At 37.9% G+C, this 60,948-nt stretch overlaps 1 protein-coding gene and 3 pseudogenes across 1 annotated transcript; 3 read left to right on the forward strand and 1 right to left on the reverse strand.

Annotated features, from left to right (window-relative positions):
- LOC143645099 (tripartite motif-containing protein 43-like) overlaps positions 1-1,319 on the forward strand; it is a 601,918-nt pseudogene extending 600,599 nt beyond the window's left edge.
- A 40,828-nt stretch (positions 1,320-42,147) lies between these two features.
- LOC143645100 (HAUS augmin-like complex subunit 6 pseudogene) lies at positions 42,148-43,794 on the forward strand (annotated as a pseudogene).
- A 1,553-nt stretch (positions 43,795-45,347) lies between these two features.
- Positions 45,348-59,248, reverse strand: LOC143643406 (tripartite motif-containing protein 43-like). Its single transcript, XM_077112068.1, has 9 exons — positions 59,140-59,248; positions 58,215-58,323; positions 54,626-54,771; positions 50,439-50,853; positions 49,692-49,787; positions 48,176-48,406; positions 47,504-47,526; positions 46,896-46,993; positions 45,348-45,967 (listed from the first exon to the last, which is right to left on the reverse strand). The coding sequence occupies exons 4-9, from the start codon at positions 50,847-50,849 to the stop codon at positions 45,474-45,476; spliced, it is 1,353 nt and encodes a 450-aa protein (XP_076968183.1). The 5' UTR covers positions 50,850-50,853; positions 54,626-54,771; positions 58,215-58,323; positions 59,140-59,248; the 3' UTR covers positions 45,348-45,473.
- Positions 59,214-60,007, forward strand: LOC143645101 (caveolin-2-like; annotated as a pseudogene).
- Positions 60,008-60,948: the final 941 nt, after the last annotated feature.

Genomic DNA, 60,948 nt, shown 5'->3' on the forward strand with positions numbered 1-60,948 from the left:
AGTGTTATGGTGATAGACTGGTAGTGTTTTATTGTAAAATATTTCTCCTTTAAAGTTTTTGGTAATTGATCTTGTAATACTATTCTTTTTAATTGATATAATTAGAGGAAAAAAATGATGAATAGGCATAAACTTACTAAATGAAAACTTTATAAACACCAATAAAGCTTTCTGGTGGTAGGTGAGGCCGTGCAGAGTTAGTTAGAACTAATCCTGGAGGATTAGCCTTGCAGACAAAGAACGAGCCTGAGATGGAACCAGCATAAAGTGTAGAAAATTCTTAGGAAGAAATTGCTTCTTAAAAGGCATATTTAGATTTTTTTAAGTGTAAATTTGCTTGCTTTACTAGAATGCCATATTATTTTGGGCAAAGTATTACGCAGGTCTGTTTTTTTTTGTTTTGTTTTGTTTAACCTGGGAAGGGACAGTGGAGGTATTTATATGGCTGTGGGCTTGGCAGTCATGCACAGGTATCCAGTTTCTCATGAGGAGTAACCAGACAGATGTTTTAATCCTGAATTTTTAGAAATATGTTCCACTGTAGATTGGTATTTGTTTCTCCCGCATACGCATGGGTAGCCCTTGAATCTGATACTGTCCAGTCAGAACTGTCCTTGAAGCCTTGGCCTGTTTTCCCCAGTGAGAATCTTGACAGACTTTTTCACCTCATTGAAATGTTTAAACTGCGTGTGACTGGAATATTCCTTTCCCCACAGTGGAGGTTTCCTTTGGTAATGAGATAACCAATCACAATATCAAACTGTTTGACGATGTGAGATGTTGGAGAGTTAGACATGAGCATCAAGACACAGCTTTTCAATCTGAAAGCTCTAACCATGCTGCTGCGTGGGGACCGAGGCCGTCACCTCTGGGAAGCATTACTGGGAGCTGGAAGTGGACGGCTCTAGGGACTGGGCTCTCGGAGTCTGCAGGGATCCCCGGGTAAGGAAGAAGGACATGCTGGCTGACTCAGGACATATTCCTTCTTCTCTGTGTGAAGGAGCACAGTCATTGCCGTCTCTTCACCACCACCCCGATGCTTTGTCAGTGTATACAGACACCTCACGGCCTGGTTGGAGTGTTTGTTGATTGTGAGAGTGGAAGTGTGAGCTTTTTTAATGTCACCCAAACTCTCTCATCTGGCGCTGTCCCCCGATTCCTTCAGTTTCCCTCTCAGGACTTTCCTCCTCATTGTCCACAATGAACATCTCTACATCAGCGACCTCACTGTGTGCCTGGGAACTCCATTTCTGAGGGCGCCCGTCTCAACTGGTGCAAATCCCTCAAATGTCATTATCGTTAAGCTTTTGGCACTTTAACATAACAATAGATATGAAGATGAAGTGAAATGCAAAATTTTGTGTTTTTTCTATTTTATTTAAATTAAAATCATTTCTTGTTCTTTAGGTCTTCTATATTCTTTATTTTGTTTTGCTTCATCTGTAATGTCCTAACAGTGTTATATAAGTGTCCAGTTTCCACTGTTTCTAGATGAGTGTCCTAGGATATATAGCAACTTTTGGTTTTAGAAATTATGTCGCTATATTATTTAGTGCATAGATATTAAGATTTTAATAGTAAATTGTGACAAAATCGAAAGGATCCTTTCTTGTCACATTAATCTCCATGGCTTACATTCTACTTAGTTTAATATCAGGGACACAGATTCTGCTCTTTTAATGTTTCCATTTTCCTGGTTTAATGTCCTTTCCTTTACTTTTTGCAGGTATAAATCATTTTGATTTTGAGGTGCCACTGTATTCAAGATAGAGCTGGGACTTATGTTTTAAGTCTATATAAAAATATTTTTCATTAAGGTCATTTAAACTGTTCACATTTATATATTGCACTTCTTTTTGTGCAAATGTGTTCGATTTTATTTGTAATTGCATTTAAAATTAATGCTCTTATGTCAGTACATTCAATTATATTGTTCAATATAATACCCCAAGTCTGATAAACATATTTGCTTTTATCAGTCTGACCATAAATTTAATATAACTTTCAGGATTATTAAATATTTCTACATTTATTCTTTATTTCTTTTATTGCGGTAACATATATATATACAAATAATATATAAATAATTAAAATGTATATAAATGATACAAAATTTCCATCTTAACCAGTCCTATGTATATATTTCACTGGAGTCAGTTATAATTGCATTGTTGTGCTACCATCACCACCATCCTTTAATAAGACATTTTCATAACTCCAAACATAAACTCTTATCTATTAAGCAGTAATTCTCCATTTCCCTCTTCTTTCAGACCCTGGCAAAAGATTTGATCTACTGTCTCTTGGTTTTCTTATTTTAGGTATCTTATAAAAGTGGAATCACATGGTATTTCTCCTTTTACATCTGATTACTTCACTCAACATAATGTTTTCAAGATTCACCCGTGTTGTAGCATGTATCAGAATTTCATTCCTTTTTATAGCTGACTAATATACCATTGTATGTATATACCACATTTTGTGTATCTAGATATCCATCTGTGGACACATGGATTATTTCCAGATTTTGACTATTGTGAATAATGCTATCTGTACATTGGTGTACAAACATCATCAGAGTCCCTGTTTTCTATTTCTTTGGGCATATACCTAGAAATCAAATTTCCAGATCATACAGTAATTCAATGCTTAACTTTCTGGGGAACCACAAAACTGTTTTCCACAGTGATTACACTATTTTACATTCCTGCCAACAATGTACAACAATGTACAAATTTCTCCAGATTCTTTCCCATATTATTTTCCATTTTTAAAATGACCATGATAATGGGGTGAAGTAGCATCACACTGTGATTTTAGTTTGCATTTCCCTGAAGACTAATGATGTTGAGCATCATTTCATGTACTTTTGGCTATTTGTATATCTTTGACAAAATATCCATCCAAATTATTTGCCCATTTTTAAAGTTGTGTTGTCTGTATTTTTGTTGTTGTGTTGTAGCAGTTCTTTATATATTCTGGATCCTAACTTTATCAGATATGATTTACAACATTTAATCCCATTTTGGAGGTAGTCTTTTCATTTTATTGTTAATGTCCTTTGGTATACAAATGATTTTGATTTGATAAAGTCCACTTTATCTGTTTTTTCTCTTGTTCTTCATGATTTTGATGTTATCTGAGAATTCACTGCCAAATCCAAGGTCATAAAGGATTTCCCCCATATTTTCTTGAAGAGTTTTAAACTCATCAGTCTTATGTTTAGGTACTTTGTCCATTTTTAGTTAATTTTTGTATGTGGAATTAGGTAGGGCTCCAAATTCATTATTTTGCATGTTCATGTACAGTTTTCTCAGCACCATTTGTTGAAGATACCATTCCTTCCACATTTTGTATACTTGATACTTCATACATATTTTTGTCAATATGTTATTCATATGATTCTGTTATGACTCTGTTGTATAATGAATATAAGCACACAAAAAGATGTCCAACATTCTAGCCATGAGGGAAATTCAATTTTATACAAAGTTATATACCATTTCATGCCCAATATAATAACTATAATAAAAAAGAGACAATAGCATACATTACTGAACATATGAAAAAACAGAAACCCTCATGCACTGCTGGTAAAAATGTGAAATAGTACAACCACTTTGTAAAACAGTTTCGCAATTCATAAAATGTAAAAATAGATTTGCTAGAGAACCTAGGACTTCTCCTATGTGTCTATGTTAGTTTGCAAGCTGCTGGATGTACTAGAACTGGAACAGCTTTTAAAAACAGGAGTTTTATAAGTTACAAATGTACAGTTCTAAGAAAGTTAAAGTGCCCAAATTGACGCACCAATGAGAGGTTACCTTCACTCAAGGAAGGTCAATTGGTTTGGAACATCTCTGTCAGCTGGGTAGTCAAGTGGCTGGCATCTGCTGATCCCTTGCTCCTGGGCTCCGTTGCTTTCAGCTTCTGACCCTGAGTGGGATCCTCACTTTACTTCTCTAGGGATGGCCTTCATATCTTGGCTTGCCTTGGCTCTCTCTATGTTCTGGCTTGCTTAACATCTCATGGCAACGTCTGCTGGACTCCAAGCATCTCCAAATATTAGTGTCTCTGCTCTCTATGTGTTCATATCTGGGTCAGATCTGTTGTGAAGTTTCTTTCATCTCTGAGGCTCCTGTCATTTCTAGAGGCTCCATCTTTCCTGCAAAGTGTTTCCTCTCTTAAAGGATTCCAGTAAGTTAATCAAGACCCACGTGGAATGTGTGGTCACACCTCCATCTAATCAAAAGTCACACCCACAGTTGGGCATCTCACGTCTCCACAGAGATAATCTAATCAAGCTTCCAACCTGCAGTATTCATTAGGAATTAAAAGAAGCAGCTGCTCCCAGAAGATTGGATCAGGATTAAAACATGACTTTCCTGGGTACATAATAGATTCAAGCCAGCGTAGTGTCTGATCAAGAGAAGCAGAAACATGTTCATACAAAGATTGGTACTCAAATATTCATAACAGCATTATTTACAGTAACTAAAAAGTAAGAACCATACAGACATCATCAACTTATCAACTCTTGAACAATAAGCAAAACATGTCATGTCCATAAAAAAGCACTAATTTATCAAAAAATGAATGACATACTGATATAAGATGCACTGTGGATGATTCTCAAAAAACCTTATGCTGAATTTAAAAGACATGTAAAAACCATATATATGGGAGGTCGGGAAAAGATAGATCTCTAGAGACAGATAGTAGATTATGGCTTCCTAGGACTGTAAGTAGGAAGTGAGATTAATTATAGTCATCACAAGACATCTTTATAGGGTAATGGAAATGTTCCCAAACTGGATTATGGTGATAGTTTCACAAGTTGGTAAATTTGCAAAAAAATATATATTGAACTATACACTTATCATGAGTGAATTCTGTGGCATATAAATTATGTCTCAATGAAGTTGTTAAAATTATTGAAGAATGCATAAATTCCAAACTGACCAAAGTACTTTTACAAATGAACTATGGTGGAGGATTTACAGTATTTGCAAAATGTATCATAAAGCTAAAATAATCAAATTAATATTGTGTTCTACTGGTATACAGTGAGACATGCATCAATGAAACTGAATTAGAGTACAAATGTAGAAGACCACAGGTATTATCAATTGGTTTTCAACTAATATGCCAAGCTAATTCAATGGGTATAAGATGAGTCTTTTCAGCAAATGGTGCTGGAAGTCATACGTAAAAATCAAACCTCAACCAACCTTTATGTCACTCTAAACACAAAAATTACCTCAAAATGGATCATTGAAATAAAAGTAAGCTTAAAATTATAAAACTTCAAGGGAAATCATAAAATAAAATCTTTGTGACCTTAAGTTAGGCAAAAATTTCAGGTATATGACACCAGAAACAAACAGATCAATCAAAACTAAAAATATTTTTCTTGAAAATAAGGAATGACTAACATTAAAAAGCAACCATCAGATTGGAAGAAATTATTTGTAAAACATATATCTGAAATGGACTTTTACTGAAAAGAACACTTATAACCCAATACAAATAAGACAGACTACCTGTTCTAATTTGGTAGCTGCCGGAATGCAATATACCAGAAACAGAATGGCTTTTAAAAGGGAGAATTTATTAAGTTGCAAGTTTACAGTTCCAAGGCCATGAAAATGTCTAAATTAAAGCAAGTCTATAAAAATGTCTAAATTAAGGCATCAACAAGAAATTACCTTCACTCAGGAAAGGCCGATGGAGTTCAGGGTTTCTCTCTCAATTAGAAAGACACATGAACAACATGGCGAAGTCCACTTGCTTTCTCTCTGGGCTTCTTGTTTCATGAAACTCCTCCAGGGCAGTTTTCTTCTTCATCTCCTAATGTCTCTGGCTGCCTGGGCTCTCATGGTTTTCGTGGCTCTGAAGATTTTTTCCCACAAAGATAATCTAATCACGTTTCCAACCTACCGTGATGAAGAAGGATTAAAAGAAACGGCTGCATCTGCAAGACAGATTACAACTAAAACATGGCTCTTCTGGGGCACATAATCCTTTTGAATTGACACAATACCCAATTAAATACCTGTACAACCTAAAACAGCTTGAGTAGACATTTTATTAAAGGAAACATTTCAATTTTAAGTAAGGACATGAAAAGATGCTCAGCATCATTAGTCATTAGAAATATATATAAAAGTTAAAACTGTAATGAGAAAAGAGCTTACAATTCTAAGTGTTGGTGGGGATGTGGAAGAATTGGGATGCTTCTAGATTGATGACAGGAATGTAAAATGGTACAGCCACTTTGAGAATAGTTTAACAGGTTCTTAAAGAATTAAACATAAACATCAAATAATTCAACACTTGGATATCTATCTATGAGAAATGCAAACATTGTCCATCCAAAGTCTTGCATGCAAATATTCATAGCAGTGTTGCTCATAATTGTCAACGTGGTGGTTTGGAACTGTTATGTACTCCAGAAAAGGCCATATTTTCTTTTTATCTCTCTCTTTTTCTTTTAAAAAAGATGCGTCTTTTATATTGTATATGCTTAAGTTCCTAAAATGATTTTGGTGACTATTTTCAAGCAAACATCTTACCACATACAATAATCATCAAACTCAAACTTGTCAGAATAATGTTAAATACTTAAAACACTTTAACCAGTACATTTTGAAACAATAATGCACAATCTTTTAATAAAGATTACTGCACATATAGGTACTACACTTTCCCCGAAAAAAAAAGGAAGGTTTAATCCATGAAGGTATTTTGTCTTTATCATTTTGTTAAATCCGTTATGGTCATATTAGTTTTATCTGTATGCCCATTATCATACAGTACCGAATGAGGGCAAAGCCTGGAATTACGCTCCACAATGTTGCACAACAGTTATTTATTCATTTATTTACATGGGCAGGCACCGGGAACTGAACCCAACAGGCGAGAACTCTGCCTGCTGAGCCACCGTGGCCCACTCGCATAACATTTATTAAACCAAGTTAACAGCTTTGGCTGTTCACCCACCCCATGGCTGCTCCTCTATGCCCACTCTTTTTATGTAATCATAAGGCAGACTTTTTAGCAGGTGTGGGACATATTAGATGTATACTAACTAAAGCATCTGTCAAAGAAATTTTCCTAATTCAATTAATTCCCCAGCAGGGTATTCCTTCACAACCATAGTTTATTTACTGGTCAAACAGGGCTGTTCATGGGACTTTGTGCTAGTCTAACAATTTGCACTTTTGCTGATTCTTTAGTTGTTTTGGTTATTTCTTGATGTTCTCCCAGGGATTCCAGGTTTTTGGATCCCAGTCCTTTTTAACAAAGATAGGTATCACTTTTGGCCAGATCATTTTTTTCTAAACTCTTAATTTTAAAAATTGGCAGGCCAGCATGTCTATATTACTATCTCTCTTATTCTGACAAACCAGGCATTGATCTTTTTATTTTTTCTGCAAGATAATTTTTATTGTTTCTGAAACAAGTGGGCCTATAAAACCCTCTGCATACCTCACGGGACTTTTTTTTTTTTAATCTATAATATAATATACACACAAGGCAGAGAAAGAAAAAAGCAATAGTTTTCAAAGCACTCTTCAACAAGTAGTTACAGGACAGATCCCAGAGTCTGTCATGGGCTACCATACCATCCTCTCAGATTGTTCCTTCTAGCTGCTACTGAATATAGGAGGCTAGAAGGAATAAATATTTTTTTATCACCATAAATGACTTTTCCTCTCTTTTTTTGGTAAAAATAACATATATGCTAAAAAGCAATACATTTTGAAGCACAGCACAACAATTAGCTGTAGAACAGATTTTAGAGTTTTGTATGGGTTACGATTCTACAATTTTAGGCTTCTGCTTCTAGCTGTCCTAAGATACTAGAGACTAAAAGAAATATCAATTTCAAGATTCAACAATCATATTTGTTTGTTAAACCCTACCTTCTCTGTATAACACCACCATCATTTTTGATCTTTCTATCCCACTCTTTAGGGGTATCTGGGCTATGGTCATTCTAACTTTTTCATGTCACAAGTGGCTATCAATAATATGGGGTAGGGAGATGGAACTATCTGATGTTCTAGAGAGGTTTCAGAACTTATCTGGTCCAGGGACCCATCTGGAGATTGTAGATTTCTGGAAAGTTACCTTAGTGCATGGGACCTTTGTAGAGTCTGATATATTGCCCCAAGTGTTCTTTAGGATTGGCTGGAAGGATCTTGGTTGGGGTTTGTTCAGTTATGATAGGTAGCAATGTCTTATTCTGACAAGCCAGACATTGATCTTTTTGTTTTTTCTGCGACATGATTTTTATTGTTTCTGAAACAAGTGGGCCTGTAAAACCTCCTCTGCACACCTCATGGGACTTTGGTTAGGATGGAATTGTTGTTCCCACAGTGCCAGGGCCAGACTCAACTCTGGGAGACATCTCCCATGCTGCCAGGGAGACTAACCGCTGGATGTCATGTCCCACATAGGGGGAAGGGCAATGAATTCACTTACAGAGTTGGACTTAGAGAGAGTGAGGCCACATCTGAGCAACAAAAGAGGTCCTCCAGAAGTAACTCTTAGGCCTACCTACAGGTAGGCTAAGTTTCTCCACTTGCTACATAAGCTTTACAAGAGTTAGCCTCAAGATCAAGGACTTGGCCTATTGATTTGGATATCCTTAACGTTTTACACAGTATCAGGGTAAAGTTTAATAGTTTCATATTTTTTTCTTCCATCCCTCAAGGCACTTTGCCAATACTTTTTGATTCGCTGCTTAATATTTTCTAGGATGTATCCAGGCATTATATTAAGCTATACAGGATTAAAGGCCCTCATTTTTATTCTGGGATCCCTGTCTTTCAGTTGTTCAAATGAGTCATCTAGACAGGTTGTGAGAGATTATGTGCTACAGAAAATTTAGGTTCTGGAACAAATAAACCTTTTCCCTTTGGTCTCAAAAAGTAGGTGCAGTTATAAAATATAGCTATGTCTTCCTTACCCCTGTGTTCCGAATTACCTTAATCCCAACCTGATCAACTTCATTCTTATCTCTAAATACGGGGTTATGGATACATAAAACAGCCACTCAAAATCCAGTAATAGTAATTTCCGCTCTGGACTAAATGTATCTGCTATAAAAGCTTACAATCTAGGCCCCTGCTTTCTTATAAGCATTTTCTAAAGGAGACCATACAGTTATTGTTCTTTCATTTCTGGCTTAGTTTGCCCCACCAAATGTCCCACAAGTTCATTCACATCATTGCATGCCTCACGACTTCATTCCTTTTTGTAGTAGCACAATATTCAGTCATATATATACATCATCGTTTGCCAATCTACTTCTCAATCAGTGCATCCTTCAGTTACCAGCATTCATCAGGCATCATGTAAAATGCCCAAAGTCCACAGTCCATCAACATGCTCAATTTTAGATAATTTCATTGTTCCCAAAAGATAACCAATAAACACACACTCACCAAATAGGAAATCTAAACCTCCCTTTAACTCTTGTCCCTCCTCCCATTATTTACTCCTGCTGTTGCTGTGGTATTGCTGATGCTTTCCTGTTAAACATAGCCCATAGCATGCAGTAGCAGTCGAAGAGACAGCCAACTCAATGGGAGAAAATATTTGGAAATCATACATCGGACAAAGGGTTGATATCCTGTATACAAAAAGAAGTCATACAACTCAACCTCAAAAGAACAAACAACCCAATTACAAAATGGGCTAAAGACGTGAATAGGCATTTTTCTGAAGAGCAAATCCAGGTGGCTCAAAAACACATGAAGAAGTATTCATTTTCATTAGCTATAAAGGAAATGCAGATCAAGACTACAATGAGATACCACCTCACACCTCTAAGAAAAGCTGCTATTGAACAAACAGGAAACTATAAATGTTGGAGAGAATGTGGAGAAATTGGGATACTTATGCACTACTGGTGGGGATGTATAATGGTACAGCCGCTGTGGAAGATAATTTGGTGGTTCCTTAGGAATCTACATATCTAGATGCCTTATGACCCAGCAACAGCAGTACTTGGTATATACTCAGTAGAGCTGAAAGCAGTGACACAAATAGTCATTTGCACACCAATATTCATAATGGTATTATTCACAATCACCAAAAAATGCAAACAATCCAAATGCCCATCAACAGACAAGAGGATTAACAAAATGTTGTACATACATACAATAGAATATTTTACAGCAGTAAGATGAAATGACATTCTGAAGTACGTAACAAGATGGATGAATCTTGAAGACATAGTGCTGAGTGAAATAAGCCAAATACAAAAAGATAGATGCTGTATGACTCCACTTTTATGACCATTGTGAAGGTAAAATCAGAGGCTTATAATACAGAATATAGGGGACTTAGTGATACATAAAAGCTAGAGATGGGTGAATTATTAGCTAATGAGTTTGAACTCAAATGTAAGGGAATAGATAGATATGAAGGCAGTTCTCTAGTGGATCTATAAGTAATATTGCCATACTGAAGGTGAACAAGATTGAAAGGGGTTGTATAGACCTTTGTGCCCCACTGATTAACATTAGAAATATATAGTTCTTGGGCAGTTCACAGTGGCTCAGCAGGCAAGAATGCTTGCCTGCCATGCCAGAGGACCCGGGTTCGATTCCCAGTGCCTGCCCATGTTAAAAAAAAAGAGAGAGAGAGAGATAGTTCTTGCAAGAACTACTTCAAAGCTGTGAATCATTTACAAAGAGTGTTTAAGTTCAGGTATAGGGGAAAACTGCTGTTCTGGTTTGCTAGCTGACTGGATGCAACACACCAGAGGTGGATTGGCTTTTAATAAAAGGGGACTTATTTTGTTGGTTCTTCAGAGGAAAGGCAGCTAACTTTCCACTGAGGTTCTTTCTTACGTGGAAGGCACAGGATGGTCTCTGCTGGTCTTCTCTCCAGGCCCCTGGGTTCCAACAACTTTCCCCGGGGTGACTTCTTTCTGCATCTCCAAAGGCCCGGGCTGAGCTGCAAGTGCTGAGATGAGGAATGCCGAGCTGCTAGGCTGTGCTACATTGCGTTCTCTCATTTAAGCACCAGCCAATTAAGTCAAATTTCACTCATTGCAGCTGACACGCCTCCTAGCCGACTGCAGATGTAATTAGCAACAGATGAGGTTCACGTACCATTGGTTTGTGTCCACAGCAACAGAACTAGGTATGCTCACCTGGCCAAGTTGACAACTGAATTTAACTAACACATGTCCACCCCTTGTCAACTTGGCAACTTCAAGCATCACCTTAAACAGATGCAAAAAAATTCTGTTCTTGCTGTGGACCTGTGAATCTCAAAACAAGTTGTCTGATGCCAAGATGCAAAGGAGGATATTCACAGGATATAGATTGTCATTTCCATAGGGAGAAATTGGAAGAAACACAGATGTAAAACATGCAGTGCAAGTGCCATGGGATTTCAAAGTCTGAAAGTCATTCATCCTTCGGTTTTAGAAAGTGGCAGTCCCACCCCTCCCAAGGGCCTATGCAGTGGCCCGCCTCTTTCCAAATCAACCTTGGGAAACATCGAGGAGACCACCTCTGGGCTCCACTCTCTCCAGGCATCAGGGCCGCCCCTGGGCTCTCTGCCATTTCTGGGGCACACGCTCAACCCCTCCACATGGTGGCAGCCAAGCTCTCCCAGTCCCCCAAGGAGCGTGCTACGCCTTTTCCAAGGCCCGAGGCTGCACAACTCTTCCACTGCAATGAGAGGAGAGATTCATTCTCGCCCTTCAGGGTAAACTCACCCTCTCCATGTATATAGGTGGGTCCACTCTCTTGGCCGAGGTTTCTTGGCTTCAGACCCGAGCTTTCATGGTTCTCACTCTGCAAACTCCAATCTCTCCCTTTTATGTCCTCCTTTGTCAAGATTGGTAGTAGTTCTATTTACATCAACAGTCTCTTCAAACACTCTAGGACTTCATCATCAATCTCTTCACAGTTCCTCCAAACTCTTCCCCTTAGCCATCCAAAACACCGTTCAAACATATCTGGCATTTGCAAACCGCAGCAGCACCCCACTCTCCGGTACCAAATCTGTTCTGGTTTGCTAGCTGACGGGATGCAACCCACCAGAGACAGATTGGCTTTTAATAAAAGGGGATTTATTTTGTTGGTTCTTTAGAGGAAAGGCAGCCAACTTTCCGCTGAGGCTCTTTCTTACGTGGAAGGCACAGGATGATCTCTGCTGGCCTTCTCTCCAGGCCCCTGGGTTCCAACAACTTTTCCTGAGGTGACTTCTTTCTGCATCTCCAAAGGCCTGGGCTGCGCTGCGAGTGCTGAGATGAGGAATGCCGAGCTGCTAGGCTGGGCTACATTGCGTTCTCTCATTTAAGCACCAGTCAATTAAGTCAAACGTCACTCATTGCAGCTGACACATCTCCTAGCTGACTGCAGATGTAATTAGCAACAGATGAGGTTCACGTACCATTGGCTCATGTCCGCAGCAACAGAACTAGGTATGCTCACCTGGCCAAGTTAATAACTGAATCTAACTAACAGAACTGCTATTGCATGCTGTGGGCCAAGTTTAACAGGAAAACAACAGCAATACCACAGGCCATGGTCTTTTAATCCATTCCTGTGAGTGTAGACCTGTTGTAGGTGGTACCTTCTGGTTAGGTTATTTCAAATGAGATGTGACTCACCGCATTTAAGGTGGGTCTTAATCATTTTACTGGAGTCTTTTATGAGAGGATAAAAGACAGAAAAAGCCCAGAGAGCTCAGAGGAAGCCCAAGAGAAGCTAAGAGAGAAAACCACTGAAGCCAGAAAAAGCTGAAAGCAAAGAAAACTGGGAGCAAAGGACAAGCAGATGAAGGGCCATGTACCTTCCCAGAGGTGTCCCAGATGCTGTCAGCCTTGCTTCAGAGAAGGAGTCATCCTACTGATACATTAATTTGGACATTTTCATGGCCTTAGAACTGAAAATTTGGAAGGGAATAGATCCATATTGTAAAAGCAACCCATATCTAGTACACTGCATTCCAGCTGCTTTAGCAAACCAAAACACTCAATACTGGAAACAATCCAAATATCTACCAGTTGGTAATGGATAAACATAATGTGGTGCATTCATACTATGGTATACTACTCAGCAAAAAAAAAGGAATAAACCATGGATATCCCTTTTTACGCCCAAAATTGATAAGCCTCAAAAACATCCTAATTGAAAGAAGGCTAGTACAAAATGGCTATTATGGTATGATTATGTATGTATGATGTTTTGAAAAAAAGCAAAACTATACAGCAGAAAGCGGATAAGTGGTTGCCTGGGGCTGGGGATGGGAATAGAAATTGACTGCAAAAGGACAGAACAGGGCAGGCCACAGTGGCTCAGCAAGCAGAGTTCTTGCCTGCTACGCCGAGAGACCCAGCTTTGATTCCCGGTGCTTGTCCATGCAAAAAAATTTTAAAAAGGGGCGGGAGGGGTCTTGGAAGGACACAAGTATTATTAAAATGGATGTGGTAATAGTTTTACAAAATAAATTTAACATAAATGATTAAACATTGACTATACTTATTGAGAGAATTTTAAATGTAAATTATATCTCAATTAAAGTGATAAAAAATTTTCAGGGCCCCCAGGGTTTATTTTATTTGGGTTTATTAATATTGATATGTACATCTTAGAAATTAAGACTCAAAATTTTTGTATATTCATTTATTAAATCATTAAAAATAATTTTAAAACTGTAACATGTAATGTATAGCTTCCAAAACTCCAAAAATGAATATCAGAAGAGTGGCAGTGCTTTATGTTTTTGCAAATTCTTTTAATATCTGGCTTAATAGAGTACATGTGGACTCTTGCACATGCTTCTCAATCTTTCGGGATATCACATGTCACGTAGCTCCCGGTAAGCTTTACTGTACATTCATGAGGAAATAATAGTGCAAAGGCAAGTAATGTCTAAGTATTATGATAAAAAATGTTTTGACCTCATGAACCTCAGGCGTCTCAGCAGACGCTTAGAGGAGCCCTGTCATGAGGATCCATTCCAGGATCACATAAGGGGGTGGGGGAGGAAGGGGATGTCCCCTGGTGGTCTGGACCCTGTCCACCCTGCCTTTACCTCCAGAGACCTGAAAACATAGGGTGTTGCACAGTAGCCGCCCACTGCTCCCTAACTGTGCTGTAGCTCTAAGGACAAGAGGGGCTGTGCTTCCCACCACTCTCTTCTCCCCACAACAGACCACAAGAAGCTACTGCAGCATGTCACACTCTGGGCTTCCGTCCTTGTGCTTTCAATAAAAGTTGTTTCTTTTTGTAATCGTCCACCCTTAAATAACTGAAAGTGTCATTTTTATTGAACCTTGAACTAAGTCAGAGATTCTCAAACTACGGCCCTGCACCAGCAGCAGAGGCATCACCTTGGAATTGGTTAGAAATGAAAACTCTCAGGCCCCACCACAGACCTAGTGAATCAAGACCCTCTATGGATGGGGCCCAGCAATTGGTATTAACAAGCCGGGAGGGTGGTTCTGATACAACCGCACCAGAGACTAAAGCACCAGCTTTGGCTTGCTCTGAAAGATCTACAGCACACCTGGGCAAGACACTTATATTCCCTCTCTCCCCCTACCTCCCCTTCCTGGATATTCACAGTTTAGGTAGAGATACAGAGGGCCAGGCCTGGATGGTGGATATGGCCAGGCTCTCACAATGGAGGTTCCATGTGGAGAAGCACCAGCTGGAAGGTGAGAAGAGTGAGGTGATTAAACCAGATTATCTGGGTTATCCTTATTGTTTGCTTTTCTTTCCCTGTAGTATTTTGGATCCTTTAATAAAGCCTTCTATCAAAGTTCTAGCTTCATTTCAGATCCTTATTTAAGAAGCGATGGAGCTGGGGTGCAAAGAGCATTATTAATATGGAGTACCCCAACCATATAATCACCTCAAAAGGGGCAGTGATAACCCAGCGAGGCTCTAAGCACCTACAGCTGGAATAAGAATAGCCCTCTGCACTTGAGGAGTCCCCTCCTGTCACCCTGGCAGGTCCTGGGCTTTACTTCTATTAATGAAAGAAGCTTCTTGTGTTCAGTTCAAAGGTAGGGTTGCCTCCACTCTCCCTGTACAACCATGAACACATAGCTTTGCTACTTGCAAAAACTTGTAGAAGACAGAATACCAAAATTAAATGACTTTCACTTGTCTTACAGAATGATTTTTAATATTAATATTTTAGTATAGACTTTATTTTAATTATGTTCTGTTGGGGGAAATATCACTTAAAAAATTAGCCACAACACTGACTGAGAAGGATGCTGTTATGGAGGATAGGGAGAATATCCGCATGGTGTGTAATCATTCAAAGTTTTTATATCCGGCCTGTAAAAAATGCATAGTAACCAAAATTCCTAGGGACTAAGTTATATTTTAAATGCATGTCACTAATCACAGCACAACTTTGAAAAACTCTAAAAATATTGACACATGGAAAATATGTGTGCATAAGAGGGGAGAAAATAATCTAGTTCCTGCCCCTTCTTAAGACCTTGTAGTTCCAGAAAAGATGTCATTTCTGGGAACAAAATAGCATGAACTGGAGGCTTATATGTTTGTTTCTCAAGGATGGGTGAGAGTCAGTATTTTAAAAGATTTGCTTTCTTTCTTTCTGGATTTTGTCATTATGAGGCGCTGATTTGAGTTAAGGGCTAGTCTAGGGAAAACTAAATATTGAAATAAGATTTCTCTTAATGGCTTGTAGGGGATCAGTACAGATGTTTATTGTAACTGTTGTGTCTTTCCTTAAGTGATTTGTCTAAATCAGCAAAGGAGGCAATTTGTACATTTGGTTCTTTCAGTTATTTCTGCAGCCTCTCTAAAAGGCTGTTGTTTGCTAGAGATGGGAGGTGAGCCCCACCTTGAACCCATTTTCAGGAAAACCGGGCTGGGGCTGAGAGATTAGTGCTGCACCTAGGGACGCTGGGCTCACGCACATCAATCACAGGGATGTGGTTGAACATCTTTAGTATCTTCCTTTAGGATTCCACACCCTTACTGGTGCATTTCAGGTAACAGCAATCCCCAAGTCCTACTCTGGGATATTTAGACAATCAGCTCAGATTTGTTATGAAGGTGAAAAGCCAGGGCAGATCCCTGCACTGGGGGTAGAGATAGACTCATGTGCTGAGACTTGGGCCAGATGGAGAACTGGAGAATTGGACAAGAATTAGCTACAGACATTATGATCCAAAAGGTCAGCAGAGAGGTGCTTGTGGGGTCAGGGTCAGGGCCTGTGGCAAGGTCAGAGCCTATGTCCCTCACAGGAGATGGTCAATGAGGAAATTGGATTTTAACACAGAGGTGACATATCTCTGAGCCAGCATTAAAACCTTCTGTAATGAGTAGGAGTGGGAAGTCACAGGAATTAGCCTGACTCTCCCTTTGGAGTGTGCAAGAGACAGGGACAGTGAGAACAGAGCCTCTCTCTGGGGTGGTCTCTCTCCTCTGGCCACTCTCACTGGTGATGATGTCCCAGTGCACAATCAGCTGTGGGTTTCTGGATTGACTTTCGAGAACAAGACTTACCTTACACTCAGATACATTCCAATGGATACAGGCCCTGTCATTGGCTTTGATAATTAAGAAATCATGGATAAAAAACGAAGTCATGAGATCAACAAAAAAAAAATTATGGGAAGTTCAGGACCTATAGGAAAACATTTTTACCAAATATGGAGACATCCAAGGGGCTCTATGCCAAAGAAACGCACTGACATTCTTGACCTCACTATCCTACAATTATCAAATTTGCTCCAATCCTCTGTAGGGGATGGACAGCAACTGTCCCCTTCCCCTACTCCAGTATCTTGTATATCTATGACCGATTTTGAATGAATTTTTGGAACGAGGTTTATGTGGAGATCATATTTTTTTGCATACAAATGGTCAACTGTTCCAACACCATTTACTGAAAGGACATTCTCGTATCTATTGGATTTTTTTTGTACCTTTGTTCAAAAATCAATCAGCCATGTCCTGGCCCATGCGCGCACACACACACACACACACACACACACAAAATCAGACAAATATACATGGCCCTGTTTATGGAACGTATTCACTTTCAGGGATCTGTGTTTGTCCCTTCTGTGATAACACATGGTCTTGTGGAATACCATTGCTTTATGGTAAATCTTCCCTGCTATATGGTGACAGGATACAAACTTTTTTTTAATTGCTTAGCTGTTACACAGTTTTAAAATTAGTTTGTGATCTGCTGAGATTGGAATTGCATTAAATATGTAAATCAATTTGGAGAGTATTGACATCTTTACCATGTTGACTGTTTCAAACATTGAATGTAGCATGTGTTTTGTGCTGGTTTGAAAGGATGTATATCCCCTAGAAAAGCCATGTTTCAATCTAAATCCCATTTCATAAAGGCAGAATAATTCCTATTCAATACTGTCTGTTTGAAACTGTAATCAGATCATTTCCCTGGAGATGTGATTTAATCAAGAGTGGCTGTTAAACTGGATTAGGTGATGACATGTCTCCACCCATTTGGGTGTCTTGATAAGTTTCTGAAGTCCTATAAAAGAGGAAACATTTTGGAGAATGAAAGCGATTTGGAGAGAGCAGAGAATGCTGCAGCACCACAAAACAGAGAGTCGACAAGCCAGCGACCTTTGGAAATGAAGAAGGAAGACATCTCCCGGGGAGCTTCATGAAACTGGAAGCCAGGAGAGAAAGCGAGCAGATGATGCCATGTTCACCATGTGCCCTTCCAGCTGAGAGAGAAGCCCTGACTATGTTTGCCATGTGCCTTCTCACTTGAGAGAGAAACCCTGAACTTTATCGGCCTATTGTTTTTTTTCACATGGGCAGACACCAGGAATCGAACCCGGGTCCTCTGGCATGGCAGGCGAGCAGTCTTGCCTGCTGAGCCATCGTGGCCCGCCCTATTGGCCTTCTTGAATCAAGGTATCTTTTCCTGGATGCCTTAGATTGGACGTTTGTATAGACTTATTTTAATTGGGGCATCTTCTTGACCTTAGAACTGTCAACTTGCAACTTATTAAATTCCCCTTTTTAAAAAACCGTTCTGTTTCTGGTATGCATCCCAGCTAGCAAACTAGAACATGTTTATTTATGCATTTGATTATTTCATCAGTACTTTATAGATTACAGCATACACATTCTGCACATTACAAAATTCCTAGGGTTTTTTTTTTTTTTTGAGATTTTTCAAAACACATATTTTACTTTTGATTTCCAATAATGTATTGCTAGCACATAACGTATGATTGATTTCACTCAATTTTCCCCATCATTGATATCTCACATTACCATGGTATATTTGATTAAACTAAGAAGCCAAAACTGGTTCAGTACTATAACCCTGATTTACTTAGCATTCATTAATTTTTCATCAATGTCTTCTTTTTGATCCAGGATCCAATCCAGGTGCTGAATTGCATTTAGTTGTGTTTCAGTTTGTTAAAGCTGCCAGAATGCAGTTACAACAGAAATACTGGCTTTTATATAAGGATTTATTTAGTTACAAATGTATAATTCCTCAGAGGATGGGCCTGGCTTTTATCCAGGTCTCTGTCACAAGGGAAAGCACATGGTGACAACTGCTGGCCTTTTCTCCTGACTTCGACTTCAAGCTTCCTCTGGTGCATTTCCTTTCTGTATCTTCAAATCTGAGTTCCTATAGGCTCTGACCTCTCAGTTCTCTCTTCTGACTTCTGCTTTTAAATTTCCATCTGATTAATTAAAATGTCACTCATTGCAGAAGACACCCCCTTTAGCCTTTTGCAATTATCAGCATTGATGAATCATGTGTTTGCCAGGGTTCACCACTATAAAGTTAAAATATTTCCCTTTCCCTACTCTCTACTTTGGAAGTGAGTCACCAGGTCTGAATCTCCCTCAAGAATTTGTATGTGTGAATGATAATTATGTTCAATATTCAAGTGGGGCAAGAAGTATCTATATTAATTATCTAGAAGGAATATTTGCTTCATCTCCCCAACTTGTTGTGCATGTGTGTGTTTGTGTTTGTATCAATCATATTTTTCAATCATGTTACATGAACATGGACTCATGTAAATTTATATGTTTATTTTGGATCATAATCCAAAGCTGCATTCTTACTTTGCTGCTAAAATTTTATTGCTTTGGACACTGGGAAATCTTTCAGGTTGGCATGCCTTTATCTACCTACCTACCTACCTATCTATCTATCTATCTATCTATCTATCTATCTATCTATCTATCTATCTATCTATCTAACTATCTATCTATCTGTTTATCCATCCATTTATCCATCTGGTCTTTGTTACCATACTGTAGGCTCATCATGTATTTGGGTTAATCAAGGTCCAGAATGAACCATTTCTCCAAAGTGCTCTGGTCCCTTTTATTGTAGAATGGTATTCAGAAAACAAGGTCTGGTTTCAAATGTCTCACTGCTATTGCATGTTACTTCTTCTGGGCCCCTTAAGAGAAAGAACTCGAATATATGTATGTATACTAACCCATTTATAAATATATCTGTAGTCACTTCTGTATTTATCCATTTGTACATATTTAAGCTAACTGAGTTCACACTATGTCTCAGATTCTAATCCGATACCGCAGGGTTAATTCTAGTCATTCCCATCACTTGTGTATAAAACATTTCTCTGACATAAGAAATACGGCTTCCACTAGGTACTATTTATTTATTTGTTCAATCCTGATATAAATGTAAAGTTCCTTCAAAATTAACACGCACCCTTTAAGAAACAAATTTATATACTAGTGTACAGTTGTGTTTCTGTCTTTATCTTACAGTTTCCAATCAAAATACTGCTTTACAATGTTATTTAGCCCCACCTTTCAATCAGTTTACATTATACATTTGTATATAGTTTATTCATTTTTCACAGTATGAATTCCATCTGGTTTCTTTGAGATCCTATTTGATTTTATTTATGTGCATGTATTAAAGATCATTCTTGTGATGTACAGCTCTGTGACTTCAGAAAAACGCATGCAGATCATGTACCTATCACTTAGTATGATATAAAACTGCAGAATATTTCCATCCCCATAAATATTCTCCTGTTTGTCTCTTTGCAGCTCACCACTCCCTGCTTTGTAAGTAGCAACAAATGTTCTATTTTCTATCCTTAATGTTTTGCCTTTTTGAGAATGCCATCGGAATGGAATCCTAAAATATGTACCCCTTTGGGTCTGGCTACTTTCACCTAGTAACATGCATTTAAGATTCATCCATATTGTTTTGTACATAAGTAGCTCATTCCTTCATACTGCTGAAGGGTATTTCACTTTATGAATGCATTACATGCTATTCATCCATTTCCCTGTTGATGGACATTTGGTTGATTTCAGTTTTGAGAGATTGTGAATCAATCTCTATGAACATCCATAGAAAGGTTTTTATGTGAACATGTGTTTTAAGTTCCTTTAGGTATATAACTAGGAGTGAAATTCTGGGTTGTATGATATGCCGCATTGAATCTATTGTGTACCCCAGAAAAGCCAAGTTCTTTAATCCTCATTCAATATTGCTGGGTGAGCTTTTTGATTGTTTCCATGGAGATGTGACCCATCCTTTTGAGTGGTAGTTTTGATTATATGGTTTCCATTGAGATTAATTCTACCCATTCAAGTGGGGTTGCTTACTGGAGCTTTTTTAAGAGGGGACCATTTTGGAAAAAGCTTTATAGCCCATGCAGCCAGAGACCTTTGGAGATGAAGAAGGAAAATGCCCCTGGGACAAGAATCTGGGAGAGAAAACTAGCAGAATTTGCCATGTGCCCTTCCAGCTGAGAGAGAAACTCAGACCTTCACTGGCCTTTCTTGAGTAAGGTAACCTCTTGTCGCCTTTCTTTGGACATTTTCATGGCCTTAGAACTGTAAACTGGCAACTTAATAAATTCCCTTTTTAAAAGCCATCCCATTCTGGTATATCTCACTCTGGCAGCTTTCAAACTAGAACATATGTAAGTCTACATTTTAAGTTAATTAAAAAATGCTTACAAACTGGTTGCAAACTTTTGCATTACCACTAACAGTAAATGAGAGTTCGTTGCTCTGCATCCTCATCAGCACTTGGTACTGTCAGGTTTTGGATTTTAGCCTTTCTAATCAGTGTGGTGTATGCCATTGTGGTACTAAGTTGCTTATCTTTCATGACTGATGATGGAGCATCTTTTCATTTGTCCATTTGCCATGCATATATCTTTTCTGTGAGATGTCTGTATATATCTTTTGCTCATTAATATTGGGTTTTCTTTTCTGATTGAATGTTCATCTTGGTACTTTATCACTTATTCAATTGCAAATTTCTCTCCCAGTAGGAGGCTAGGCTTTTTTTTGTTTTTTTAAAGAGTCACTTATTATCAAATATTAAAACCACATTCTTATCTATTGTAAGCTAAGTGCAGACGATATCTTATTTAAAAGTAGGATATGAACAAATATCCTTCAATATGATAATTAAGTTTGAATTCTAAAAATTTCCAGGTATGTTAACCTTTTTGTTCATTAATGGCTCTAATAGCACATAAAAGAAAAGTTCATTTCTGGTCTTCCAAAAACCACTTGAGTATATTATGTGAGGCACAGCTTACATTATATATGGAAACCTACATTCAGTACTCATATTGTGGATGTTGTTTGGAATTTCTTTATCACACTGGACTTGGAGAGTGTCATTTAAGGACCAAGAGAAAATGGGGGGGGGAGAGTGGATGGTTCGGTTCAGGAACAAGTTTTCAGAATGGATAAACAAACTTTATAAAAGTAAAATAATTTTGCCAAAATTGCTAATATTAAACATCATTCAGAGTTCAAGTGCTTTGATGCTCACACTCTCCCAAAATACTCTTGGCCTTTAACCATGTAATTTAAAATACAAAAAATGAAACATTAAAGTTTTTGGCACAAGCAATATAACTATAAATTTGTTCTCTGAGGTTATTTTCTCAGTCAAATACAGCTCCTTTACCCATCCTTTCCCAAATAATTCCCTTCATTAAATGTAAGTATCATGCATTATATTTTCAAGACAATATTGAACCTACTTAACTAATTTCAATAATAAAAACATTTGAAAAAAAAATTGAGAACTTAATACAAAGTAAATGTGGCATCCAGGGAAAGGCTATAAAATTAATTAATTTTAAAAAGGACAATATATCTGAATCGTTTATAGATAAACCTTCCTTGAAGCATTATTTGAGGAGTTAATTCAAATAACATTTAAAGATCTCATGTAATCTGCTCAGACAAAATCTTAAATTATTGTTATGCAGAAATCTCAGCATAACTGAGGAAAAAACAAACATGCCCTCAAATTGTTTGAAGTATCCAGATCTTGAAAGATCTGAATTTGATTCTGCAGCTTAGCTATCTAAATTGTTTTCATTCACAAATTAATTGCACCAGCCAGTCTGCATTAATCCATTTTTTATTTACCCTATTGAATTTCTTTTAATTTTCTAGTAGAGAAGTTGTTTGTTTACAGAACAATCATGCATAAATTACAGGATTGCCATACACCACCCTGCCACCAATACATGCATTGGTGTAGAAAGTGTGTTCCAATTATTATAACGCTTTTTGTGGTTCTATTTTTTTTTAACAGTAGTTACATTTATTACAAATTGATGAAAGAGTATTAAAGTAGTACTATGCCTATTGCACATAGTTTATGTAGAGATATTTTCCCCATATTCCCGACCTATTTTTATTATTGTTATTATTATTATTATTATTATTATTATTTTCATGCATGTCTTTATTTTATTACTCATCTACCCATACACTGGATAAAGGAGTGTCAATCACAAGGTTTTACAATAACATGGTCACATGATGATAAAAGCTATATAGTTATACAAACACTATCAAAGATCAAGGCTACTGGATTACAGTTCAACAATTTCAGGTATTTCCTTCTGGCTATTCTGATGCACTAGAAAATAAAAAAATATATCTGTATAATGAGTCAACAGTCAATAATTTTTTAAATCCTAATTTTTCAGTTTACCTCCTACCTCTCACTTGATCATTCTCTCAGTTATCAGGGATATCTAGTCATAAGTTTAGGTTTTATACTTATTTAACAGTATCTTACAGAGAATAAAAGTTTTGACTTTTGGTAAAGTTAAATGTATCAGTTTGTCTTTCATAGATTGCAATTTTGGTGTCTATTTAGGACTATCTTTTCTTTTGGAAAGATGGAAACATCTTTTGCATTTTTCTGAAAAATCAGTTGATTTATTTGTACATGTCTATTCTCCACATTCTATTTAGGTCTAATGACTCATATACATATCTTTTGCTAATACTACCTTGTCTTGATTACTATAAACATACAGTAACTCTTGAAATCAAATGTTCTGACCTTTTAAGATTGTTTTGGCTATTCTTGCTGTCCTGCCTTTCCATATAATGTTCAGAATCAGCTTGTCTACATCTAAAAGTTTTTTTAAGATTTTGATTTTGATTTCATTGAATTTATAGATCAGATTGGAGGCAATTGAATTTAATGATTTAATTCTCTAATCTATGAGCATGCCATCTCCATTGACTTAGATTTCCTTTGTTTATTTTATCAGTGTTTTGTATTTTTCACCATAGAGATCCTGCACCTATTTTATTAGACCCAGTTATTTCATTTTTGGAGGTACTGTTGGACATTGCTTTTAAGTTTAAGTTTTTTTATTATTGGTATTTAGAAAAACAGATGACTTTCACATATTGACCTTTTATCTTGGGACCTGGCTAAAGTCACTTATATTTCTGGGAGCCTGTTAGTAGATTCTTTGAGATTTTCTACAGTCAGAATCATGCCAAATGTGAATATATATATTTTTATTTCATCTGTTCCAGTTTTTATACCTTTGATTTATTGTTTTAATTCACCAGCTAGGATTTCCACAGCAATGGTGAATAAGAATAACAAGAGAGGATATCTTGACTTTTTCCTCATATTAGAAGGAAAGAATTCAGTCTTTCACTATTAAGTATGATGTAAGCTGTAGATATATATATATATATATATATATAGTAAAATTCCTCTTTGGTAAAGGATGCTCACTTTTGTTCCTAGTTCATGGGTTAATTTTTACAATGAATGAAGGCTGAATTTTTTCAAATGTTTTTCTGTATTTATTGATATAACAACTTGTATTTTGTCTTCTATAGTAGGTTAATATGGTAAATTACACTGATTATACTTCAAATGTTGAAAAGTCTTATATTCCTGGAATCAATAAATTTCAATGTGATGTATTTTCTTTCTTACATATTGCTGAATTCATTTTGCTAATATTTGGTTGAGGATTTTTGCACCTATTTTCATGAAGTATATAAGGATGTAGTTTTGTTGTTGTTTTACTTTTATCTGATTTTGGATTCAGTAATTTTCTCTCTTGCTTTTTTAATTTGTATTCATTTTCATTTATTTCTACTGTAAAATTTTAATTATTTTTTCCTTCTATATTTAATGTGTATTTCTCTAGTTTCTTAAGATAGAATGTTTCATTATTGATTTTAGATCTTTCGTCTTTTCAATGAAATGCATTTAGTTCTATAAATTTACAGTCCTTATTTAGCTTCATCCCCCTAAATTATGTTTTAGTATCATTTTTATTGAATTTGACATATTTTAATTTCCCTTGAGATTTATTCTTTGATGCAAGGATTATTTGGAAGCATGGGTTTTCTGTTTTCTTTTTCAGTTTCTAATACTTGGGATTTTTCTGATGTCTTTTAACTGGTGATTATATATAACATGAATTAAAATCTACAATCTTGCTACTGTTTTCAATTTTTACTTTGTTTTTTCCCCCCTTTTCTGCTTCATTGGGATTAATTTGGCATTCTTAAGGTTATATTTTATTTCTTCAATTGACTCATTATTTGTACTTTCTTTTAATTGCTTTTATCTATTTATTAAGATTTACAATACTAGTGGTAAATTAGGAATTTTTTTACAGAGGAGTTAATCAGTGTCCACAGTTTGATTAATAGGTTAAGAGAGATCTGATAAATGTACATTTTGTAAAAATTCTGCTTTCTCTTTTGCAATTTTAATTGTTATTAAACTTTGAAGATGTTTGAATATCCTCAGACCTAGTGATTTTATCATCCATTGATGATTCTGGCCCAAATTCAGTTATTATTATGTTATCTAAAATGGTGATTTTCTGTGATTTCTTCTACTTTTAATAGTGGGCCTGTCCAGGTTTAGGTAATAAGTGCAAAATAGCATTATTAAGGACCCAGGTTGTTTCCATCTCTTTTGCTATCCACCAAGTATTGGTTTTAGTCCTTAGAGCAGTAAATACTGAGATCATGAGACAGCTGTGCAAACAACTATTGCACCCAAACAATGTCCAGAGGTAGAATTAAAAAAAAAGTGATTTCTTCCATGTGACTCTTCTGTGCCATGACCAGTGCAGCTCGGGGTCGGGACTGAAGGGAGGAGACGGGGAATTGAGAAAGAAACACAAGACACAAAGAGAGAGTTTAAGCTGGGACCAGTTGGGACTCTGAGCTCAGATGGAGACTCAAAGACCCCAAGAGGTTCAGCACTGTTTATTTTATAGGGCTATGAGATAAATAAAATAAAAAAATGTAACTAAAGAATGGGGAAGGAGGAAGCAGGAGCTGAGCCCTCTGCTTCCTTGTGGCCAGGTGAGTCAAAAGTTATACGTTTCCCAAGACCTCCTGCAGCGCCAGACTCAAACAGCTTTGCAACACTTTAGTCTTTCCAGGACATCAGGTGCCTGTTCCCACAGGACGGCTTTGCCATATCTCTGCAGTGAGCATGTGACCTCTGTCTCATCCACACCCGACACTTCCGAACAAGAAAACCTTTGACAGAATTCCCCTAAGAGTCTTACTTTCAGTTCATTGTCCAGAACTGAGGTACAAACATGCCTTTTTCTAACCAATCACAGTAAACAGAATTGGGGAACCATGGTAGAACCGGATTGTCAGTATGAGGTAAAAATAGGGTCCACCATTTGCTGGGTGTGAGTCCATGACCACTGGTCTTTATGGCCTTGTGGTGGAAATAGCTAATATAAAACACACTGTAATTCTAATAGGAAGCTGAAAAGTAGTTCTGTGGGGGTAAAGATGGCTAACAATAATGCACGTTAGCAGTCTATAGGACTCCCTTTGTGACTCACCATCCTATCTCAGTCATATGAAACATATCCAAACATAGCCTGTCCTGCTACAGTGAACAAATATGTCAGTGAGAGAAGCACAAGTTTACTAGTCAGAGAAGACTTAAGGCCAACACATGCCCAGGGATAAAGAATGACCCTTTCCTTTTATTTTTTCTCAGAAACATGGATTCTGATGTCTTGCAGTAATCTCACATTGAGCTCACCTGCCCCATCTGCAGAGACTGCTTCATAGACCCTGTCACCATTAGCTGTTGGCACAACTTTCGTAGGCCCTGTCTCTGCCTCTTGTGGGAAAATGCCCAAACTCCTACTTGCTGTCCTGTGTGCAGGGCAATATCACAGCAGATGGACTTGAACCCAATATATTTTTGAGAAAATAATTATCTACCATAAGCAGTCTCCTGCCAATTGCCATCCTCTGCCGTGCAAACCCGTGCAGCACCAGGCAATAAAGAACCTCCTCTCTGAAGTTGACAAGAGCTTGTGTGCTTGCTCTGCTTTAGATCTCAAGAGTATGTGGCCCACAATCATTGACCATAGAGGAGCTGCCGAGGACTACAGAGTAAGTAATGTCTCTGAAAGCACTCTGAAACCAGGAGGACCCTGCAACTGAGAGATAATGAGGAAAAAATATGCTGATAATTGTTATCCATTCATTCAATAAAGACATGAAACTACTGGACTCCATGCGCCAAGCTCTGTTCTAATGTCTAGTGATAAAACAGTGGAGAAAACAAACATCTCTGCTGTCCTGAAGCTTACTCTCTGTTTATCTGAAGAAGAATGATGATTGATGATGACACTGAGAAGGTAAGATTATGGCATTTCACTGTAGCAAAGAAGGAACATCCCTATCTCAGTGGCAATAACTGGCTACTACACATGTGACTACAATGATCCTGCTCCAATTGAAGCAGGTTTAGAAACACTGGCCAGAATATTTTAATATTGACATATAAAGAACCAAGGGATCATGTTTCAAAATTAAATATGAAGTGAGATTCACTTCTAAAGTGATCAGGTTACATAAAATTTCAATGCCTCTACTTTTGATTTAACAGTTCTCTCAAATTTGACAAAGGGGGCTAACGAGAACAAGTATTGACTGCTTTTGTACTTATTTTTTCATAATCTGCCCCCACTTTCTTTTTGGAATATCTTAATCTGCCATATTTGCTCCTCTTGTACCCAAACTTTTACTTCTTTTGCAGGAAAATTCCTGAAACAAATGAGGTCTACTTGGGAAGAGACAGAAAAATCAGAGAAATCTAAATAAAGAGACAAACATAATCAGAGGATGGGAGGTAAGCAAGAGGTGCTGATTCCCTTAGAGCCAGCCTTGGCCAGTCATTGTGGTACCTTACGCTGGAAGAACTTGAATCCATTCAGTGTCCTTTAGGGTGATCAATAAAAAGTATCCATCTGTTTCTCTGCAAGGTAGTGTGACCTTTAGTACAGAATTTCTTGTGAACCTGAAGGTTTTGCCTGATTTCCCGGATAAAGCAACAGCAATTACTCATACATCAATAGGCACACGAACATGCATTATCACGACATTGACAGGAAAGGCGATAGCTGCTTAGCATCTTCAAATCTTAGTAAAAGCTTCTCAAATAAGTAAAAATTAGTCTGATGCTAAAGTCAAAGTAGAATTTGGAAATTCATGGGCCTTGATGGAGAGAATCTAAAGGAAAGAAAGAATAAAAAGAGAAACCACAACATTGTTTGGAACTTGCAAGTCATTTCCATGGAGTGTAAGGCAGTCCATGCTGATAGGTATGGCTAGGAGTGAGATTATGTCCAGATCAAGAATGAGAATGAGTAGCTAAGGGATTTGGATTTTATCACTCATTGATTAAGAACATGAATGGAGTACCTAAAACTGAAGGCATAACTTAAACTTTAAATATTCTTATTTTCAAGAAACTCAAATACTTTTGAGGGAGATATATGACCTTTTGATCATTTAAGATAGATTGTATAATGAATAATGAATAATTCCTTGAAAAATATTAATCAGGGGACTACCATGTAGATGAAAGATTAATAAAGAAGGGAAGATTGCCCATGAGAAAGCATGACCAAAGGAGCCTGTATGATCATGTAACAAATGGGCTGACTCACCTCGGAAGTGGTTGAATGTGTCTGTCTGTCCACTCTCAGGCCCTCCACTGAGCGCTAGGCTCACAGTCTAGAACAGGTACAGGTGCACTGATTCATTCCTGCAAGGAAGAACACTTTGTTCACTTTTGTGATATCAAAGCCTTTGTCACAGTGTGTAAGAAAAGACACAAACATTCAACTGAAATGTTTCTTGAGACAGTTTTCTGATATTGTATTGTACCTTCACAATCAGAGGTGGGGTAAAGATTCCCTTCTTATGGAATCTTTCATATTTTTCTTCTTTGATGCTTCCATGCCCTGCTTTTCAGAGCATCTCCCTCTCTCACCTATTGTTTGGAGAAAGCTAGTCTATGTACCTCAATATATGTTTATAATCTTGAAATCTAAAATCATAGGTACCTGTCATCTAGCAATTTCTGCATTCACTCCTTCAATACATACATCCGTGAACCAAGGTGAGACTGTGGGAAGTAAGAAGACAAGGCTAATTTTTGATAAAGGGGGATAGGAAATAACATACAGGACAACATAAACACATACATATACATTAACTTAATATAATCAAATGAAGTATGGCTTCACTTTGGTAGAAAGAGCTTGATCTCCCCCATAGCCTTCAAAGTGCCCCAGTTTGCATTGAAGACCAACTCACCTTTTTACTCTACCTCACAAATACTGTAAGGAGGAAAAGAAATCTTCAGAAAGAGACTTCTGTCCATCAACTCCTTGGGTTTGGAAAAGTTCAGAAAAGTAAAAACTACCTTAATCTAGTCTTTTGAAATTCATTTTCCTCTTCATCCAAAAGGGATTATACCAAACAATATATTAATTAAATCAAATCTCTTAATAAACTCTGAACCCTAAGGGAGTGACAAGAGAGAAGGACATGAGTAACGGAGGTAACCAGGCATCACTGTCTTCTCTATCTGTGACCCTAAAGGGTAATGTGCTCCAAATGCAGGGCAAGTCACATCTAGGGCATCTAAAGAACAGTATTAAGGAAATGTTAGCTTTTCCCCAAATGTCCCCTTATTGCTGAAATTTAGACAAAAATAAATAATTTGCCCATTTCTAATACTTCTGGGAACTTGTGACCCAAATCCCAACTCTGGGAAAAATTCAAGGGGGTAAGAAATTGTGAGAGCAAAGAATGGAGGGGATCAAAATAATCTTTTATAAATATCTTTTTCCTCACCTCCAGCTTGTGCTTTTCCATGAGAAACCCAGGGTTGTAGTGTGGGGATCACTCCTGAAGGAAAGTCTCACCTTCACCAGCTGTGCGGGACTGAGCCAGGCAGAGGTTTCCAAGTCTCTGGAGGGAGGCAGAGAAAAGGCTGCCCCATCTGCCGCCTCCTTTAGGCACCCTTGCCACTAGGGTGGCCTGTCCCAGGACCTCCCTTTCTACACCAAGGATATTGAAGACGATTTTGCCCAGTGTTTATTCAAGATGATTTTAGGATGTGCAAACAAGACACTAAAAAACTACTACCTAATTGAATGTAGCAGGGGGAAGATAACTTGTACTCTTTAAAAGGGTGACTTCTATAGTGTTGAATTTTATCTCTAAAGGTGCTACAGTTAAAAGAAATACTGATATTACATGACATACTTCATAAGAAACCATTGTGCTAAAGGAAAATTTAATAAACAAATGTATACATTCAATATGGTTATCAGACTTATAATCATACATTAATTATGCTTCCCTTTGTTGCAGTGTACTTAAGTACATTCAGATATATCTTAATGCCTCATGTGAGAAGGTCACAGGATTCTAGATTTTCAGATGTGGGAATTCGCCAAACACATTGTTATGAAAACTGACTTTTCATGGGGAACCAAAGACAGAGAAAAGCTTCAGAGTGGAAGAGGAGGGAGAAAGGAAACTATAGATGAGGGAACATTCGTCAGCATCATGGAAGCTCAGGGTTCCTTTGTCATAATCCAAAAACACCCCAACCAGGCCCAGAGGCTGTTTCACATACTGAGTCAACTGTGGGGAATGAGGGGAGAGACAATCATGAGTGTCCATCTTCAAAGAAAATAGAAGGAATGCTTCCTTATAATCAGTAAAAAATGGTATCCCTTGTCTGGACATTTTTAAAGACTCCAAGAACTCAAACCAAGGAAGCCCCATATCTACTCCCAGTAATGCCTGAAGAGACAAAGCCTTGCTTTCCCCTGCTGTAAAGATTTTTGCTCTGTGGAGCTCCCGGGATAAGCCCTGATGGGCATCTCCAAACATCATCCTGCAGAAAGGCTCATCTCATCACTGGCCATTACATGATCCAGAGCTGTATCTGCTGAACAAACAGGTAGAGAAAAAACAGTTGAAGAAATAATTTTTCAATGACCTGAAAAGGGATAGACTCTCCCCAGTGCGTATTTCATTTGCATCCTCCTTCAAGGGAATACATAATAAAGCGCACAAAGATTTTTCAGATTGGCTCATCTATATAGAATAAGTATTATTGCTATCTCTAAGCAGCAATTCGATATAATCACACAGAAATGAAATATTGGGACATGTCCAGTGTGAATCAGCAATTGAATGGTAACCTCAATATTTTATTTTACAAAGCACACCAAAAATTTTAATGGTTTTTTTTTGTTGTTGTTGTTCGCATAAAACTCTTCTTAAATTGTTTTTCCTTAAGATTCTCAATAAATAAATATCACTCTGCTGTGATGTACAATTTATTTTGATATAAACTGTGCCTGTACTTTTTAAAATGACAAAAAAATTGTGAAATCCATGTATGCACAATTGAACATTTATTAAACACTGAAGCAATGGCTGCCTTACGTTTTCTGTTCAGCTGTGGGATTCTGTCTACTCCTGGTGGTTCTGGCTCTGTGCCAGCTAGCCCTGCTTCCAGCATGAGACTCACATGGCAGGGCTGTCTTCATGGTTTTCCTCCTCTCAGTTGTTTGGGGACTGAAATGATGCCCTTGAAAATGTGCTGCTGAGGGCGGGCGATGGTGGCACAGCAGCAGAGTTCTCACCTGTCATGTCAGAGGCCCAGGTTTGATTCCCGGTGGCTGCCCAGGTGAAAAAAAAAAAATGTGCTGCTGAGGCAATTGGCTGTCTTGGTTCTAAGATGGCAGCTTAGTGAGGCGTGGAATTTAGGTCATCCTTAGTTCATCCTCCAAAGTAGGTATAGCCAGGAACAGTGCAGAACAACTACTGGGGGCCACATCAGTGACTGGCCACACAGTGTATACCAGTCTGAACAAGCTGGACCAGCTGCAATACCACACAGAAATCTCATTAGATAGAACTGCAAGGCTTCTCAGGCTCCAACTACTGCAGGCAAGAGTGGAATTAAGCTTGTTTGAAACACAAAGTGGCTGGTCAGGTGGAAGGAGTAAATTCCCTGGAGGCTGTGCCTTCCCCAGGAGAAGGGTGGGGCCTAGTCAGATGGAATCCCTCCCTCAAGGAATTCAGACCCCAGGGATTGGAAAACTGATGGAAATAAAGCCAGACTACAAACTCTGCTCTGTTTCAACCACACACACAGCAGGGAGAATCTGCTGAAGTTAAAGGCACCACATCATTTTATGCTGATGGGTAAATGCATACAGATAAGCACCACATATTGGGCAGTATAGGAAAAACACAGAGTCTAGAGGCTTCATTAGAATGTCTATCAACCTGCTGGGTATCACCCTCAGGGAAAACTGATACAGGTGACTCCTCCTGAGAGGAGGCCAGATCAGTCTGGGAAAATATGACCGGGGTCTACAATATCTAAGTAGATCCTTTAAAAAAAAAAAAAGAGGTTCCAGAAAGCAGGATAAGAAATAGAAAAAACAAGAACCGAAAAACTCTGATCCGTTAAACAAAACCTGTGCTAGAGGTTTGGAATAAACTGACCCGAATGTCAAAGAACTGATAGAGAAGAAAGCCATTCAGCAAGAAAATTCAAGGTAAAAAAGTGAAGACAATCTCCAGAATAAACTAATTAAGGAAACCAAATGCCTAGACGGCAACAAAAAGCAATGAGTCATACTAGGAAAATCAAAGATATGGCCCAGTCAAAGGAACAAACCAACAATTCAAATGAGATACAGGAGTTGAAACACCTAATTCAGGATGTTCAAACAGACATTAAAAATCTCACCAAAAATCACACCAAAGAGTTGAGGGAGAAAATAAAGAAGACAATGGGTGAACAAAAAGAAGAAATCAAAAGTCTGAAAAGACAAATCACAGAACTTATGGGAATGAAAGGCACAATATAAGAGATGAAAAAAAAACAATGGAAACCTACAAGGATAAATTTGAAGAGGCAGAAGAAAAGATTATGGAACTGGAGGACTGGACATCTGAAATCTGACATGCAAAAAATATATAGGGAAAAGAATGGAAAAATATGAGCAGGGTCTCAGAAAATTGAATGACAACATGAAGCACATGGCTATATGTTTTGAGGGTCCCAGAAGGAGAACAGAAGGGAAAAGAAGGAGAAAGACTAATGGAGGAAATTATCACTGGAAATTTCCCATATGCTATAAAAGACATAAAATTACATATCCAAGAAGTGCAGCATACCCCAAACAGAATAGATCCAAATAGACAAACTCCAAGACACTTACTAATCAGACTGTCAGATGTCAAAGAGAAAGAGAAAATTTTGAAAGCAGCAAGAGAAAAGCAATCCATTACATATAAGAGAAGCTCAATTAGACTATGGTGGGTTTCTCAGCAGAAACCATGGAGGTGAGGAGGCAGTGGTATGATACGTTTAAGATTCTAAAAGAGAAAAACTGTCAACCAATAATTCTATATCCAGCAAAACTGTTCTTCAAAAATGAGGGGAAAATTAAAACATTTTCAGACAAAAAATCACAGAGAATTCATGAAAAACAGGCCAGCTCTGCAAGAAATACTAAAGGAAGCAGTAGAGGCAGACAGGAAAAGACAGGAGAGCGAGGTGTGGAGAAAAGTGCAGAAATGAAGACTATCAGTAAAGGTAAAAAGAGAAAAAAAAATTAGACATGACATATAAAATCCAAAAGACAAAACGGTAGAATGTACTGCCTTTACAGTAATGGCACTAAATGTTAATGGATTAAACTCTCCAATCAAAATACATAGACTGGCAGAATGAATTTTAAAACAGGACCCATCTATATGTTGTTCACAGTAAGAGACTCATTTTAGACCCAGGAACAAACATAGGTTGAAAGTGAAAGATTGGGAAAAGACACATCATAGAAAAAACAATCAGAAAAGAGCAAGGGTAGGATATACTACTAATACTATACTACTAATTAGGAGGATTATACTAATATCCAGCAAATTATACTTCAAATGTAAAACAATTAAAAGAGACAAAGAAGGTCACTATGTATTCATAAAAAGAACAATTAAACCAGAAGATATAACAGTCATAAATATCTGTGTACTGAGTCAAAGTCCTTCAAAATACATGAAGCAAACATTAAAAAGAGAAAGAGATACCTCTACCATAAGAGTCGGAGACTTCAATTCCCTGCTCTCATTAATGACTAGAACATCTAGACAGGATCAATAAAGAAACAGATAATATGAATAATACAAAAAAAATAAATAAACTTAACAGCCATTTATAGAACATTATAACAGCAGGATACACCTTTTTCTCAAGTGCTCATGGATCATTCTCAAGGATAGACCATATGCTGGGTCAAAAAGCAAGTTCAATAAATTTTAAAATATTGAAATCATACAAGACACTTTCTCAGATCACAAATGAATGAAGTCGGAAATAACAACAGGCAGAGAGACAGAAAATTCACAAATACATGAGTTTAAAAAACACACTCTTAAACAACCAGTGGGTCAAGGAAGAAATTACAAGAGAAATCAGTAAATATTTTGAGGCAAATGAAAATGAAAACACAACATATCAAAATTTATGGGATGCAGCAAAAACAGTGCTAAGAAAAATTTATTGCCATAAATGCCTGTATCAAAAAAAAGAAGAAAGGGCAAAAATTGAGGAATTGACTGTTTACTTGGAAGAACTAGAGAAAGAACAGCAAACTAACCCCAAAGCAAGCAAGAAATAACAAAGATCAGAGCAGAAACAAATGAAATCGAGAAAATGAAAACAATCAACAAAACCAGAGGTTGGTTCTTTACAAAATCAATAAAACTGATGGACCCTTAGCAAGGTTGACAAAAAGAAAAAGAGAGAGGATGCAAATAAATAAAAATCAGAAATGGAAGAAGTGACATAACTACTGACCTGCAGAAATAAAGGAGGTAATGAGAGGATACTATGAGCAATTTTATGCTAATGAACTAGACAACATAGATGAAATGGACAACTTTCTAGAAAGGCATGAACAATCAACATGGACTCAAAATAGATGACCTCAAAAACCAATAACAAGTAAAGAGATTGAGTCAGTTATCAAAAAACTCATAAAAAAAAGAAAAGCCTAGGACCAGATGTCTTCACATGTGAATTCTACCAAGCATTCAGAAAGAATTAGTACTAATCCTGCTCAAACTCTTCAAAAAAATTGGAGAGGAGGGAAGGAAGGCTACCTAACTTATTCTATGAAGCCAACATCACCATCATACCAGAGCCAGACAAAGATATTACAAGAAAAGAACATTATAGACCAATATCTCTGATGAATATAGATGCAAAAATCCTCAACCAAATTCTTGCAAATCAAATCTAACAGCACAATAAGAGAATTATACACCATGACTAAGTGGGATTTATTCCAGGTATATATTTATTCATATATTTTATATATATTTATATATATACATAATTAGTTACATAATTATATATGTAAATATATTAAATATATACAATTATATATTTATATATATATAATATATATGAATAACTATAAAAATATAATTATATATTTATTCCAGGATGGTTCAATATAAAAAAAATCAATTACTGTAACACGCCAAAAACAACAAATCAAAGCAGAAAAACCACATATCAAAAAAAGGCCAAATGGGCCACAGTGGCTCAGCAGGCAGAGTTCTCACCTGCCACGCCGGAGATGTGTGTTCAATACCTGGTGCCTGCCCATGTGAAAAAAAAAAGGCATTTGACAAAATTCAACATCTTTCTTGATGAAAACACTTCAAAGGTTAGGAATAGAAGGGAACTTCCTCAACATGATAAGGGGAATATAGGAAAAACCCACAGCTAACACCATCCTCAATGGGGAAAGCCTGAAAGCTTTCCCCATAAGATCAGGAACAAGACAAGGATGTCCACTGTCACCACTGCTATTCAATATTGTGTTGGAAGTTCTAGCCAGAGTAATTAGACAAGAAATACAAACACAAGGCATCAAAGGGCATACCATGTTCATGGAATAGAAAGCTAAATATAGCAAAGATGTCAATTCTATCTATATTGATTTATAGATTCAATGTAATACCAATAAAGATTCATCAAGTGCTTACAACAGTGCCTGGCATGCAGCAGGTATGACCGAGAGTGAACCATTGCTGCTACTTTCCAAATTGTAATTACCCCAAGCAAGTCTGTTTTTTCCCACCAGGCTGCCTTCTTCAAGGAAGGATGGAACTTTAGTCATCTCTGCATCCTTGGGGCCAAACAAAGTGTGTCAGGGCAGTGTTCAGTTGTGCTTGGTTAATGCATGCATGAATGAGATTTTAAAAAATTTACCGTCCTTGTAAATATCATCAAAATAAGGATCACGGAGTGTTTGGGTGCAGGGAACCAACCATGGGGCTGTGGTTCTGATGAAGCAAATTGTCACAGTATACCAAACCCCAACCAATAATATTCCTGAAATTAAAATCCCAAAAACCTGCTTTGCAGAAATAGAAAAACAATAACCAAATTTATTCGGAAAGGCAGGGTGTCCCAAATAGCTAAAGATATCCTGAAAAAGAAAAATGAAGTCGAGGTCTCACATTACCTGACTTTAAGGCATATTATGAAGCTACAGTGGTCAAAACAGTGTAGTACTGGAATAAAGATAGATATACTGACCAATGGAATCTAATAGAATGTTCATATATAGACCCTCTCATCTATGGACAATTGATCTTTGATAAGGCAGTCAAGCCAACTCACCTGGGACAGAACAGTCTCTTCAATATATGGTGCTTGGAGAACTGGATATCCATATGCAAAAGAACGAAAGAAGATCCATATCTCACACCTTATACAAAAATTAACTCAGAATGGATTAAAGACTTAAACATTACAGCTAAGACCATAAAACCTTTAGAAGAAAATATAGGGAAATAGCTTATCAAACTTGTAAAAAGAGGGAGGCAGTTTCCTAGATTTTACACCCAAAGCATGAGTATTGAAGAAAGAAATGAATAAATGGGAACTCCTGAAAATTAAACAATTTTATGCACCAAATTTTGTCAAGAAAGTAAAAAGGCAGCATATGCAATGAGAGATAATATTTGGAAACCACATATCAGACAAAGGTTTAGCATCCATAATATATGGTTCCTTCAACTAAACAACAAAAAGACAAACAACCCAATTAAATAATGGCAAAAGACTTGAGCAGACACTACTCAGCAGAGGAAATACAAATGTCTAGAAGGCACATGAAAAGATGCTCAACCTCATCAGCTATTAGGGAAATGCAAATCAAAACCACAGTGAGATATCATCTCACACCCACCAGAATGGCCATAATCAAGAAAACAGAAAGCGATAAGTGCTGAAGAGGATGTGGAGAAAGAGGCACACTTATCTATTGTTGATAGGAATGTAAAATGGTACAACCGCTGTGGAAAGCAGTTTGGTGCTTCCTCAGGTAGCTATGAATAGAATTGCCATATGATCTAGCAATCCCATTGTTAGGACATGAGTACAAGGACACAAATGGACATTTGCACACCTATGTTTATAGCAGCATTATTTACAATTGGCAAGAGATGGAGAAAAGCCCAATGTCCATCAACAGATGAGTGGCTAAACAAACTGTGGTATATACAAACAATTCTTACACAGCTGTAAGAATAACGTCATGAAGCATGTAACAACATGGATGGATCTTGAAGATAGTATGCTGAGTGAAATTAGCCAGAAACAAAAGGACAAATACTTTATTGTCTCACTGTTATGAACTAACAATGAATGAAGTTGGAGAATTTCAGTTAAGAACATAGGTTATCAGGAGATAGAAACAGGGTAGATACTGGGTAATTGGTGCTGAATGGATACAGAATATGCAACAGGACTGACTGTAAAAATTCAGAAATGGATAGCACAATACTACCTGATGGTAGCACAATAATGTAAGTACACTGAATGAAGCTGAATGTGAGAATGAGAGAGGGAGAAAGGCTAGGGACATGTATGAAACCAGAAGGGAAAACAGACAATAAAGACTGAGAGGAATGCCCAGAGTGAAAATGATAGCGATTAAATGTACAACTTAAAAGATGTTTTGCATAAGGAAGAACAAAGGAATATCAATATTGCAGGGTGTGGAAAACAGATGGTAGTTCATACTTTAAAACTTCAACTTCTTTGTGAGACTAAAGGGAGAATAGTTTCTTTGGTGTAAAATGTATATTTTGACTAGTGCATTTCCCAATTTAATGTGTATGGTCAATTTAATAAGTACATAGAACCTTGAATAGGGCATGAGATTTTGTTGGTTTGTCCAGGTTAGTGTGATGCCCCGATCAGTCCCAGAGTGATCTGAATTCAGGAGTATTTGCAAAGTTCCCTTGGGGGAATGGGGAGGAGGGAAAAATTCAAATTTTCCATTTGGAGAATTTCTGATATTCTCACAAGCAGTGGGGACAACCAATTCAATAGGCTCAGCCCTCAATCTTGGGGTTTGCCCCTATGAGAAACTTATCCCTGCAAAGTATAGGCTAAGCCTACTTAAAATTATGCCTAAGAGTTACCCCCAGAGAATCTCTTTTGTTGCTCAGATGTGGCTTCTCTCTCTCTAAGCCGACATGGCAAGCAAATGCACTGCCCTCCCCCCTCTACATGGGACATTAATCTCAGGGGTGTAGACTTTAAAAAAACATCTACTCATTTTATGCTATTTCCCAAACTAAACATGGTATGTCTTCATGAGCACATGACCTGGTTGTACTTTTGCTACTCTCCATGCTTTAGATGTAACTAACAATATGTGACTTGTTTTGCATATGCAGCAGCCTTTAAATCTCAGTGTTCAGTCTTGGTCTGCAATATGATTAAACTGTCAGGGAGGACACAAAGTTATCGAAAATCATGCACTCTCTTCAGGTCAGAAAGAAACAGCATGGAAACAGGAAAAGGCTTATCCCCAGGAGACCACTGCTGACAGGTACTGCGGCCTGACTTCCAGATGACTGAGCCTCACCTCTGAGGCCTTTTAGCCTGTTCAGGATCCCAAGGACGCTTTGTAAAGGGGTCTCAGGGGCACTAGCTGTGGCTCCTGCATCTGCACCAGCTCAGCCCTGGGGAGAACCACATCAGTTACTGGTCAAAGGTTCAACTGCACAGTGCTAGAAAGAATTCAGACTTTAGTAAAATATATTTCATCATAATTCTCCCATTTGGGGTAAATTGGCATAAATTATATCATATAAAAGTCTAAATCATTTTCTAAATCTAAACTGTATCAAACTCCATATTCCCCATTCTTCAAGGACATTATTCAATTTATAAAATTACTGAGGATTGTTTCCTACCTCTAGCCTCACATTACTGTAGCTAAGCAAAATTCCTCAGCATCTTAAAGAGAGCTGGTACTCCAGGCAATACATTTGAGGCTTCGGTCTCCAGGTGTCACCGTGATATTACCTGAGAATAGACTTCTGAACTAGTCAGCTTTGCTCTTCCCTATCAAGCAAAACAATCAGACTCTAGCCTCGCAGCCATTCCCAGAAGGTCTGGCTTCCCCCAGTGCAGTCGGCCCCCTCTGAGGCCCCGCCTATGACTGGGGGACCCTGTACTAGAGCAGGACCTGGAAATTGGTACACGTGGGTGCAACACCAGTTCTTTCCAATTCTTAAGGGAACGGCCCCTTTTCCTTGCCCCACTGAGACACCTTTGTATCAAATGCTCAGTAAGGTGAGTGGGGGAGAGAGAAAGAAGAGTGTAAACAAATCCCAAAAGGTCAAATTGATTGGTATATTTGAATCTTGCCTCATTTGAATTCATTTTAGTATACTGAATTCTCGGAAGGAAAGATCTGAGACAATAGAGCACAAGTTAGTGCTTGTTGGGAAACTAAATATAAATAAGCCACAGAAAAAGATGTTAGTAGCTGAAAACATACTCGCCTACTTCTTTAACATAAGACTTTTCCCAAAATCAGAGAACCTCAGTGAGAACTCACCATTCCAATAGTCTCCCATGTCCTGCAGGAAAGAAAAAAAAAACATAAAATGAGAGAATAATGTTATACACAAGGGATTAACTACCCTTTTGCTTTTCTTCTAGTAGTCTTACATTTTAACCCTAATATATCTTTCATTCTCCGTAAGGAACAATCAAATGTCTCACTAATGGAACAGAATCTAAACTATGAAGATTAAAATATTCTGAGGAAGAGCTGAGACAGAAGGGGCTCAGGAAAAGGCTGTGGTAATAGAAGATGATCTAGGTTCCCAGAGGCATCACCCAGTCTCATTCCCAAAGAGAGGTCTGCCCATTTAGACAACAAAACAAACAGGTAATCAAATAACAAAATAACTACAGAGTATATTGAAATTGATTAACAAATGCTCCCCATTATGCCTGAGCAAGGGGCAAAGTCTCAATGTCTGCTGCCAACTGCTCTATGTGACTCAACAGAGAAGATGATGGGTTAGGGGTGCTCACACTGGGGATTATTCCCAGAAGAGGGACACCTCCCACGGTCAGAGGTTTATAAGCTCTTGGAAGTTTCCCTGCATCCAGGACAGCAGATTGGTGCTCTAGTGTCTCAGGGACGGCAAAAGCTGTGGCCAATTCATGGTGACGGTCTATGAAATAGTTCATGCACATGGAGCAGGTAAGCTCACTCCGGAAGCCTTGTAGGGTGCATGCATCCATGTTCTGATAATTAAAAAAGAAAAAAAAAAAAAGGAAAAATTCACTCTTCTTTCCTGATAAGGATAAAAATGGCTCTGAACAATTCTGCTTAGACCCTGTCCCATCTACATGGTAATTTATGTCAAATAGAAACCCAGACATGATAAAATACAGAGAGGTAGTTTTGTTCTATGATGCAAATGAGGAAATCAAATGCCCAGAGAAGAATTTCACCATCTTTTTAATTTAATTACTATAAACATCAATGCCCTGGACTATACCTAAATGACCTGAATTAACTGTAAAGTTGGGAAATGGTTAAAGAACAGTATGTTTTCAGATTTATTTAGATCAGCTATTTGGTCCAGAAACACGTATGAGCACACAATCTGTCTACTTTTTACTTCTACTTACTCTGTCTCTGCAGTTGAGAGTAAATTTTGTTAAAGCCTCAAACACAAGTTATTTCTTATAACTTGCATGTCGTTTCAGGATAATTTCACCTTCTAAACATTTGCCACAACATTAGGCAGAATACATACTGCTAACAATGATAGAACAAATATCTTCTGTTTAGATCTTAGCATTAAAGGTTTATTACTTTAAATTAGACAATCTGGAGCAAAAAAAAGTTAAATTGTCACAAAAAAGGGAAGAGAAACTTCTCTCAGTGGAGGCAAAAGAGGCTCATTTAGTGATAAGAAAAATAGGAGATTTGAAAATAAGAAATAGGCTCTACCCTATTTGACATCATCAAAGTATGAAACTTATTATTCCATGGAAGTGTAACATAAGTCACAAAATGGAGCTTAACTTGATTGGACAGTGATTGGAAGAGTGCTGGAAAGAAACACAGAATTACCTGGGTATACACACTCCCTACATATGAAATAAATAAACCAAATTCTCATTTGAACTACCGGCTGGAGAAGCACAGAGATCTCCTTCCGGGGGCCCGCAGCGGGGACGCCCCCGGCTCTGTGAGAAGGGCAGGAGTCGTGTTCTGGCCTGACTTCTCTAGTACAGCTGTGGCCGCGCTGTCCTTAAGGGCCCCATTTCCCGGGAGACTTTAAAGGCATTTGGGGCAAAACGCTACGGGCCTATGGGGAGGAGGCAGTGGCAATGGAGGGATCTTACCCTGTCTGTGGGAAGGAAACTGAGGGCCGTTACAGTCTCCTGGGCTTCTCCTTTCTCCCTTTCCCAGCACAGCCGACGGCGAGGACGAGCGGCCGGGGTCCCTCTCTGAGAAGGAGCCGCTCTGTGCGCAGCTGCAGCGCTGGGCTTGAGCCAGGCCAGGCGACTGTGGTCTGCGGGAAGGTACTGCCCCACGCGCACCTCGGGGTGAGCATGTTTGACAAGCTGAACCGCGATGCCTTTCAAATAGTTCTTTATTTTTTGTTTCAAATGCTAGAACAGTCTCTCACGGAAGAAATTTTCAAATTTTGTTTGGACTCCATTTGACCAGAAAAGTGATACTGAATCCCGGAAACACTGCAATGAATGATTAAGAAAGAGTTCTGTTGCATGTGGAAGTAGCTTTCCTCGAGTCCTTGGTTCAATATTTCTTTCTCCTGGTAGTCCTAAGATGTATCATTTTGCAAAATTTGTTGCAATAAAATATATTAAATCCAACTCTTCAAAATGCATCTACACATTTTACAGAGGCATCTAATATGAAGCCATGTAGTTCACATAAATGCTTTGCCAGATGCCATATAGGACGTTAACAGATTTTTACAAATTTTGCAAAGAAAAGATTGTGTTATCCAAAAATATCTGGAAAATGCACAATTGTCAGTTATGCAAGTAGGAAATTTGAGATTAAAATGTGCAGGACTGAAAAACCAAATAAAAAAGATGGAACCCAATGATGACCAAAGTAATATACAAGAGAAACTTTGAAATGTTCAGTCATGTGGATTCAAGTGAATGAAACACCCATGTTCTTGGAAAAAGAGAGAATATTAGATCAGCCCTTAGTCTTGATAATCAATCTGCTTTAGATGGAACTAATATTACTATTAATATTCCAAGCCTCTTACCTGACAGAATTGAAAACCAGATGTGTCAGTTGCATTTAGGAAATGTTTATGAGGCTGGAAAATTGAACCTCTTAATAGTTATTCAGTTACTAAATGAAGTCTTGAAAATAATGAAATATGAGTGTTGCCAGACTGACCAAGCAAGACTAACATTAGAACTTCACTACCTTGAAAGGAGACCAAATTTCAAAGAGAAAGAAGATTAGACCTGAAGTAAATGAGGACTAAAATAAAAGATCTCATAATCATAAGGCTTTCTATTGTTGTAAAGCAAGGAGAACGGTATAAGTGGAAAGAATTTCTTGGTCTGTCTCCTTTCAATCTAATTAAATGTTGGACTCCAGCTCTGGGTCTTTTACCACCTGCCTCCCCTTTCATTTGATCCTGCCTCAGAAGAAGTCTATGCGAGGAGTATTGTTTTCAGTATCCTGCTTCACTTCCAGATACACCTAAGCAACATAACCAAGAAAATGATTACAGAAGAGAATGATAAACCAGGATCTATAGGTGATCTGGCCAACAAGCCCCGCTTCCTTCCGGTTGCAGTCAGCTCCACAATCAGATAGAAACAGTTTTACGCTACTTGAAAAGGACATGAAGAATGAGGACATGAAGAAAAATGAAACAATATCTAAGAAAATACCAGGATTTGAAGTGGAAGATTTTCCATTATCAGATATTCCAAAGAATACAGATAGTAGTGCATCTGGGGGGGGGGGGTCTTTGTCAGCCATAAGTGATCCATTTCCCACTTATGGTAGATCTGCTGGTAAAAAAAGGTTGCCAAGGCAGTTTTATCCAATTCATCTCGGCTCTCTGAAGGAAAAGAAGTAAAATTAGAGGAATTGATTGACTCTCTAGTTTCTAACCATTCTTAGCAAGAAACCAAATTTCCCAAACTCCAGAAAACTTGGTAAGTAAAAATAGGAGCTCATGGAGAAAAGCTATTGAAATAGAAGATGACAGAAGAGCAGAAATGATTACTGAACATAGAGAAGTTTTGCCAGAATCCTTACCTGTGTTGCATGATCAAACAGAATTTAGCGTGAGCAGTTTTCTCTTGACACTCACTGTATCAGATTCTAGGTATTCTCATTTGCCCAAAGAGAAAGTTGTTTGAGATGATCTCAAGTGTGTGCCTCAGATATATGTGGTGACCAGTCACATAGATGAATCACCATCCCAGAATCAGTGAGCTTTGTTAAATAAGAAAATAATTTGCAAGCACGATTTGGAATGTACAGATTTACAGACCAAAACAGAGACATTCTCCCCTGCTGTAGACAATAGGATCAACGTGGTAGGTGACAGTGAAGAGGAGCATGTGAAAATATCAGACTACTTGCAAGCTTCTTAGAAAGAAACTTTCTTGCATAAAACCATGTTATGGAACTCTTTTGATTTCTGTGATCTTTTTCTCCATTTCAGGACCAATGGCCCTCAATTTGTTACAATGTCCTAAGACACAACTGCTGCTGATGTCTGGGAATATATATTAGATATTTTGACCCACACAGCACAGTGCTCTGACACTGCTGACAGCCATTATTAAGGAAGAAGTTTACACGCACAAGCACCACGTTGGAATGTCCCCAAGATATGATGGTATCCCTAAGGGTTTAAAAACAAAATACAAAATAGCACACCTGCAAGTCTCATTAATGTCTTATGTGGATGATATTCTTGAAAGAAAATTAAATGCATAAAATTTTATTCTACCTACATTGCAGGATTTTTTTTGTTATTTTCTGTGTCCTTTATTTTCCAATTTGAAGAAAAATTTTTCTCTATTTTAATAAGGAATGATGCCAAAAATCCATAACTGTGCATCTTCCATGAAAATAACCTATTATCCAAACATTTTGACTTATTTTTTGATCCCCACAATCTGAATATCTTGGTCCTCTCAACTATAATATATAACTAAATATATATATATTATTAAGAAATAATCAATCTGTTTGAGCTAAACTTGCATGCCCAGGTGTAAGAAATTTACTGTGTTTTTGGATATTGGAACCAGCCCAATTCAGGGTTTCTCAACCTTTAGCATTCATCAGATTAGCCTGGAAGAATTGTTAAAGCACAGATTTCAGGCCTAAAGACTCAATTTTGATTGACTCTTGGGAGTGACCCAAGAATTTGCATATTTAACAAGGGCCAGATGCTGCAGCTGCTGCTGGAAATGGAACCATACTTTGAGAACTACTGGCCTCAGTAATTTTTCTAATTCCTTATTATCTGCAGCATTTCCTACACCATTGGTTCATGCAGTATTTTGTCTTTTTCTCAATGGTTTATAGTATTTCTAATTAATGACTATTGCCCATTGTTCACCAGAAATTGTTGAATCCAAATGTGTTTCAGAAGTAAAATTCTTTCTTTGTTTTCTTCAGAAACGTAATTCTGTGAGGATCCTGCATGTTACAGAGCACAGTAGCAGGGATTAGCAAGCAGCACGTAGTAATCCCATCTGTGTAACATAAGGTAATCATGGCACTGATTAATGAACTTACTTATGCAGCAAACATGTAAGTGACCACTCTGTCACAGACATTGTGTTACCTGGTAGGAATACAGCAGTGAAAACAGGAGACCTTTGTTTTCTGTCTTACTCTTTATACTGTTAAAAAGGAATGGATTTATCTAGGGCTGATATAAAGGTCTTTACTGTTCCTAAGTGTCAGAAGAGATATCCCTGTAAAAAAAGAGGTTTCTGATCCTGAGAACTGATCAGAAGGTTTTTTCCTAGGTCAAGATGAGGGAAAAGAATATTTCATTCTGACATGTACATGTAGGTAACTGGGTCTGCTTATGATCTGAAAACCCTGTTCCTGTAACAGAACATTTAGATAGAATCGCACACCCATAGATTCTTGTAATTTCAGCAAACTCAAAAGCCGGGAAACTACTACAGCACAGGTTCTTGCTAATGGAGAACCAAGGAAATTTTAAATTAAATTAAATTAAATTAAACAAGCTTGCATTTCAAACTTTATTCATTTTTAATAACAAAGCAACTTTACATTAAAGTAGAACAAACTTCAAGGGCAATAAAATCTGTGATTTGCTTCAGTTCAGAAGGGCTACCTCAGATATGGAGTTCTTTGGCATAAATTCAGGCTCTTGTCCTGTCCCTCATCATGTACGGCCAGTATATAGGAAAGGCCTGACGGGGAAATTGAAGGAGTAATTGGGGTAGGTCCAGATGAGGGAATCGTGGGTGACATTCAGAAAAGCCACATTTTTGCTTTCACAATCAAGGAACACACCAACCCGGCTGTGAGGTGTCTGTACATACTGACAAAGCATCGGGGCGGTGGTGAAGAGACTGCAACGACTATGCTCCTTCACACAGAGAAGAAGGAATATGTCCTCAGATTCTACCAGCATGTCCTTCTTCCTTATCCAGGAATCCCTGCAGACTCCGAGAGCCCAGTCCCTAGAGCCGTCCACTTCCAGCTCCCAGTAATGCTTCCCAGAGGTGAAGGCCTCGGTCCCCCAGGCAGCAACATAATTAGAGCTTTTAGGTTTAAAAGCTGTGTCTTGACGGTCATGCCCAAATCTCCACCTTCTCACACCATCAAACAGCATGATACTGTGATTGGTTGTTTCATTATTGAAGAAAATGTTCACTGTGGGAAAAAAAAAAGTTCTATTATTTTAAAATAATCAATTTAAAAATTCCTGTGAGGTGAGGCATCTACCATGAACCTCACTTAGAAAAACAGGTCAAGACGTCAAAGGCAGTTCTATTCTCCCTGGGCAATATCAGATTTAAGGGCTCCCCATGTATGTACGGAAGAAACGAATACTAAGCCACAGTGGAAAACATTCCTTAAAAAAATTTAGGATTATAATGGGGATGGATATGTTGTCAATGTCTGGCTGATTACATTTCATGGTACATAAAGTCCTGGAGACCTGGGCTTCCACAGCAAGTCCTTCGCAATGTAACTGAGCACAGCCCCTTTACAGAAAAATAAATCCTAGATCGAAATAAAGGGGGATGGCATTGCCAGAGATTTTATGACACTCCCATTAATCAAGCAAATTTACACTAAAGAAAATCTAAATGTATCTTCTTAGAAGGGTTTCCTACTCAGAATATTCTGTCCACTGTGCCTCATTTCATCTCAGGCCTAATCATCCTCTCTCTGAGGCTCATCCTCCAGGTTTAAGTCTACCCTGGACTAGAGCCTCATCCACCACCAAAATGCCTTGTTGTTGTTAAAAAAATTATTGTTTTCTGCATACAGTCGCTTTATGTTTGCTCACATTTTTCAGACTATATCAATTAAATTGCATATTATAACAAATTCATTGTCAAAATACTTGCTTACAGTCCTGAATCACATTTTTCCTGTCTCCATCTTTCATTTAGTTTCATTTCATTATGGAAAACTAGTGTTTTCCATAGTATCACAATACAAATAGGGCAGTAAATGTCCCTTCACAGGCTGCTCTCCTTTGCTAAATAAAAAGTTATAAAGAGGGAAAGACTGACCATGGAAAACCATCATGAAGGACACTGCATGGTCCCACAGATGGGCTGACACTCACCTCGGTAGCGGCTGAGCCTGTCTATCAGTCCAGTGATGGGCCCTGTGCTGAGCTCTGGTCTCACAGGCTGGGGCATGCACAGCCGCACTGACTCACTCCTGCAGGGGGAAGAGTCAGTTCATCTCTATGGTGCCAGAGGCTCCATCATAATATGTAAGAAAAGATGTATGCCTTGAAGTGAAAATGTCCTTCAGCCTCCACAATTGTGGAATAGGATAGAGATTTGGTAGTGAATCTTCCATGCCTCTCTTTTCTGCCTACTTGTACCCCTTGCTTCTCAGAGGTGCATGACTTTCTCACTGCCTGGGTAAAGCTTACCCATCAGCCTCAACATGTTTTTATTTCAAATTGGAAATCATAGGTGGCTGTCTTCTAGCAACTTGTGCCTTGATTCCTTTAACAAGTAAATCCCTGAGACATGGTGTGATAAGAAACAATGCTAAATTCTGATAAAGGGAGATATGGAATCTTATTCAATAAAATATAAGCATATTCATAGACACTCAATTTAATATAATATAATGAATTATGCCTTGGATTTGATAGAAGTGGCTAGGTATCTTCAAAGCCTACATTGTACCTTAGTTTGCAATGAAGGGTAAACTTACCTTGTCAGTATATCTCCAAAATCCTGTTTATAGAAAAAGAAAATTAGAGTTTGTCAGATGAGAGTGCTTTAGCCATCCAGTCTTTGGCTTTAAGAATGCACCAATTTCCACAACCCCACCCTTTTGTAAATTAAGTATGCTTCTCCACAATAAAAGATTATACCTGTGTCAACACCTTGAAGGTCTCAAAATCTTGATAAATTCTGAACCCCCAGAGTGACTTAAGAGAGAGAAGACCCTGGCTAGTAACCATGGCAACCAAGCATCACTGTCCTCAAAATGGTTTTCCCAGAGCTTGTCCCTGGGGGTCATGTGCCCAGTTATGGGTAATTCAAATCTAGGACTTCTAAAGAGGACTTAGATGTTAACTTTTTCCCAGATTCCTGTTTATTGTCCAACTGGAGATAAAAACAGAATGCTCATGTGTAAATTGTTCCTTCTGAGAGCTAAGGAGAATGTTAGCAGAGGATATTCTCTGGGGAATCCACACTCACAATTCTGTAAAGCTTTGTTGCTCATGGTTAGGAGATGATTTGTATTTCATATCTGTCTTTCCAGGTAGGAATTAACCTCTGCATGAATAAATATGTGTTTGGTAGCAAATAATTAGTGGAGGTCAATCATGGCACTTCAACTAATATAAATATATCCCACATGTGTCTTAGTTTTTACCTGGAGCATTTCCACATCTGATTTTTGGCACATTATCATCAGTTCTTCATACATTTCCCTTAGTTCTTTCTTCTTTTGAGTCATTTTGGTTCCATTTTTCTTGAGTTGCCATAAAATATTTTTGCTTTCCTGGGTCAGTTTGTCTAAATGTTGTTTTTCTTCTTCATGGAGATCTGGATGCAAATTCTCATACACAGCTTTGACAATCATTCTCCATAGACACACATAATCCTGCAAGGACATGGACTTCCTAAATCACATACCCAAGGTGACTTTAAAATCCTTCAATTAAAGCTCATCTATAATCATAACTTCTACGAATCACCTACATACACCCAAAATTCGGATCCACCCATTTCTCAGAAACAGCATATTCATCCATTTCTTTCCTTCATTGGTTTGCACTACCTGAAGACTCAAACCCATCCTTTCCTCAAACCAATTTCATGCACTACTTTAGTTCTTAAAATGCCTAAAACAGAACTTTTCAAAATTAATTCATGTTCTCTCATATTTGAAAAACTATGGGCAAGTTTCATAAATAGAAAATTTACAAAATAGAGATAGCAAATTATTCTGTGCAATATTCTGACTTCTTTGTCCATAAATTAGTCTCTCATTTTCAACTTCCCTACTCCACAGCATGACAATCCAATCTTAGCAGAAATAAGGCTTATTACTCTCAGGATTAGAAACCATCAGGCAAGGGCTTCCTAAAATCCTTACCATAGGCCATAAAGATAATTTCTATCCTTATAGCCCTTTTTCTGTCCCCCTTGTGTCTATGAATGGGCTTACCTTCTTGTATCTAAGCCACAGGTTCTCATATTTCCCTGCTGTTTTGAGAGTATTTATTCCCATTCCATTATCTAACTTCTCTCAATATATATATGTACTCTTCCCCTTCAATCCTCACCTTTGGCCCCTTACCTAGGCTTTTCAAAATGTTTTATTTATTTATTTTTATTTTACTTGGACAGATATTCTTTAGCTAACACACTTTCACTTTTCATCCCTACAGGCACATTTCTCATTGCTGTTCCCACCTCCTTTTTCCCCCATGGGAACTTTGAACTAATTATCATGAATCAGCTGTAGCTCCCCATTTTAATCTCTTGAATTTTCTAAAATTCAGCTCATACAGAAACCTCTGCCTGAATTATCCAAGGATTTTTAATACCTACTAGTCTTTCAGAACTCAATTGATTTTGACACTAAGAAATTTGTCACCTCCCTAAGACTGATGACTGAACCTCCCTAAACCCCTGTCTGTGTCCACATGTTAGCGCTTCTAACACACAGTTCCGATGGCCCTGTTTCTTGTGGCTGATATATTAGGGTATAGAAACCCTCACCAAGAAGCATGTTATCCTACTTTGAGAAAATGGACACTTTTCCTATTCTTCACCTATTCACAGTATCTCATGGAACTGATGACTTAAGCTCAAGTCCTCTTGGTACATGTTTCAAGCCTCTCTGTCCAAACTGATTCTGAAGAAAACAGTCTCATACTCACCATCCACACATCAGCAATTCTGTTTTCTTCATTGAGATTTCTCTGATTTTCCTGGATCTCTTCCCACAGAGATCTCATCTGCTTTAGGAGCTTCTCCTGTAAAAGAACTATGAATTTAAGCACCAGAGAGACAAATATTACAGAATTCAGTCCTTGACAGCGAGAGTCAAGTGATGTTACATAAATGGACTATAGGAGAATATAAGGATGATGTTTACTGTTTACTCTCCATAATATCATTCTTCGAAACTTCAAACCATAGAACCACAAAATTTAACGTAGTTCTTTGTCTAAGTGACTATTCTATGAAGTATTCATATAATACGGCTGGTCCTCAGATAAAAATTTTGCCATAGATTTTTGGTGTATTGATGTTAGTCTCCTCCCCTCCCACATATTCTTCTTACTTCTTTGTCCAGTGTTGGTTATTATGTTCCCAATATTAAAAAAAAAACTTCTTTGCAATTGTAGTTTTGAGCACCAGTGACTCTTTGAAAATGAGGGGTTTACAGTTGCCTGAGCATTATACTGCATAATCGAAATCATATCATTCATTTAATCACTATCCCATTTGAATGCAAGGTCCATGAAGGTGGGTATATGTGTGTATTTAATCATAACTTTATACTGGTGCCTAGAAGAGTACCTGGGAAAGAGTGGATTATTCACCCATCATGATCCTCAATTTCCTTATGTCTTAGCAATTGTATTCCCACCTCTCAAAGTGCTCTCAGAGGCATCACTTACCCGGTAATCCTCAGCAGCCCGTTCTATGGAAGAGTGATTGTGAGTCTCATGCTCATGAGATTTAGAGCAGAGCAAACACAACAAGTTTTCATTCTCTTCACAGAAGATCTTCCTAGTCTCCTTGTGTGTCCTACACAGATGTTCTTCAGAGCTCACAAATTGGTGGAGATGTTCTTGTCTAATATAAGACACCAGGTTCTTCAGAATAATACTAGTCTTGAGGTCTGTGTTTTGTGAGGTTTCCCTGCATGTGGGGCATTTGGCAGGAGTTTCTGCTTCCTCCCAGGAAAGATAGAGACAGGGCCTGCAGAAGCTGTGCCCACAGTGTATGGTGACTGGGTCTGTAAAGTAGGTCAGGCAGATGAGGCAGGTGAGTTCTTTCTGGAAGGCTCGAAAGATGTGCGAGTCCATTTTGCTGAGGTAAGAAAATCAGAAGTTTGCTATACTGCTTTGTCCAGGCAAAGGCTGAAGCAAAATTTTTAGTCAGGTTGTGACTCAATGATACATTTGTGTCTAGAGAAAGATAGGATTTATCTTGCATATGACCCCAATGGTAAAATGAGACATGGAGTGTCGTAGAAAATATCATTGGTTATATATTCTACAAGCTTCTAATCACCTAACCTCTTTTCTACTATTTAAAAGCACTCCAGTTTGGTTGAGGTGTCACATTAAAAGAAATTGTGGGATTGAGTAGTATGACCCAATACATGGTTCTAGGGGTTGGTCTTATTTGGTCTGAAACCAATTATTAAGCTACTGGCCTAAGATTGGTTTATCAAAGAGCATTGGACTAAATCCTTTTATCTTCAATAATTAAATAGTCTTAATTATATCTTTGCTTTCCTTTGTTTCCTTAAGCAGAATCCATGAACCAAAAGCAATTTTTTGAATATATAATAATAAATATGGACTAAATTACACTTTGTAAATTGGATGAGTTTCAACAGGCATCTCTTGTATAAATATATTAAGCAGTTGAATTTTCCTTCCTACCTTTGAATGTATACCTCTGTATCAAGCAAAGAAGAAATTGATAAGGCAATCGCTATACCTCCCATGTACTGTCAAACAATTATCAAGCATCCCTTCACATTGCGAAAGACATAATAATCATTCAGTAATAACAATCAGCACTGGAAAACAAATCAATCTTTTTAAAACTAATTTTCTTTAAAACTGTTGGGTCCTCATTTCCACAGAAATGAATAAAGATGGCACTCCCACTTCTGATATTTCTGCACTGTCACCATTAACACTTCTCTGAAGACCAAATCATTCCAAGCTTCTAGAAAATTTAAGCCAGAAAATTGATATTTCTGAATAGATGATATGTACCACCCTAAACAATATTTTCCTCAAGTCATCAATGCACTATTTATATATTGTAGAATATTCTCTCTCCTACATATACATTTATGGACTATTTGTAGAGCAGAATGTAAAACATTTAGACATGGAGAATAAACTATTGCTAACCCATTTCCGGGTCTACACCTGGTAAAAAATGACAAGATATTTGGCAACGACTTCCTGTGTCTTACAATGCACAAGAACAAACAAGGAATACACAAAATAATAGAACAAGAGTTAACCATCATGTGAATTCCAAAAATACATAGTAAGAATAGATTACAAAACAGTTTAAACCAAAAATAGTTGAAGGCAGGGAGTCATTTTCACTAATTAGGCAAACAATATCACTTCATGGACACAACCTCCATTTCTTGTTATATAAAGTTAAACTATGGTATATTTATATATATTTACTTGTTTGAGTTTGGAGAAGCAGCAGGAACTCCTCCCCTGCAAACTATGTACTCACCTAAGGAATATGTCAATGGTTTCACCAATTCTTGCTGTAAAAGTAATACTATGGGAGTCAGTTGAGAGGTCAAGTCCTCACAGGGTGGTAGGAGCAACTTTCAGAGGTCTCTACAGACTGGGGAATTCCAAAGTCACTCTGTCTGTTCTGGAGAAGAATGAGTCTGGCTACTTGGAGGCCCTTTTATTGAAACTGAAGACCACACCCACTTCTCTCACATGATTAGATTTTAAGAGTCTTAAGAAATGTTAATATAGATGATTAGATTTCTTCAAAACAGAGGAAAAGCTTTGCTAATCAACCTAAACAAACCTCTTCAACCATCATCTCATTGAGTCACTGATCCGCAACTAATCAAACCCTAAATTCTGAATTTTTCCTAGCTGTTGTTGATTGAGGACACTTATTTTTAACATATAAAAAGGTAGAAAAGATGACATCAACATTAATGATTTGAGCACGTCATGAAAAATTCGGAAAGATTTGTCTTATTTTTATTTTATCTTTTGTTGTGTAGGATGGGCTATATTTTATATATTGATTCATTTTAATGTAGGAATTCAATATGAGATCACTTTGGCCTCATCTCTAGAACAGAGATTTCTTCTTCCCTCCCACTCCAAATTAAGCCTCCTGTCCTTCGTTTTATCAAATTGTGTAGGATAAAAATTTGTGGAATAATATTCAATAATACAGATGATAAAGAATATCCTTGATGTCCTATTGAACTTAAGGAGAATTCATCTATCTCTCTTTACCATTATTCTTCTTTAAGCATAAAATATGTATTTTATTAAAATATTGAAGTAGCTATCAATTTTTTCTTTGTTAAGGATTTTATCAAATTAATTTCACTGTCTGTGGAGATAATTGTATCTTTTAAGATAGTAAATTATCTTGATAAATTTTCCATTATTAAAAATCATCCTTCCTATCTTGGAAATATCTATATTGATCACGCTTGTTGTTTACTTAATCTGTTGTCTTAATGGCTGAAAAATTTATGATTTCTACAAATATATAAACTAAACCGATCAGTGACTTTTTATTCATACTGTCTTTAACAATGAATAAAACCATTTTTGCCAATGTCCTCCTGGGGTGGTTCTGATTGTGGCTGATGCTTGGTTACAAATTGGTTTTTAACCAAAGAATTGCGATTATTTTTTAAAAAGCCAAACAGCTTTTTGACAGGAATTAGAATAAATTCTGGGGCCTGGGCTCCTGTTCTAGCCCCTCCACCCCCTTCTCCCTCCAGGGGAAGTGACAGGGAAAGGAGGATCTCAGCAAGCCTCCAGCCTGCTTCCAAATGAAGCCTTGGGAGGAGGATGAAGGTGGAGGGAGGAAGACCCACCCTTCCCACCCCAGCTAGTGTTATCCACCCTGTATCCTATCCTGTGTCTGAGGGTGTGTGTGTGGGTTCTGAACTAATTTCCATGGCCGGTGGCTTTTCCTTCCATGCCACCACTCCCCACCACATGCCCAGGGACCACCCGCCTGGTATTACTGCATGCTGGGGTCATTGGGGGAGGGGAGGCTTACGCTGTCCTGTGGTCTTGACATTTTTATTTTTGCATATGTAATCCATCCTGTACAGGTAGGTGACTATGTAAATGCTGTGTATTCCCCCTGCCCCCATGGCTGCTGGTGTAAATAAACTGCATCTCCCGTTGGTAAAAAAAGAAAAAAAAATCATTTTTGAAGCTTTTTTGTTTGCATAATGTTCAGAAATGAAATTTCTTGGATAGTTTTAGTTTGTTCTCCATTAATTTTTCAGTTATGCTTTCTCCTTTCTTCTTGATAAGCCTGTTTTCTTTATTGTTTTTCTTTTGCTTTTTAGGTTAATGGATTTATTTTTTCCTACCACTTTATGTAGTCTCTGTTAATTTCCATTTTTGTACTTATATCTTTTCTTTCCTTTACATTTCATTCATGATTACTCACTTCATTTATATGTCATTTACTTCCTGACAGTTTCTTCATAATTCAGTCTTGGTTTCTCTTTCCCTGTAAGTTTACATAATATGTTCATCTAGCCCCAGCATATAGTGCTCATTCTGAAATAATCTGAAATAAATTAATGTTATCATTATTCAAACTTCAAAAGAATGTCATTTCCTTAGCCTGAGAATTCAGAAATCAATTTATTCCTTGCTTCTTGTTTACATTATCCTTTAGAATTCTCTTTCCTGATATTTTAACCACACATTGGAATAAATTTTTCATGGTTGTATTCTATTTGCTTATATTAGCTCATTCACTCATTTATACATTCATTCATCACATTTCTATTTCATGCCATGTTCTAAGCACTGTGCTAAGTAGTGGGAATATTAGCAATTAAGACAAATAAAGCACTTACCAACCAATACACTCAAGGCACAAAAGTGGATGGTCCTCTGGGTTAGTCAGCTCTGTTCTTCCTTTTCAAGGAGAGTAAACTATTTCAAACTGGCAGCCATCGCCCTCTGAGGCCTGTGATTGGGGGACACTGTGCATGGGCAGGACCTGGAAACCGGAATTCATGGACACAAAATAAACTTTCCAATTCTTAGGTAAGTCCCTCTTTCCTGCGCCCCTTTCACATTCCACTTTCACAGCTCACGCCTTTTCGGAGACACTTTAGCATCCGCTGCTCAGTAACATTAGTGGAGAAGAAAGTGGTGAACAAATCCCAGAAGGTCAAATTGATCTTCAGTGTGTCCGAATTCATCTTGATTAGAAGGAAACAACTGAGACCAAGGAGCCCCAGCTTTTAGTAGTTTATTTAGAGCTAAAATGGAAATGTGCCTCTGAAAAACATGTTAATACCTAGAATCATTCATCCTCTCCATCAGCATGAGACCAGCTTTCCCCAGTATAAACTCACTTTCCCAATATGTTTCCCAAGTTCTACAGGAAAAAGAAATACAAGTGTAATGCTGTATGTAAGAGTTAACTACCCCTTTGCTTCCCTTCTGGTAGTCTTGTATTTTAAAACTAATATATATTTTCTCTTCTCTCAAGGGAATAATCAGAATAGAAACTCAACTAAGGTGAGCAGGACATTGTCATGTCATGAGAGTTAAGGAGGAAGGGGCTCATGAAGAGGCTGTGGTGAGGCAAGACGGTTTGGGTTCCCAGAGGCATCACATAGTCTTGTTCCCAAAGAGAGGTCTGCTTACTTAGAAAACAATTAAAACAAAATCGAATAACAAAATAAGTACAGAGTTTATTGAAATTGATTACCAAATTCTCCCCTCTTACCTTTATAACAGGCAAAGCCTCATGTCTTCAGGAAATTGCTTCATGTGGCTCAACAGAGATGATGATGAATTAGGAAGCATAATTTTAGAATTAAATCCAGAGATGTAACCTTCCCTTAGCACAGAGTTTTTGGTTTTGGGTAATCTGTCTGTGTGGCTAGTATACCTGATCACACTGGAAATATTTTTGTCTTATGTTTTTTACAAAAAGTGAAATATTTCCCAAATACCACAGGAATATGAAAAAAGAAATGACCAGACGAAGAAAATAAGGGGAATCAAAGTGAGCGTGAATCTTCCCCCAAACTAATGGCATATGCAGATAGCATTTCAGAGTCATGGCAACACTGTCTAGAAAAGGATTCATATCTCTAAGGTTGAACCTCCGCCTCACCTGGAGCAGCCCCGTGACGGACATCTGGCAGGCCTCAGTCAGCTTACTGCACATTTCCCACAGACTTTATTCTGTTGAATCATTTGCACTTCACTGCCCTTGAGTTGTTTGAAAATTTCTTCTTCTTCTCTCTACAGTCTCTCTAGATACAGTTGCTCCTCCCCATAGAGAAACAGGTGCATCATATAGTATTGAGTCTTGATCACCACCTCCCTTAAAAACCACATAATCCAGCAAGGATATTGGAGTAGAAGGATCAACTACCCTCATTCTCAATAGGAAACTTCAGAATTTAAATATTCTTTCCTTGGTCCCATAAGGCAAGAGCTATACAAACTTTCAGTCCCACAACTGGGTCTTAAATATTTGCTAGTCCTTTCTTTCCATCCTTTCCCTGTGCTCAAATCTACCCCCTGTTTAAACCAAGCCCCCTAAGTGGCTCCAGACTGTCTCACGGTGAGGCTTCCTCAAGAATTTACTCCATCAATTATTCCCTCCTTCACCCAAACCTTCTTCCATTTCTCATGTTCTTCTACCTCATTCATATAAATATTTAAATATATTTACATATACACCATAATATACAGATTAAAAACAAACAAAAGTTTACTCTATTGTTTCTGTAGCTACTACTCTATTTATTGTTTCCTTCACAGCCAAACTTAGGCAATGGTGACGTTATACTGAGTACCTAAGAAGCTTTATTCAAATTTTCACTGTTGGTCTAAGAGAGCACACCAGGTCCTGGTTTCCCCTTATATAACTTTTTAGTGTGTGCACTATTATTGTAATGAACTGTGTACTTGGATTACAGATAAAACATCTGAAACTGCTACTATTCCCTGGAAAGTCATCATATTCTTTAACTGGTAACTTTTTTAGCTAAAAAGTCTACATAGCAGTATGCCAACATCCAAAAAAAAATAAAATAGTTTCATTTTCATGACAAGTCCCCAGATTTTAGTAGCTTCTTAATTTAGATTTCTTTGTGCTTCCTGAGGTATTTTCCATAAAGTTCCCATTTCCTTTAAAAGTTGCTTCCACAAAAGAGCCATGGGGTTTAGTGAAAGTGAAGATATTGTTATCAATCACATCCACATACCTATGTGAAAAGGCAGTGATCGAGTGAAGTTATAATCTTGAGTTAAATGTGTTGGTCACATGTTTCCGTATTAAACCTAAATTGATTCTCATATTTGGAGAATCACATCAAAGGTGACAAAAACATATAATAGAAACCTTGAAGGGACCCTAGGGATAGTATCCATTTCCTCAGAAATTTGCTCTTAGATTTGCTGTAATTTGGTGTAACCTAAAATGAAACCCAGCTTGTCTCAAAAGTCAGTGTTCCTGGTGCCACCTGTTCCACAATGAACCAATTCCAAATATTTGGCTAACAGGTCTAAGTAAACTCCCCTCAAGAAGGTTCAACCCAGCTAGGACTAGAGTGTCAAAATTGGTCAAGAACAAATGAAAGAATATACTATTGTCTTGGAATATATATTGAAATATGTCACCTCCACCAATGTTATTCTCCTCAATTTCATTATTATAATTCTAATCCTTCATTTTGATTTATGATCTTAAAGATTCTATTTTGCCTTATAGGCATCATGTACCTGCTTCCTCAGCAGCCCATTCCTCTGGTCTGTATCAGTGCCCAATGTGCTCTGAGGACTCATCACAGAGCTCACAGAGCAGGAAGGCTCCTTTGGTCCTTATGGGTCCCACAGATCTGTGCCTTACAGCTCTGCTTGTGCAAGGTCTGACTTTCCCGGCAAAGCATTATCTTAGCACAGAGATGGTCTGGCAACAAATGCTTTTCCTCTACTTCACTCTCTAAATTCAGATGCCAGAAGGTCCCTACCCATTCTGTCTGCTATATTTGGGCCAGTTTCTCCATCTCACACATGGGATTGCCAATTTTTTTTTTTCCAGTTTGAGGATTTGGATTTTCCGTAACAGAGTGTAATGAAATGATGAGGGTGGAGAGAAGGTCTCACCTTCAGTCTTGACATCTGAGAACCTCACCCTGGGTGCGTATCATCACGCCTCTTCACTCCACTGTGGTCCATGTTCTGTACAAGGGTAAGTATTGTACATACATAAACCCCAAGGAATAGTGCAGAAAGCAGGGTTACCAGCTACAGAGCTGTCACCTCCCCTAGACTCAAAGGACAAATGGAGGGAGAGGTTACTGAAACTTAGAGTCATACAAAGTAGCCTCACAATGAGTCATGACCTTCTTTTAAGGAAACTTCCAGACCAGAGCTACGTTGCCGGGAATGTCATAGGAAAATAAATTCACTAACCTTACACTTCTTCATGCCACCATTCTCTCTCCAGGGCTCTCCAATCATCTAACACAGCTGTAAGCCAGAGAGGAATGGAGATCTGATGATGTCGTCTGTATAGGGGAGTCTGCACAGTGAAAAAGAGGGGACAGTAGACCTGGAATGATGAATATAAGCTTTCATCACTGCCGACTCGTCCTGCCTTGCAATTACATGACACCATGTGCCAAAATTCTCTTCAAATCAAAATGAGGAGTGAGGTGAGCCTCTTCCATGGTGCTCATCTAAGAAGACAGTGTCTAAAATGTTAAATATCCACAATTTCTACATGAAAAGTCCTCCTGAATTTTACATTAAGGAGACAAGCTTATGCATTCCAGAATTGTTTCAAGCAGAAAAAGACAATTCAGATTTTAAATAATCACCACTGGTTGACAGCTAAAAACCTACCATTTAATTCCAACTGGGTGCTAGTGATTAAAGTAAAAACATCTATTGACCTAGTCCCAATGCCTTAATTTAGTATAAAATGTCATTGCACTTCCCAAATAATGCAGATCACTAGCTCCTGGAACAGTGACTCCTACTCCTTTCTCTTTCCAGTTGCTGTAAATCAAAGAAACCTACTTTACCCTCTTCCCCATCCTTAACGCATATACATGTATTCCTTTTATTACCAAAGGAATTCCTATATGAAAATCTAGGTTCAATGTTATTTCAAAAGACAATTGTGCCATCAATTACATCTAATCCCAAATTATAATCCTGCTATTTCTAAGTATGTGGTATGTTATTTCTTGCTATGTTCCTGATGTCCTTCAAACTATCTGTCTCATTTAGAAGGCTAATACGTTCCTTGTGCTTAGGATAAAGATGGAGGAACCAGCAACCACGAAAGCAGAAAGAAGCAACCAAGAGATATTTTAGGGTTTGTGGACCCTACCAGGAAGAGGTGGGGAGGGCGGAACAGAAGCCACTTCGCCCGCGGTTTTTGGCATCACCTCCCCACGCCGCCCGATGGGGCTCCTGCTGGGAGCGGAGCCAGGAGATCGATCCAGCGATCCAGCGGCAGAAAGCTGCCGCCGCCGAGGACACGCCCTGCTAGGTGGGCGGGGCGCAAAGGGAACGGAAGCCCCAGGGTCCTGGAGCCGCTCCGCCCACCCAGCGTGTTGATGGGGCTAGAAACTGAGAAGCCACAGGCCCAGCTGTTCGCGCCTGGAAGTTCTTGGACTTGGGCATGGACCGGGATCTTTACTGGCCCAACTGACGTCATAAATTGGGTTTCGAGAATGTGATCGCCGAGCCCGTGTCTACGCACTCCTTAGACAAATATGGATCTGCAGCCATGCCCTCTCTGAAATCAGCAACTGTGTGATCTACACGTTCTCCACGGTGTTCCTGGCGATTTCCCAGAATTTCGTTGGGGGAAATTCTCTTTGCCACCCTCAGCTGTCTGCACATGTGATTCTAATGTCTTTTGTAAAGACCTGCTTAATGGTCCTGCCTGCAGTGCAGAGAATATGGAAAAATGTAACAGATGGTGCCATTGTCCCATTGTGTCCAAGCCCAGGACCATTTTCTCTTCTGTCAGCCTGCAAGTGAGCCATGGCTGATCACTTCAACACCAGCACCTGAATTAGCATTCCTTTGAATATCCTCATAGGTGACATAAATTCATTGAATGAAGAATAATTTATTTTCAAAATTGCCAGAACTGTGAATGTAAAGGATGATGGAACTGGAATACTACTGGGGACCAGAGCTAATGAGTGATTACATTATGAAACTCACATCCTCTTCAAGGTAGATACAAAAGAGAAATTTCAAAACTGCCTCAGGCCATTGCAGCATCTTTGGAAAAGACTCATGATTATTCCTTGGAGAACTACCACTGATTTGGCTATATAGATTCTACTGTGTTAGTTAAAAAGTGAGTCTCATGACTTTATAATTACACCTTGTATTTGACATGTGTCTAAGAATGTTTGGATATGTTGATGAGCCAAAATTATTTTATTAAATAATTAAAATATCTATTTTAATAAATCATGTGTTATCTTTTGAAACAGTACAAATATACTCACACAGTGATTTAAAAACTTTCAATTTTTAACAAGAACACATATGATTTCCCTATTTCTGAGCAGTATTGATTGCTTTCAAAATGAATTTTTATTCATATTTGCTGTTAACTATTTTATTTATCAGATTCAAATTCTGCAGGAAGCATGTCCAGGTTGGTCCTTTCACTGGGGCAGTTGGGCAGGCAAGGGAGATTTCTTCCGTATCCATAATAACTTTTCTAATTCCCCCCTAAAAACAACAGAGAGAGAGAGAGAGAGAGAGAGAGAGATTTTAATAGTTGTACAAAATCACAAACTAAAATATTAAATTTTTCATTTGGTTTCATAGCCCAATATTTACATTCCACAGTATCTCCTGCTATCCATTGGCAATTCGTACCCTACTAATGACTTGATCTTACTTCTACCTGAAGTAGAATTAAGGGTCTGCAGTACAGTCCTTTTCTTTTACATAAATGAATTTGGATAATCCATATATAAACATGATAATCTACATAGTGCTATAACTATAAATATTTATGCACTGATTGCAATATTATGGTGATGGGGAAAATTTTAAATATTCCTAAACATGTTTATAGAACAGGAATATAATAGTAACATAGCAATTATTTCCTGACACTGCTAATTCCGAGTGCGTGGATCATCTATTTCTTTTGTATTTTCAA

This window comes from Tamandua tetradactyla, chromosome 8 (genome assembly GCF_023851605.1).
Source record: "Tamandua tetradactyla isolate mTamTet1 chromosome 8, mTamTet1.pri, whole genome shotgun sequence".
Taxonomy (NCBI): Eukaryota; Metazoa; Chordata; class Mammalia; order Pilosa; family Myrmecophagidae; genus Tamandua; species Tamandua tetradactyla.

Excerpts from the sequence above, each read along its gene's own strand:
- LOC143643406 (XM_077112068.1), bottom strand. The coding sequence starts at position 50,849 with ATGGACTCGCACATCTTTCGAGCCTTCCAGAAAGAACTCACCTGCCTC. Across the intron at positions 49,788-50,438 it reads GGGCTGCTGAGGATTACCGG|GAGAAGCTCCTAAAGCAGAT; the intron begins GTAAGTGATGCC and ends GTTCTTTTACAG. Across the intron at positions 48,407-49,691 it reads GAATTGCTGATGTGTGGATG|GATTATGTGTGTCTATGGAG; the intron begins GTGAGTATGAGA and ends ATGTCCTTGCAG.